At 33.8% G+C, this 72,089-nt stretch overlaps 2 protein-coding genes and 2 pseudogenes across 2 annotated transcripts; 1 reads left to right on the forward strand and 3 right to left on the reverse strand.

Moving 5' to 3' along the window:
• Window positions 1-407: 407 nt before the first annotated feature.
• Window positions 408-5,633, reverse strand: LOC100251248 (beta-amyrin synthase 1). The gene is made up of 18 exons (XM_002269292.5): window positions 5,209-5,633; window positions 4,233-4,418; window positions 4,047-4,136; window positions 3,761-3,958; window positions 3,582-3,665; window positions 3,111-3,290; window positions 2,835-3,023; window positions 2,641-2,754; window positions 2,342-2,461; window positions 2,122-2,244; window positions 1,961-2,059; window positions 1,803-1,859; window positions 1,651-1,697; window positions 1,423-1,566; window positions 1,150-1,327; window positions 986-1,066; window positions 794-877; window positions 408-651 (listed from the first exon to the last, which is right to left on the reverse strand). Exons 1-18 carry the CDS (start codon window positions 5,407-5,409, stop codon window positions 505-507), a joined length of 2,322 nt encoding a protein of 773 aa, XP_002269328.2. The 5' UTR covers window positions 5,410-5,633; the 3' UTR covers window positions 408-504.
• Window positions 5,634-17,282: 11,649 nt separating this feature from the next.
• Window positions 17,283-26,390, reverse strand: LOC100246106 (beta-amyrin synthase-like; annotated as a pseudogene).
• Window positions 26,391-35,045: 8,655 nt separating this feature from the next.
• On the forward strand, window positions 35,046-36,084 carry LOC100263267 (uncharacterized; annotated as a pseudogene).
• Window positions 36,085-55,966: 19,882 nt separating this feature from the next.
• LOC100244476 (cycloartenol synthase) lies at window positions 55,967-69,354 on the reverse strand. Its single transcript, XM_059739785.1, has 16 exons — window positions 69,176-69,354; window positions 68,160-68,354; window positions 67,987-68,071; window positions 67,156-67,322; window positions 65,479-65,667; window positions 65,235-65,348; window positions 64,681-64,803; window positions 64,460-64,582; window positions 64,294-64,392; window positions 61,856-61,912; window positions 60,109-60,155; window positions 59,769-59,912; window positions 59,396-59,573; window positions 58,891-58,971; window positions 56,803-56,886; window positions 55,967-56,107 (listed from the first exon to the last, which is right to left on the reverse strand). The coding sequence occupies exons 1-16, from the start codon at window positions 69,194-69,196 to the stop codon at window positions 55,994-55,996; spliced, it is 1,821 nt and encodes a 606-aa protein (XP_059595768.1). The 5' UTR covers window positions 69,197-69,354; the 3' UTR covers window positions 55,967-55,993.
• Window positions 69,355-72,089: the final 2,735 nt, after the last annotated feature.

The following is a 72,089-nucleotide window of genomic DNA, read 5'->3' on the forward strand; positions in this document are numbered from 1 at the left end:
ATAGGAGTGACTTTGTCACATGGCTTCAGATGGAATTACAGCACAGTATTGGAATTAGTATTCAAATGGCTGCCCTATGGAGAGGTTTTTAGGCCTCAATCTTAACAGCATAGGTTGACCACTGGGAAATTGGGACCATAACCTAGCCTAGGCTTGATCCAGGCACTGCTTAGAGACACATTTCACTTAACTCTTTGATCTGTTACTTGTATTTATTGTGACACTTGTTGCTTCTTGTTTATCTGATCCAGGAAGCTTGTTTTAGCAAAGAAGCAAGACCTTTCGATGTTTATGGATGAATTCGTCTTGTCAGCATTGGTTCTTTAATATTCACCAAAAATTGAACAAGCTTGGATTATTTGAATTTAGTAAGGTCCTGCTATTGTTTTATTTTCTTGCAGAAACTATTCTTCAAAATATGTTACCATGACATAGATAAACTTTTCATTTGCTTAACATTGTTCAAAGGGCTTGACATTGCTCAACATTATCTGAGCTTTTCTCCTACAGATGCTTCTTTGGCATGGCAATGCAACCAGACTTAAGGCGATGGCACTGACTTACATACTCTGCAAGAGCCCACAATGGAAAAATATTCCTGTAATCTGCATAGTGTGACATGCAGTTCTTCAGGAAGGCTCCAGTGATTTCCTGCCATAGATAATTGATGATCAAATGGTTAGACTACCACCCAGTATATATAGTCAGCTACAAAAGAACATCATTTTCCATTTCCCAAAACCATGTTAAAATGTTACTCCTTTGGTTTTTTATTCATGTTCAAGTGAGCTACCTGTTGGGGAAAATCACCATCTTCCATTTGGGAATTAATCAACAGCTTTGCAGCCCTGTGAAGAGGTGTTGGGTCTCTCTCCGCCTGTTAGAAAGGAAAGGTTAGACTCAGATGTTTGGGGAGAAGCCATGTTGTGAAAATAATGTAGAAGACCAAGTTAAGCTTATTGATGGTGGCACTGTATAAACTGACCTGCCCAGAAGAAAGCAGCCCCATCAGAGCCCACCCGGTTTGTACCAGATTTGACTTGTTTCCTTTAAGAGGTGTATGTTTCTGTATCACCAAGCACAAGGATTACTTGTTTATGTGCATGTTTCTACCAGAAAAAAGAGCAGTGGGTGGCATGTAACAATTACCTTCTCCTGGCAAGAAATATAGCTCTCTCCCCAACCACCATCATCTCTTTGTGATTTGAGTAGAAACTCAACAGCACTACCAATAGCAAGACAGTTGTGGTAAGTCCTGCCAGCAGCTGCTAGGCCCCCAAGTGCAAACCATGAGCCATAGGTGAAACATACTCCCCAATTGCCATACCTGGTGAAATGCTTCCTTGTTTAAATGGATCTGCACTGCATATATAAAAAAAGATTTCCCCAGTGAAATAGTAATAGTGGAGTTGTGAAATATACCATGAGCCATCAGGCATTTGTTGGTCTTCAATGTACTTGGTAGCATTTGTGATGAAATTGTCTATCTCCTCCGTCCTGTGTCGGGGGTATAACTTCTTAAACAAAACTAGAGCCTGAATGGCTGATGCAGTGCACTCAACATACCTGGATCATCGTTTTGTTAGTCTCCATGGAAGTTAAATCTAGTAGAGTTAGAAAAGAAAGTTGGTCTATGATCAAGAATCTTACTCATGCTCTATGACAAGGTCTTCAAACATTTCAGTGGGGTTGAGCAGCTGAAAAGAGAAGGGATTGGCTTTGATTTAGATTCAAAGAATACAGAGAGAGAGAGAGAGAAAATGGAAACATTGAAGTTACTTAAACATGTTGAAGTAATTTACCTCCAACCATTCTGAAGCTCCTGCAGGCTCCCAGCCTACTATACCACCATTTTTACTCTACAGTGGTTTCGAAAATAGGGGTTATTGCTACTAAGAAGTTATGATTTGTTTTGTGATGGGGGAAACCATGGAAATGGCCCAAGGAAGATGGTTCTCACCTGTAGGGAAAGCAGGATGTTGACAGAATCAAATAGCCGTTCAGGTTCCATCTTCGTACCAACAATTTCTGGTGCCATCATTGAAAAGAGGAGACAACACTGTAATAGAGAGGGGACTTTAGTAAGAAACCAAGAGACTTTAGTTAATCTGCAACAGTTACCTTCAAACCTTCTGCAGTGCAATCAGAAACTTGCCAACCATGATCCTGATCTGAGAATGTCCATGATCCTTTGGAAATGTGGCGGTACATGCTTTTAAAGTCACCAGAAGGATTGTCCTTAACCTTCATATTTCAAGTAATATGAAGTAATTAAACCAAGAGAAACACGAGTAGATTCTTGTTAAAGCAAAGAAATAAACAATAGAATTCAAGATCAAACCTGAGATTCCTTTACGAATTCATGGCCTTTCTTGAGTGTAGGTCCAATTTCATCAGTCATATTACAAGCTAGTAATGCTTGAAGGGCAAAACCAGTGTCCCACTCTTGACTACCAAAGCTCTACATTTCAATCAGCAATTTCAAAACCAATTAGGCAGGAAAGGGCTAAATGCATTACTTTAAACCAGTTGCTTAACAGAAAATCTTCAATCAAACTTAATGTTAAAATAAATAAATAAATAGATACTAATTTTTTCTACAACTGTTGGGGAGATTAGTGATTGAACTTGCTTTCTGACCTGCATCTTTATTCCATCTTCTCCAACCCATATATAATCTGGAATCCTAGCAAGGTGCTTCTTGAAATAATCCCCGTCTGGATCTTCAACCCAACATGAAAGCATACACAATACCTGTTCAATTTAAGCCATATTAGCACCCCAAAGAAGTGATATACTGTCTGAACAGACATTATCCATTGCAGAAAAAATACCTTCTCCACACATCCAATGGTAATGTATCGACTGTTTTCATCTTCATAATGGATGTGTTTCATTGTTACTTCAAGAGCCTTCTGTCTCAACTTGTTAAAGGGCCAACGAGTAAGAAGAGGCTCAGTACATATGTACAAACTATCCCACATCAGATCTTGTATTAGGGGATGGGGGTAGTAGAGATCCTCCTGCAATAACAATTCTGAATGTGTTTCATGCATGTGAAGCATATTCATAGGAAAAAGAAAAGTTTTCCATACAAAATCAAAACTCACCTTCGCACAAAGATGTCGTACTTTCTTCCAATTGATTTCATTATATGGTTGAAGAAAGAGCTCTTTTCTCAGTTCTAGAACAAGAGGTGTGATTGGGCCAACAAATCGTTTACCATATAAGTATGACATGGGCATGTAAACCAACCGACAGTAGCACCACATTTTTGCTGCATTTATGGACTCAAATTACAAGAAGCTCGACCAACGATGGGAAAATGAAAGCTAGACGAAAGTAGACATGGGAATGTCATTTCTTAAGACTAATAAACCATCCCCAGGTTGAATTTTTAAGTATTCATGCGTGACCTTATAATTGTATAAGGCTGAAGTTACACAGCTTTTGGCTTAAACATTTCGAGTCCGTGTGACCAATTCCAAGTTTTATGTAAGAAGACCCTAGGATGTAAAATGCATCAAGTGCAGAACTAGATGTGAAATTCAAGCACTTGAGTAGATGACTACACCACAAACCTGGATGATAGGAAGACGAGAAGGGAAGAGCCAAAACTCTGGGGGCATTGGGTTGCTTCCTGACCAGTCAAACAAGCCAAAAATCTACACGGAAGAAGCAATATCATATAAGATTTAGTCCATCACACAAGAATGCATTGTATAGGATGAATGTGAACTTGTGTTTCAAGTGGCCATACTGAAAGCCAAGTCTTTCCCCAAGAGGGAATGGATGTCACTCCACCACGATCGAGGATCCATTTACGCCCTCTTGCACAAGCATTGTCTCTACCACCATCGCGCCCTTCTCCAAGGATACGCATACAAATGTAGCTAAGTGTTGTACAAAACATTGTGCTGTGTCCCTCAATATGCAATCCCCACCCACCATCTTCATTCTGCAATGTACATAAGCCATTTTCATACTTCAAAGCTCCAAGCCCATTTATGAGTTTAGGATGATGACTAGGTTCAAAATATATATACCTGATGACAGTATAGGTAGCGAAGAATTTCTTTACGATATTCTCTAGGGAATACAGTCTCAAGATGCCCTGTAATGTATAGACACATGACCTGCATTTTCCATGAAATTATTCCATTGAGAATGGCTGTTAAAATGGTCCATACACATGATTTTAAGGAGTGTGAGAGGGTGTTGAGTAGACTCACCAGGGGAGGAAGGAAATACAATGCGCCAGCATTTTCAGCAGGCCAATGGCCATCACTAGCCTGCAAAGCTGAAAAGAAATGTGCACCCCTTCTCACTGCTGCTGTGGCTGTCTCATATGTAATTTCTTCACCATCCCCAACCTTAACTTGTGGTATTGTTTGTTTGAAATTTTTCTCTCTCAAAAACTGCAGTTTTTTTTGGCCAAATGAAATGGGAGTTAGTGAAGAGAGAGTTTAAAAGAAAAGGTAAATTAACCTCAATAGTAAGCATCTATTTATACAATTGTTCCAAGCTAAGAGAATTATTACAATTTTTAAAGCGCATAATATATATTTTGGGTTCAAATCCTACAAACTTAATCTTTTAGGAAATTAATTGTTTAACATGGTATCAAAGCTCGGCTTTGGAATTGGTCTTACCTGTCATTATCCGACAATTTGCTTGATGGTGTCTCAACCAATTTAAAAGAAAAGAAAAGAAAAGGTAAATTAACCTCAATTGTAAGCATCTATTTATACAATTGTTCCAAGCTAAGAGAATCAAGATAGAGTTAGCAATTGTTAAACTGCATAATATATATTTTGGGTTCAAATCCTACAAACTTAACTTTTTAAGAAATTAGTTGTTCAATATAGTATCCCCAATATATTTTTTCTTTTTTACTTTATGATATCATAACCTCATTTGGTGGGAGGTGAACGTCATATGGTGGCCTACTATGGTCACTTTGTTTGAAGTCAAGTGGTTTCAATACATGTTTCTTTTCCCAATTTATCAAGTTCGCATGCAAGCCTGAAAATAGAAGCTGCGCATGTAAGAGGGAGAGAGAGAGAGATTATGGTTGTTTGGTGGTGAAAACATGATTTGTCTTCATGGAAGACACGTATAGTCAGTGAAAAACTGCAATCTAGGACGCAGATGACAGATCAATATCTGTTGTGATATCAAGACTTGAGATAGATGGGATCAAATCACCTGCATCCGCCAAAGGAGGTCGCTGCTGGGCTTAACCTGAAACCGGTTTTTCCAGAAATTTTCACGAGCTGCTTCGACCTCAGCTCGCTCTTCTGGGGTTCCATAATCAGGATCAAACTCCCATATCTGTCTTCCCACGAAGTTGTTGGTGCTGTAGATGTAGGGATCATTGCCTCCATCTGCAACCTTGAGCCTCCACATTTTCTAACTCACCAAACAGACGAGATATATTTCTATATGTATCTAAGTTTACAGATATGTGTGTCTCCCTTCCGAAAACACCTGCTGATCATGAAATCACCAGGAAGGTAAGACAAGCTTTTCTTTGCAGTAAAATTAAGTTAAAATGATACAGACCAAGGACAGAGAGATAGGTGCTGGGTGGGCAGAGAGGAGAGAAACTTCAGAAACTTGGAATGGCGAGTTCCAGGAGGGAATCGCTCATTAATATAGAAGCACAACACCAAGTCAATCACCAACCCCATGACTGATATCTGTCAGGGACATTCCCTGACAGATATCAGTCATTCAATCATAAAATTAATATGGTTTAAGACATACAGTCCCTGGTACATCAATTAGTTATGTTTAAGTGACGTTTCACCAATTTTTCCCCAACACGTCCAATTAAAGTCGCAATCAAAGCAAAAAAAATTAATTTAGATGGTGGACATGTGAAAAATTCCAGTTTTGCAAAGAAAAAAACAAAAAAAAAAAAGAAAGAAAAGGAAATAATTGACCTTCTGTGTTGTTGCCACCACTTGTTCATATAGTTGATAGATATCAGTCTCTGATAGATATCAGTCTAGTCGATCATAAAATTAATATTTTTTAAGACATACATAAAGAAATGATACATCAATTAGTTATATAGCATTTAAATTGTATTAACTAGCACATGGTGAGCATTTATGTTTAAGTGACTTTTCACCAATTTGTTCATAATGAGTCAAACATCCTTTCAAATCATATAATTGATAGGAAGGATATAAACTTTAGAGAGATCAATGTACCTTTCAAAGTTGTTATGTCCCTTAACACCAATATTTTCACCAATCATTCAATTAGAAAAATTATCAATTCATGGTTTATTCATCAGACTGACAGTCAAACTATAGTCGAATTGATGATGTCATAATTATATAACTAATATATTATTAAAATTAAAAATAGTTACAAAAATTAAAATAATAATTTATATATTATTTTAAAATCATAAATTATTTAAAAAACAGAAAATTAGTTTCAAATCATAAATTTTAATTAAAATCATAATCTTAATTTAAAATTAGAAATTTTAAATTTTATTTTTAAATCATAAACTTATTTTAAAATAAGAAATTCATTTAAAATCTAAGGGACACAGTTTTTAGATATTTATTTAAAATCATAATGTTTTCATTAATTTATATTAAAATCACAAATTTTAAAATATGAAAATAGGGAGAAGAGCTGCTAAAGAAAAGGGGAAGAGGGGGCGGCAGCAGGAGCTGGGAAGAGCAGTGGTGGTCAGATCGGCTAGTCCGATTGGGTTTTTAAAACAAAACTTAACACATAAAATGGAGAATGGTTCTAAGGAGAATTTTGTGGTCCAGTGTACCAAAGTTAGATTTTTGACTCTTGGATTTATATATTTAATTGTGACATTTGATTTGCAGTGTACAAACGAAGAAGAAAAAAACTTGTTGTCAATTTCTTGTTGGAGGCTTTTTTTTTTCCATCAATAACTAAGTAAAATTGTATTTGTATTGAATTTTGGAGGTTAATAATTTTGTAATAGAAGTTAAGTAATAATATTTTATATTATTTAAATATATAGTTTATAATAAAAAAATAATGTATTATTTAATATCATCTTCATTTTTATTTTATATCAATATAATTTAAAAATACAAAATCTGCCTTTGCAACACGCCACTATGAATGGATACAAACACTATAAATGGCAACTTAAAGGCCTCTGAGTTTGGATCTTCAATCCAGCAGCAAAGCATATTTAACACCTGTACAAATCAGATAACAGGAAATCAAGAGCTTCATGGAACAGAAAAGAACAGACAATTAGATCAAGAGCACCTGAGTAGAGTGGTCAGTCACTAACCCCAGTCGCTTCAGTTTGTGGAAGTTAGTGTAGAGTGAACATTTTTGGACTTTCAAGTATTTTTAAAAACGGTTAGACCATTAAAAACGGTCACTTTCGAGTTTCGATCAGTGAGTAGACCAAACACATTAAATTCTTTTTTTTCCAAAATTCATGGATGATATTAAATTGGTTTCTAATATATTCCGCAGTCCATGATACATCAATTAGGTATATAGCATTTAAATTAGATTGTACTACCACATTACGTGTAGGAATATTAGCATATTAGCATATGTAGTTATGAGTAAGCCACGTTTTACCAATTTTTCCCTTACACATCCAACTAAAGTCTCAATCAAAGCCAAAAGAAAAAACAAAAAGAAATAAATGACCTTTTGTGTTGTTGCCATCAGTTATAATTAGGGTGAACATGGATCTTTTTTTCAAAGTTAGGCTTTTGATCAAATAATTCATTCTAAGAATGTATATGATAATATTTCTATTCAAAGTAGAAGTATTATAAGTAATTTTTTAACTTTTTAAAAGTGTTTTATAAATTTTATTAAACAATTCAAAAATTTGCAGAAACTTAGGTGTATAAATATTGCAAAAACTTCAAATAAGAAAAAAAAAAAAAAAAAACCAAAAACAATTCTCTCTTTTATTCTTCAAATTTGCAAATTCATTATGGCATCTTCAAACAATCTGGTTTTCAAAATAATCTAATGAAATAACTCTTCCTTTGTTCTTCAATAAAACCCTCTGCCTCTAACTTGATCCAAGTCCCTAAATTTTCTTCTTCTTACAATAGTAGCTTGAACACCTCTCCCCATTCCTACATTAAACTAATAAATAATATCTTATTTAAACATACACATAATGTTCAAATAAAAAACATGTTACATTAAGTTTATAGAGTATATCAAGTTCAACAGAAGTGCTTATCATATGAATCTTAGAAATCAAATTGAATCTTAAGGAGCCCACAACTTTATATCAAGCTTGTCATTCAATCTATTTCCTTCAACTAGTTTAATCCCTAGGTTTAAATCATAAACACACTCATTATGCACACGGAATAGTAATTTCGTTATAACAAATGGCTAAAAATTAAATATGCTAGAATGTGATTGTTTAGTTCTTGGGGAAAATTAAAGAAAATCAAGAAGTTTGGCTAATTTATTATTTTCAATTTTAAAATTTGGAATAAATCAAGCAACAACATTTATAAAAAAATCTACAAAATAAAAAATATACAATTTGGCCAACCAACATTGTAATTAAATCCATTTCTTTCCAAATTTTACTCCATTGTTCTAATAATTAAAAATATTATAATAAATTATGATAAATTTTAAATAAAAAAAAAACTAATTTTGTATAATCATTAAAAACCAATTTGATATAATCATTAAATAGTGAATTTGCTCCATGCAACTGACTATAGGAGAAATACAAAGCTAGAAAATTCTCTCATCTCCAATGACTATCTCTTGAAAAGAAAATTGAAGAATTCAAAATATTAAAAAATAAATGCAAAAGAATGAAGAGAGTGAGACAAGAGATAATCAATAACCTTCACTTGGTGTCGAATCCCCATTTGCCTTAGGCTTTGGTCTTCATAGTATAGTGTTTGATTGGTTTGTTAAGTTGTTCACTTTATTTGCTTCTCAACCCCTTAGCATCGAAACCGAACCTTCTAAGACTTAATTCCCTCAATTTCCAACATTTTCTCAACAACCAAATAGAAAATCAGTCCAAATCCCTAACAAAACCCAAACCCAACCCAAACATATAAAAAAAAACTAGAATTATGGAAACTATCAAGAAAATGAAGGAGATTTTCTATTGAGAGAAAATGAAATTAAACAAAAAGGAAAAACCTGATTTTAGAGATGGAGAATGTGTGAGATAGAAACGTACTAAAATACTTTATTTCGCGAGAGGTTAGGGTTTGTTGAAATTGCAATAAGCAAAGAAGTAGACACTAGTTAGAACGGGATGTCAACCAAAGTAAAGCTCTGACATAGCGAGCAAATGCCTTTGGAGCTTCAAAGTGGAGAAAACTTTGTGTGATCTACGATTAGGATAAGGCATAAAGCCTATATTTGCATATAGACCCTCCATTTTGTCTTGTTGGCATATGTTATCTAGTGTTTGTCTTCCTTCACCTTTCAATCCCTCATTGTACACTTAAGATCCATTTCTAAGCTTTTATTATGTCTTCATTGGTGGTCCACTGTGTGATGTTTATATCTTATAGAGATTATATGGATCCTTAGTGTGATGTTTTTTTAGTGGTTCTAGTTTTAGATTAGGAGTCTATTTTCTAGTGAGTCATTTTATTTAGTTTTTGTTTTTAGTGCATTACGTTTGATTTTCTGTTTTTATTGTATGTTCTTAGGTTATATGAACTTTGATTTATTATTTTTTATTTTCGGTGTATAATTTAATTTATTTTATTTTTTACTTTGCTGCATATGATTGGTTTTGATTTTATTGCCTGTGATTGATTGTGATTTTATTGCATGATTGATTTTGATTTTTGAGTACATATTTGATTCTTGATATTTTAGATGCATTTTTAGGTTCAATTTACTTAGACTTAGTTACAATTTAGTATTAGCTCACTTAGTCACATTTTAGCTCAAATTAAACTCACTTAGTCACACTCTAGCTCAGTTTCAGCTCACTTAGTTACACTTCAGCTCACCTAGTCACACTTTAGCTCACCTAGTCACACTTTAGCTCAAGTAGTCACACCTTAGCTTAGTTTTAGTTCACTTAGTGGCCCTTAGCTCATTTCAACTCACTAAGTTATACTCTAGCTTAGTTCACATAATTTAATTCTCTTAGTTGCATTTTAGGATTTTTCTAATTCATTTTAGTTTAAATGCCCTTTAAGATAGTTAATTTAAATGTATATTTAGTTCACTTTTGTTTAGGTGCACTTTAGGATAGTTCATTTAGATGCATACTTAGTCCACTTTGGCTTAGGTGCACTTTAGGGTAGTTCATCTTAGTTGCACTTTAGTTCATTCCATTTAGGTGCACTTTGAGATAATACTCCTAGATTGCATACTTAGTTTACTACATTTAAGTACACTTTAATTTAGTTCATCTAGGTGCATTTTAGGATAGTTTATCTAGATGCATTTTAGGATAACATTTCACATCATCTTACATGGCTTATGCTTAGAGATTGAGTTTGGATTTTTTTTAGATTGAGTAGGGGTCTTAAGAGACTCATCAAATTTTTGGAGAGATGGAGAGGGACATATAGGGCTGCATATCAGATTGAGACTTTCTTTGGAGAGGTTGAGAGAGAGTAGGAGAGCTTTCCCATCACATAATGAAGAGGTTTTGGTAGTTTGGGAATAACTTTCACTATAGCTACTGGAATGAGGTGATTCTTGAAGCAGTGGAAAGCAAAGGGATACAATTGATATATTGAAAACTTTTCCTTTATCAATCTTTATCAAGGAGTAAATTTCATGACAAACTTCGGCTAAGCTTTCCCATCACATGCTAAATAGGTTTTGGTATTTTGGGCATAACTTTGGCTACATCTATCAAAATGAGGTGATTCTTGAAGATATGAAAATATAAGAGAAAAGGCTACAATTAGTATGTTCACCACTTTTCCTAAATCAATATCTTTATCAAGGAGAAAATTGGGTGACAAAGTTTAGGTATAGGATTAGCCTTTGAGAGTCCATATTATAAGGGATTCTTTTGAATCGGGAGATGCAATGGAGAGATATTTTTTGGGATGTCCACATAGGAAATTAGTTGTTCAACATGGTATCAAAACTCAGTTTTGGAATTGGTATCACCTCTCATATTCGACAATCTAGTTTATGGTCTCTCAACCTAGGACCTAGTGTATGAGGGGAATATTGTTGGGTTTTCCCATATCTCTTGTAGAAGGAATTAGGTGACTCCTTATCAGTGTGAGGGAAAATCTCATCCTTTAAGCTAATTTTTAGGGTGAGAATGCCTAAAATCACCCAATAGTAGTATCTCCAATATATCTCTTTTTTTCATTTTTTTTTTCTTTATGATATCATAACCTCATTTAGTGGGAGGTGAGCTTCATATGGTGGCCTACTATGGTCACGTTGTTTGATGAAGTCAAATGTTACCAATTTGTTCCTTTTCCTAAATAATTGATTTCAAAAACTTGCAAAATTCCTTCCTCTCAATTAAAGTGAGTGAGTAGCATGTTGCAGGAAAAATAAATTTGTTCCCACTTTCTATTAGGTGAAGCTCATTTCTAATACCTAGAGCTTGTAAATCAAGACAACTATTTAGGTTGTCCTTGTTTTTTCCTTCAATACTCAATAATGTCCCAATTATACTATCACACACATTTTTCTCAATATGCATTACATCTAAATTATGACGTAAAATAAGTGTTTTCTAATATACCAACTAGAAGAAAATACTCTTTTTCTAACAATTATGATGATGTGTAGCATTTTCCCTTATCCTTTTAGTTGCCATGTTAGTCTTTTGTGACTTCCCCAACATCATTGGTTCAAATTGTTCTAATTATTGCAACACATCAATGTCTAATAATTGTGTAGGTGCAAGTCCTAATTCCTCCTTGCCATTAAAATACCTCTTATCACATCTAAATCTATGATTAATTGGAAAAAATCGACAGTGGCCCATGTTGCAAAATTTTCTCTCATGTTACAATCGATAAAAGCAAGTTTCTTTATTACAACAAGGACAAGCATATTGCCCTTTAGTTTTCCACCCTAAAATGTTTGCATATGCATGTATCATCCATAATATAGTTGCACACATGCAAAAATTTTGTTTAGTTGCAACATCATATGTATCAACCCCATGCTCCCATAGTTCTTGTAACTCATTTATTAAGGGTTGTAAGTATATATCAATGTCATTTCCCTAAGCTGTTAATCCAAGAATAAGCAACAATGACATGAAAAATGATTGCTTCATGCACATCCATAGTGGTAAGTCATATAGGATGAGTACAATTGGCCATGTGCTATAGGCAATAGACATGTTGCTAAATGAATTGAAACCATTAATAGACAACCCAAGCCTAACATTGCGAGACTCTAATGCAAATGCAGGTTACAACATATCAAACTTTTTCTAAGAAAAAAGTCTATGGGATCTCTCATTAGCCCATTTGTACCATGACCTTGTAGATGTCATTTTATGTGGGAAGTTGTTTTTTAATACATAAACAATCTCTAAAGCCTTGGTATTAGAGGAAAGTGTCACAAACCTTAGTGGGAATTTTCTTGTCCTTTGAATTTTTTACTGAACCATCATCAGAATTACTCCCAAAATTCTTCCATCTAGAGATGCCACATCTTATATAATTATTTGCATATTCCTTTGTATGCAATATGCAATAGAGTGGACATGCATCTATTTTTATTTTTTTTTTGTAATCAAGCCCAAGATCATAAAGTATTGTTTCATAGTAATTAGCGAGTACATTCTCACTTTCAAGAACTGTCTCCTGCAATAGTTCTAATAACATTGTTAATGACTTGTTGCTCCATCGATTAAGACATTTCATGTGAATCAACCTTATAGCAAATGATGGATTAGTGAGTTTGGTACAACCACGATACAATTCCTATTTTGCATTCCCTAACAACTTATAAAAAAATTTTGCTTCCTCATTTGGTTGTTTAGGGCTAGGATCAATATGTGAAGTGTCCTTTTGTTCCAATATATCACTTTGGAACCCCAAGTTCATCATGTAATGATACATGCATATCATCTTATTGATTCTCAAAGTCATTTATAGTATCGATTGAGTCACTAAACTCGTACTCACCATGCATTACCCAAAGAAACCCAAAGTGTTGCAAATGATTGTACATAACTTATCTATCTTGCATTAGAGAATTGTTGCAATGAACATAAGGACAAGGTAACCTATCACTTTCAGGTGCATTGTTGAAGGTAAATTCCAAAAACTTAATTACATACTCTAGGCTCATTCTTGACTTTTACATCCAACTTTTGTCTATTGGGATTTCCTACAACTACATGAAAATTAATTTGAGCATGTTAACATATCGCCAACTTCTTAATTTAGGTGATAATTCCTATCCCATATAGGAATACATAATCTCTATGAGTTAACTACTTATATGCTTTGTTTCATTTTAGAAAATTTTTAGCATCATTTCCTCATAGTTCTCCAAGTACACAAAATAAGTAAGGTATATTATTTAACCTTGTCCAAATATGCACCCAAAGAACAAAAGGAACAACTTTTAAAATTTCTAAACAATAAATCAAGTATAAAAGAGCAACTTCATAGATATTATGTTTTCCAATACTGTTCAATCAGACAATTCAAGTATCATTTGTAGACAAAAAAACCTTAACCACATGCTAGACAAATCGAGAAGTTGTCAACTTGAAATTGGTTCATTAATAAAACTATTTCCACACTTTGACAACTTAAATGTCTTTGACATATAAGAAAATATATTTTTGTCACACAATGATACTTGAACGGAAAGTCTATGGTTTCATGCATGCATATAGGAGCACAATTTGTAAACAAATTGTGTTCACCCTAATTTGTAAATTGTAAGTCTATAATGATGTAGATCTCTGTCAAATTGAATACATAAACCGAAGACATTTTCTACATATGAAACTCTAAACATTTGAGTTATGCATTTTGGTTCAAGGCAAAGAAAAATATATATAGATCAAATTCACCAATCAAATTAAACATGAAAGATAACACTTATCAAATGATCTTTTGTTTGATTTAAGTCAATTTCATACCATTTTATTTATTAAATACCTTAAGCTCAAATTCAGAAGTTTGCATCTTTGATTTCCCTTTTCTATAGAAATTTGGGCCATAATTTACTAAAAAAATTTCTGTAATAGAATAGTACCTGACAGGAAGGAAGGAAGATCACTTCAAATTTTACAGTGGAGGGATAGTATCTAGTGGACTTTTCATTTTTATTACCTGATGGAAACTAGGCCTTATGGAAACTTTTTGTTTCTATATAAGTCATAGAAATAGGGAAACCAAAAAGGTCCTCTGCAAATTTTGCTCTTGGAATGATAAGATTCCATTGTCTATGAATAAGACTTTTTAGCAGATTTTACACTCTTTTAATGGTGGCACAACATTAATTTATCTTCTAAATAAATCTTCTAGAGTGTCTTATTATGCTCTAAGGTACTTCAAGTTTTTCCCTTAAATTCCAATCCACAAGCCTCCTAAAACCATAGCCTATCTGAACCTTATTAAATCAATAAAACCTAATTCCACCTTTCCCTTCTTAAACCCTAATCTCTGAAGACCTAGCCATCATTAACTGTCTATAAGCAAAAACCTTATCCAATGCTTTATGGCCATTTCTTTCATACAAAAATGCTAGAAATTGTATTTAAGTAACAGAAATGTTTACAGGAAAGACAAAAGGTCCTCCAGAAAAAAAAAATTATATATATAAAAAAAAAAAAACCATTAGAAAGTTAGAAAGAAAACAAAATTTTCAAAAAAATAAAAACCATTGAAGGACATAAAACACCAATAGAATCAAACAGAGAGATGACTTCTTTGTGAACGTATAGGCTTTGTAATTTTTCGATCTAAACTTACAAGAGAATGAAAAACCCACAACTGTAACAAGACTCAAAATCCTCCACTCCCAATGTTTGTACATCCATGACCCTCTTTGCCCATTCACCACTCAAGAGAGAACTGCCACTAAATTTCTCTCCACCATAAGGTTGGAGGTGCCAAATGAATAGAGAGAGTGAAAGACACAATTTTTGTAATAAACAATAAAAGATTATAAAAAAAACACTAATTAGTGTTCCAAGTTTATATTCTCATGTGCAACATTTATGAAATATTTGCTCCAAAAACAAAGCAAATATTTAATATTTCTATATAATTAATATATCTAAGACAAAAATACTCTTCAAATATATAGTATAAAAATCCTATGATCTGCAAGTTATATATATATATATATATATATATAACAGTTTGAGACTTGGTATTTTAACCATGTAATGTTTTTTTTATGAAAACACCTCATAAATGTGAACAATTAAATACAAATTAAAACATTCTTGGATGCAGAGGGGTTCCTTGGAATTTGTGATGTAAATAATATTAGCATAGCCTAAATAACCCTAACTAATTTAGAGTGATAGTTGGGTGAAGATGAACAGAAAGGAAAAAATGAAATTCAAATAAGTTATGAAAAAAAAAATTATGAAATTCAAATAAATAGGCACTAACAGGGCTTAAACCAGTAAGTTATGAAATTCAAATCTAAAAAAAAAATTAATTTACATCACCAATATGGTCCCTCAACCAAGCAAGAAAAAAATGAGAAAAAAAAAATTTTGAACATAAAATATCATCATCCATTAGGCAATTTGAAAAAGAAAAAATCCCAATCAAGGTGAAATATGAAAAAAAAAAAAACAAACAAACCCTCTAAAATTACAATGAATTATAGAATGATTTAAAATAAAATAAAAATAATAATAAAATGTATAGATTAATACCTAGGATTTCAAAAATTCAGATCATATAGAGAGAAGATGAGAGTACTTGGGATGAGAAGCAAAGAGGACTAAGGGGAGAGAGGTGTTGCATCTCAACTAGAAACCCTAAGCCTCTAGTATTGGGTGATGGAATTGAAAAGACAACAACTAAAACCCTAGGCCTTGAAGGTGTCATTTGTGTGAAAATGCACTACGAGGTGGCAATGGTAAGAGATGGCTTGACATTAGGAATTGGCACGTTTTTTTTCTAAATTTATATATGGGCCTTTTAGGAGCGGGCTTGGTAGAGTTTATATCCATAGGCAAGGAAACACATACGCCTAAAACACATCTTAGCCTCTTTAGATATGGTCTAGTGCTAGCCATGTCCAATAAATCTCTTTAATGACAGATTTTTACTCCTGCTAAAAGCTTGTCACAAGTAGTGTTGGGAGCAGTCAATAGCACTTCAAATCATAAGAAATGGTGAATCAAACAATGTTTATAACCTCTACAAAAGCTTAGATACTTTGAAATTATGTACTTGCAACTCACACTAAACTTAGAATGGAATACCACACTTTGTTAGAATTGAATACCACACTTGGAAATGACTTGGAAATGAATGAGAGGCGGATGATTGTTGGAATGATAAAATATGATAGAGGGGGTCCTTTTTTGTAGATGTGCCCCCCCAAAAAGAGATGTTTCCACGGGAAGGGTTGCACTTGTTTAGAAGAGACATGTCTGATGTGTTTTTCAAATAAGGTTTGTCTTAAATGGAAAAGTTGTTTGGAAAAGACATCACTTTATGCTAGTGGGCTTTTTTATTAAGTCTACTAGCATGTGGGCCTAGGTCAAGCCCAAGTCCATGCCTAGCTAGTTGACCCCACATATATGAGCCTATGTCCAAGCCCGTATTTCTTTTAAGCTTGCAAAATGCTTATAAAATCTTGTTCCAACTAGTAATCTTCAAATGTGGGACTACTTTCTTCCACCAAATTTTCCATAACTGTATATGTGACTTTGAGTTCAATTTATCATTCACCCATAAATGGTTTTTAGCATGTAAACATATTACGTGTAATAAATGAGTAATCAATGATTGGGCCAACAAAAATTCAAGCATAACAATTTGTTGATTGTGTAAGAGTGTCACTTTTTCCTTTCCCTCTAGAATGGTTGCTTCATAGAAAATCACATATTGTGATATGTGATTTTTGTAAATTTGTTCTTGTGTTTTATGCTGCAAATTTATTGGACATAGAAATAAGAAGTTGATTTTTCAAGTTATTTTAGATCTTAACTGTAGACTTCTAAATTTTCTTTTCCTTACGAAAAAATGATGTCTATAACAATATAAAAATGCAATAATTAACAGATTAATGTGTCCAAATGAAATAATGAAACACCTACTGGGGAAAATCTCCATCTTCCATTTGAGAATTGATCAAGAGCTTTGCTGCTCGGTGAAGAGGTGTTGGGTCTCTTTCCGCCCATTGAAAAGAGAACTTCGATATGTTGAGGTAATTACCTCCAACCATTTGGAAGCTCCTGCAGACTCCCTGGCTGATAAACCACCATTTTTACTCTACAAAGGTTTATAGAAAATGGGGTTTATTGATACCGGAGAAATAATTATGAGAAAGGTAAATCCAAAGGAGGAAATATAAAAAAGTTTCCTACAATTCTAAAATCACCAAAGCCATGATTTTTTTTTGTTGGAGAAATTACAGGTATGAAGCTACAAGTATAATGAAGAAAAAGCTACAGATATGATAGAGAGAAGCTGATGAAATTTATTCCATTTGAGATGAGATATTTGTACAAGAAAAATAACAAATTCTTCTTATCTTTCCTGCATATTTATTTAGGCTGTTACACCTATTTTTGAAATTTAAAACAAACAAAGTCATACCAAACTTGAGCTAATCTTCAGCAAAGACTAAGTCTTCAAGGCTTGGAATCTGGAATGCTAACAACTGAACACTCCTCCTTGGCATCTGGATGACAAACACCTATCTTCTGCTTAAGAGCTTCAAACCTTTCCATTGGTAAAGGCTTTGTGAATATATCTGTGAGTTGATTTTCAGAGGAACAATGAACAAGTAACACTTCATTGGATTGTTGAACCTCTCTAATAAAATGATACTTGATCTTAATATGCTTTGTTCGACCATGAAACACAGGATTTTTCAAAATTGATACTGCAGAAATGTTGTCACACATAATGTTGGTTGCTTCAACTTGCTCTTGCCCGAAGTCTTTCAGTATTTTTCTTAACCATAAAGCTTGATTTATAGCAGATGCAACAACAATGTATTTTGATTTTGCTGTGGATTGAGCTGTGGTTTCATGTTTCTTTGAGCTCCAAGTGAAAAAACATGAGCCTAGGGAGAATAAGTACCCTAAAGTAATTCTTGAATCATCAACACAACCTCTCCAATCGCTGTTGGAGTAGCCTAGCAGCTTCAAATCATCTTCTGCAAATTTTGAAAATTGAACTCCAAGAGCAATAGTTCCCTTGATGTACCTTAATACTCTTTTAGCTACCGAAAAATGTTTCTCACTTGGTGAGTGCATGAACCTGGAAAGCACACTAACATCAAACAGTATGTCAGGTCTGCTAGCTATTAGGTATAAAAGGCTACCAATTAAGCTTCTATATAAGCCTTCACCTATTTTCTCGGAGCCGTCATCCTTGCTTAACTTCTCGTTGGTTGTCATAGGAGTAGACACGGGCTTGCAATCTTCCATTTTAATTTTTTTTAGCATATCCATAGCATACTTTTGTTGGCATATGAAAATTCTTGAACATGACTGCATCACTTCCTTTCCCAAAAAGTATGTCATGACTCCAAGATCGGTCATTTCAAAGACTTTGTTCATCTCATTTGAATTAACCCGGGCTGATTTCCTGTTACAAGCATGTCATCTACATAAAGAGAGACTATTAAAAGCTAGACATCATCAGTTTTTACATATAAGGTTGCTTCACTCTGACTTCTAACAAAACCAAGTTTAGTTAGATGCTTGTCCATGGTTTCATACCAAGCCCTAAGGGCTTGTTTCAAGCCATACAATGCCTTCCTTAGAAGGTACACATAGTCCTCTTTGCCTAGATCCACAACCCCATTCGATTGCTCTACGTATATCTCTTCATCAACAAATCCATTTAAGAAGGCAGATTTAACATCTAACTAATGAATATGCCAATGATTTTGAGCAGCAAGTACAAAAAGTAGCTTGATAGTGTCATACCTTGCCACAGGAGCAAAAGTCTCCTAATAATCAACACCATACTGTTGAGCATATCCCCTCACCACTAGCCTAGCTTTGTACTTGCATATCGAACCATCAAGATTGAGTTTTGTTTTGAAAACCCATTTCACTCTGATCATCTTGTGATTTTTGGGTCTCTCTACAAGCTGCCAGGTTTCATTGTTGTTAATCATCTTCATTTCTTCTTGCATTGCTCTCCTCCATGCTTCAAAATCTTTGACTTCTACATAACTTGTTTGTTCATTTATTGCTAAACTGCACCTTTGATAGATGTCCTCCAAGCTTCTTGTGCCCCTCACTAGAAAATCATCTACGGATTTTGAAGTTTGAAAATCTTCATGATTATTGAAGCCGACATCAGATTGTGCATCTTTTTTATTTTTCCAATCCCAAGTTGTCATTTCATCAACTTTTACATTCTTGCTCAAGACAACTTTGTTAGTTTGCAAACAAAATATTCTATAGCCCTTAGTTGATGTCCCATAGCCAATGAGAATACACTTCTGAGCTCTGCTGTCTAGCGTGCTTCTTTTAGGTTCTGGTACATGATAATAGCATATGCTTCCAAATGTTTTAAGATGATTAACACAGGGCTTGACACCATACCATGCTTCATATGGTGTTTTGTTCTTCAAGGATTTTGTAGGCAATCTGTTCAGCAAATATACAGAGGTGTTAACTGCCTCTACCCAAAAATTACTTGGCATTTTTTTCTCAAATAGAAGACACTTGGCCATCTTCGAGACACCATTTTGTTGTGGAGTGTATGGAGTTGTTAGCTGACATTCGATGCATGTAGTGCTACAAAACTCAACAAATTGACTGGAGGTATATTCCGTACCATTGTTGGACCTTAAGATTTTAATGCTCAAGTTGCTTTGATTTTCTACAAGGGCTTTGAATTGTTTGAAAATAGAGAAAACTTCATTCTTTAGTTTGATAAAATATACCCAACACATTCTAGTATAGTCATCTATAAAGAGAATGAAGTATTTGTTACCACTCAAAGAAGTTGTTTTCATGGGACCACAAACATCGGTGTGTATGAGTTGAAGCTTTTCGATGGCTCTCCATGCTAGATTATTTTTGAATGGCAACCTTGATTGTGTTGCCTTGTTGACAAATCTCACATATTTGAGCTTCATCAGATACGTTTGGCATGTCTTCCACCAGCTCAAGTTTTTTTAGCTCTACTAAGCTCCTTTGGTTATAGTGTCCAAACCGTTTATGCCATAGGTCTGAAACACTTTGAGTAACTCCAGCATATGCATATTCAGTAGCATTCTCCCAATTGATGGCAAAGCTCTTACTTTTCATCTTCATACAAAGCAATTTCTCTCCATAGGGATAAAAAATGATGTATTGGTTGTCTTTGAATTGTAGGGAATATTGCTTTTCAAGCATTTGACCTACAGTTAATAGATTTTGACTAATATCAGGTACAAATAACACAACAGAGATGAGCTTGATACCTTAATTTGTTTGGACAGTAACCGTGCCCATTCCCTTGACATCCACGTATCCACCATTGCCAACTTTCACCGTAGAGTTGTAGGTTTTGTCAAGGTCCTTGAATATTGTAGCATTGTGACACATGTGGTGTGTGCATCCACTATCAATGAGCCAAGCATTATAAGAGTCTTGACTTGAGAAACATGATGCTACAAAGAGTTTCTCCTCCTGCAAATCTGCATCAACAACTTGTGCTTGCTAAGATTAAGGACCTTTATTTTTATATTTGCAGACTTTGGTAACATGCCCAAGCTATTTGCAGTTGTCGTACATTGCATCTGGCCTCCACCAACAGTATTTCTCTAGATGCGTAGTCTTCTTGCAATGTGAGCAGGTTGGATATTTCTTCTGTTGGGGCCCTTTTTTTCTACTCTTCTCTCTGCTTTTACTTTTCTTCTTGCTAAACTAGTTTTTATCTTTATTAGATTGTCGGGTCTACATTTGAAAAGCACCTTCTGTGACGTTCTCTTGCCTCAAAGCTCTTCTTTGATCTTGTGCTTGGAGTTCGTTCATTAGTTCAGCAAGTGAAATTTGTGAAAGGTCCCTAGATTCCTCAAGAGATGAAATCTTGGACCCAAACCTCTCAAAAAGTGTCACAAGAACCTTCTCCACTATCCTTGCATTAGGAAATTCTTCACCAAGTGACCTGATTTTGTTAACAATCAAAGCAATTCTGTCATAATACTTGGTGATAGTTTCATTTTCTTGCATGGTTAGAGACTCAAAGTCCCTTTTCAAATTCAGCACTTGCATTTTTTTTGGTTCTATCATTTCCTTGATACTCCAATTTAAGCTTGTCCTAGGCTTCTTTGGCTCTCTTGTAATTCATAATTCTATGACACACTGAGTCAGCAACTAAATTTTGGATTAAAGTCTTAGCTTTAAACTTTTTGGTCTTTTTGTCAATATGAGCTCTGATTTGTGTTAAGGTAGGATTCGCCAAAAATGGAGCTATTGGTTCGTCTTCAGCTACAACTTCCCAAAGATCAAATGGTTCCAGGTACGTTTGCATCTTAATAGAACAAATTTGACAGTTTTCTCCCGCAAAGATTTGAGAAGCTAACAAAGAGATGCTGCTAGTTGCCATTTTCTAGTGTGGTTTCAAATGGGTTATGAAGTGAACTTTCTTGGTTTTCTCTCAAAATACAGGTCCTGTAAGACCAACTGTGGCTCTGATACCACTTGTTGGAGAAATTACAAGTATGAAGCTGCAAGTATAATGAAGAAAAAACTACAGATATGATAGAGAGAAGCTGATGAAATTTATTCATTTGAGATGAGATATTTATACAAGAAAAACAACAAATTCTTCTTATCTTTCCTGCATATTTATTTAGGTTGTTACACCTGTTTTTGAAATTTAAAACAAACTTGAGCTAATCTTCAGCAAAGACTAAGTCTTCAAGGCTTGGAATCTGGAATGCTAACAATTGAACAGTTTTGTAATTAATACAACCGTGGATATAATATAAGAAAGATTATCTTCACCTGTAGGGAAAGTAGGAGTTTGACAGAATCATATAGCCGTTCGGGTTCAATTTTTTCCCCAACAATTTCTGGCGGCATTACTGAGAGCAGACAACACTGTAACAGAGATGAGAGTTAAATGGAAAACCATGCCACAAGTATATGAAGTGTTTGAATAGAATTTATTTACCTTCAAACTTTTTGTTGTGCAATTAGAAACTTGCCAACCATGATCCCGATCTAAGAATGTCCAAGATCCCTTAAAAATGTATCTATACATGCTTCTAAAATCACCAGAAGGATTGTCCCTAACCTGCAAGCTTAATTAGCTTTCAACTGGCATCAAGAAATAATGATGGGTGATAAGAAGAGATGATCTGAGAAATTCAAGACAACACCTGAGATTTCTTTATGAAGTCATGTCCTTTCATGAGCGTGGCTCCAATTTCATCTGTGAGGTTACAAGCTGTCAGTGCTTGAATGGCAAGACTGGTGTCCCACTGCTGACTACCAGCGGTCTGCATATCTCAATGAAAATTATCAAAGTTAGGACTTTGAATGAAGTTCAATCTCAAATACGAACCAAACTCTAAAAAAAATTATTGGATCTAACCTACATCTTAATTCCATCTTCTGTAATCCATATATAATCTGGGGGCCTAGCAAGGTGAATCTTGAAAGAATCCCCATATGGATCTTCTACCCAACAAGCAAGCATACACAATACCTGCCCAATTTAAAAGACATTCTTCCATTAGAGTTTCTTTTTCCTTTTAAACATTTCATAATACGGGCAATCATGTTACCTTCTCCACACATGCCATGGTAATATACAGACTGTTTTTATCTTCATAATGGATGTGTTTCATTGTTGTTTCAAGAACCTTTTCCCTCAACTTGTTGAAGGGCTAGCAAGTTAGAAAAGGCTCGATAAATATCTATATACCATCCCACATCAAATCCTGTATTAACAAATGGGGATAGTAGAGATCCTCCTGCAATATAAAATTTTCCAGAATGTTTCATGTAAGCATGAAATATTTGGACAAACGGTTTCAGTATAACTAAAACCTACCTTCGCACAATGATGTTGTACTTTCTTCCAATTGATTTCATTATAAGGTTGAAAGAAGAGCTATTCTCTTAGTTCTAGAACAAGAGGGGCGATTGGGCCAATGAATTATTTACCATATAAAAATGACATGGGCATGTTAACCATCTGAGAATAGCACCACATTTTTGCTGCATTTATGAAGCAATTTTTTTTAAGAACCTCTATGCAAGAGAAAAGAGAAATCAATTTAGCATAAGATGGTTAAAGTAGACATGGAAGTGGCATTCTTAATATCAACCAAACAGCATGCCACAGCTTAGGTTTCTAACTCAGTATGTGTGACCCTCTAACAGAATAAGGCTGAAGGTGGCATGGCTCGACTTGCATCTTGTCTATTTTTTAGGCATTATTAGTAATTTTGTAATGACCTATTCACAACCATATAAAAATTTTCTGTTCTAAGCCTAATGGACTCTCACAGTTTTAAAATATGTCTATATGATTAAAAGGAATTCATACATATATAGTGTGAAAATTTTGTCTTCTATTAAATGTGGTTTATCACAAACACTCTATCATGTCTAATAGGATCAAGGGTTAATCAAATAGATATTCCTTTTAGGACTAAATAAACTACTACACTGGGATCGAGGATTAACTATGATACCATTTGTGATGGCTTGTTCCCTCTCATGTGGATATTGTCTACCCTACACCCAAGGGATCCTCGCATTTTAAAACTCGTCTACAAAATTAACAAGGAATTCATACATACACAACGCCATGAACTTTTTTCCTGTCCAATGTGAGATATCAAAAATTTCATCATCCTCCTCCCTTACTTTTTATGCTAGATAATAGCTTAGCATGTAAAATACACTAAATGCAAATTCAAGAATTTGAATTAAAATTAGTGTGTAATTAAACCTGGATGTATAGGAAGAAAAGGATCCAAAACTCCGAGGGTATCGAATTGCATCCTGCCCACTCAAATAAGCTAAGTACCTACACCAGAGAAATGATATTATGTGAGACTTAATAATTAAGCCAACATTCATTACAAGAAAATACATATGAAACCAAAAGAATGTGTCAACATGAATAGTTTTTTGAAAATACATCTGTATAGGATTATATATCTATAATGTCAATTTATATTTTCAACTATCGTACCGAAAGCCACGTCTTCCCCCAAGAGGGTATGGAGGTTGCACCACCATGGTTAAGGACCATTTTCGCCCTCTTGGGCAGGCATTGCCTTGGCCACCATCTGGCCCTTTTCCTATAATACGCATACAAATATAGTTGAATACTGTACAATACATGGTGTTGTGTCCCATCCACTATCTTCATTCTGCAACATACAGGAACCGCTTTGATAGTTAAAAATTGAAAAATTTTGTATTGTTCATAAGCAAAAAACTCCCATGCGATTTATCATCAGGTTGGAACAATAGGGTTCCAAAGGTGTGTACCTGATGACAGTATATGAAGTGAAGGATTTCTTTACGATATTCTCCAGGGAATACATTATCAAGATGCCCGTAATATATAGACATATTACCTACATTTTTTTGGGAAAAAAATTGAAGTCAAGAGATGGGATTTGTCCATCTTCACTGTTATGGCTGTTAAAATGTTATTCCAATTAAAATTTCCATAATTAGTAGACTCACCAAGGGATGAAGTAAAAACAATGGCCCAGCATTTTCAGTAGGCCAGTGGCCATCATTTGCTTGCAAGGCTGAAAAGGAATGTGCAGCCCTTCTCACTGTTGTTGTGGTTGTCCCATATGTAATTTCTTCACCATCCCCAACCTTCACTTGTGGTATTGTTTGTTTGAAATTCTTCTCTCTTAAAAATTGCAGTTTTTTTTTTTTTTTTTGGCCAAATGAAGAGGGAGTTAGTGAAGAACAAGTTCAAAAGAAAAGAAAAGGTAAATTAACCTCAATAGTAAACATCTACCTTATAAAATTGTTCCAAAGTAGGAGGGGCTCATAGAATCAAGATAGGTGTAACAATTATTAGAGTGAATGGTATATATTATGGATTTGAATCCTACAAGTTTAATCTTTTAGGAAAATTGGTTGTTCAAACAATATGTCTCACCTTTCATTATTGGACTATCAGGTTGATGGTCTCCCAACCAAGGGGCCAATGTGTGAGGGGAAGCATATTGGGTTTTCCTACATCTCTTATAGAAGGAATTGGGTGACTCATTATAAGTGCAAGGGAAAGTTTCACCCTTTAAGCTAGCTTTTGAGAAGAGCATGCCCAAAATCACCCTTCAGTGTTATCCCCAATATTTCCTTTTTTTTCTCCACGGTATCATAGCCTCATTTGGTGGGAGGTGAGTCTTGTTTGATGGTAGATCAAGTGTTCATCAATACATATTTATTTCCCCAAATTCAAAAATAAAGAAGTTTATGTCTTTATCTTTGCACATTAAAATCTTATCTGATATTTGACTCAAGTGTTTTAACAGTGACCTTATATCTTATCTACTAATGATCAGTCATGATAAGAGACTAGTAAACCTTCCATATTCCATTACTATACCAAGCTAAGAGAATGTCCTACTGTCCTAACAATCTCTTTTAATGATAACGAAAGTAAAAGAGTCATTCAGATGATTTATGTTTTTATCCATGAACCAAAGGGAAGTTGTAGCCACGGGACTCGTACTTAATTTGGGTGGGTTTTCACTTAACTCTGTCAGCCAAGAACAAGTTCAACACCCACTGGGCCTTAGATCTATTCAATTTAGTTGGTTGTCTGGATTTGGGCTCGTCCAGGTTAACCCTAATATTAACTACAAAATTGCTACTTCATTTGACATGTTATGTATATACATATATATATAGAAAAAGATACTGTAGACCAGACCATTTACACCTTCTTGTAAAATCTCACTCGGAAAAGGAGATAATCTTTGAAGCTAAACCATTTATTTGGTTCAGTCACATAAGCATGCATACCCTACATATACTATATATTCATGTTCCTATGTGTTCTTGCAGATTTTAACACAGATGGGATCACCTGCATTCGCTAGAGAAGATCACTGCTGGGCTTAACCCGAAACCGATTTTTCCAGAAATTTGCACGAGCTGCTTCGACCTCAGCTGGCTCTTCTGGGGTTCCATAATCAGGATCAAACTCCCATACCTGTCTTCCCACAAAGTTGTTGGTGCTGAAGATGTGGGGATCATTGCCTCCATCTGCAATCTTAAGCCTCCACATTTTCTAACTCTCAAAACTGTCATTTCTCTGAAAATCATACCTACATACTACCCTTCATTTCTCATTTGTATATAGCTTCGCAATATAATTAAATAAAGGAGATACGCAGCACAGGAGTACCTCACGGCACACTAACCAAGAATGGAACAGGCATTATTTTGGTTGTTTTTTTTTTCCAAGTTACGTGATGGTATCCATCAAACTTTAAATTTGGATTGGATTATTGAATGTATATGATGAGATATAAACCGTCAAATGAAAGTACAAACAAATGGAATCACAATATGAGAATACAAAGAAATGAGATCGGGTACAAACAATTATACTTGGTAAGGTAGGTGAACCCTTTTTCTAATTCATTTCTAAGAAGATAGGATACTACCAAAATCAAAGCACAGAAATCTTGGAATCTGTCTAGGAGATCTCATTGACATCGTGCTTACGTGATTAATATCTTATAATTTACTTGCTGAATTCTCCTTTTCTTCTAAATATAAAATAATAATAATTTTTAATATACCACTAAAATTTGGACTTATTCCTAGAAGAAAATTTGGACTTATTCGAAAAATCAACGACCCACTAAAATTCAGCATTGAGTAGTCTTTATTTAAAGGTGTATGGCATACCAGTGTCACATGTACAATTGACGTCTTGGCCTTTCTTCCAACAAGTTAAATTATCCTCCTCAGCATTAGCCCTTATGGTCTTGGTCTGGTTTGTTTCTTCCAATGCTGGTTGTATCACAGTGCGCAGTGCTGCAATATATGTGTAAAGAAAAGATAACTATTTTGTCTCTTGTGGTGTTAATCTCCAAGCATATATATATATATATATATATATATATATATATATGTGTGTGTGAAACAAAACAAATGATGGATATATTGTTGGAATTTAAGGGTATGGAAACAAAAGACTAGCCCAAAAAACACAAGCAAAGAACATAATAAATAAGAAGAAAAACTTATCGGCTGAGGCATGACAAGCACTGTCCTTGAAAGAGATCCACCCTCCTAGAAGATGAACTCGGTGCACTAGGGTACCAGTGGTCTGCCTCTAGGATTCAACATATATTGTAGAGTTTTTTTGGTTTGGAGTTTTCAATTTTAGTAAGGGAGATTGGTCTGCTTAAAATCTCTGGGAAACACTATGAAAAAGAAAGACTTCGTATAATTCTAGTTCAATAATGGAAGAAATAATCTGGGCCTGCTCGTGAATGTTGGATATCATCCAAACCACGTAAATTATTTGTCTAATGTGTACTTGTCTGTGTTGTTTTTAATTAATTCTCAATCTTTCTCAACATACTTGTTATTTTCTGAGTTATTATTACTTTGTTCATAACAATTTGGTATGAAAGGAAGGTTGAAAGGGCAACTACAAAATTTAACATCTTGAAGTTCACTGAAGACGATGACCTCAATTTTGTGGCGAATTAAGATGAGGGCATTGCTGGTCCATCGAAGGTTGGAAGATGCTCTTAGATGGTTTGACAAATTGCCTAGCAAGTAGTTTGTTAGAAAATGAGATGAAAGATTTGATGGGTAGAGTACACACTACAATCATCTTGTCATACAGGAGATGAAATTCTTAGGAAAGTTTTAGATGAAACTACTATTTTGGGAATTTGGTTGAAACTAGAAAGTCTGTACAAGATGTTATTTTCTGAGTTATTATTACTTTGTTCATAACAATTTGGTATGAAAGGAAGGTTGAAAGGGCAACTACAAAATTTAACATCTTGAAGTTCACTGAAGACGATGACTTCAATTTTGTGGCGAATTAAGATGAGGGCATTGCTGGTCCATCGAAGGTTGGAAGATGCTCTTAGATGGTTTGACAAATTGCCTAGCAAGTAGTTTGTTAGAAAATGAGATGAAAGATTTGATGGGTAGAGTACACACTACAATCATCTTGTCATACAGGAGATGAAATTCTTAGGAAAGTTTCAGATGAAACTACTATTTTGGGAATTTGGTTGAAACTATAAAGTCTGTACATGACAAAGTCTTTCACTAACAAGTTGTATCAACTTTAGATGGATGAAGGCAAGACAATTAAGGATCATCTTAATCTATCTAACAAGATTATTCTTGAATTGAAGAGTGCCAATGTAAAGATTGAAGACGAGGACTAGGTTGTCCTGCTACTTTGCTCATTTCGCAGTTCCTATGAGAATCTTGTTGACACAATGATGTCTTGAACAGAGGCATTAATATTTGAAGAGGTGAAAGCTTCTCTTAATTTAAAAGAAATAAAGAAAAAGATCACAAGTTCTAAAGAAGGAAATGGTGGAGAGGGTCCTGTGGTTGGTGGAAGACCTGGAAAAAAAAAATCGAAGTGCAAGAACAAGTCATGTTCCAAATCAAAATTCAAGAAGAAATGTTATGTTTGTCAAAAGGAAGGCCATTTTAGAAAAAAAAAATTGTGGAGAAAGGAAGAAAAAACTTAAAGATAAGGAAAATGATTTTAGTGATGCAATAATAGCTTCTGATGGATATGAAAGTCTAGATGTTTTATCTATTTCTATAGAAAACAATGCTAAGGATTGGATTCTAGATTCAGAGTGTTCTTTGCATATGAACCTTGATCAAGTTTGGTTTGATGCTTACAAAGAAATTGATGGAGAAAAAGTGCTCATGGGAAACAATGTGGCCTACAAAATCTTAAGACTTGTACTACTAAAATCAAAATGACATATGGTCCTATTAAAATCTTGAAAGACGTGAGGCGTGTATTCGAGCTAAAAAAAATGTATAATTAGGTTTTCAATTTCCTTTTGCACACATTTTTTATGCAACTAGAAAACAAAAAATAGCTAAAGAAGTATCATGCTATGATCTTGATTCTCTTCCAAGAATTTATTTGAGTAGCTTATGAAACATTTTACCTCCACCTATTAAGGAAAAGAAACAAAATATTGTAGCTTTCATTCTTTTTGCTTCTAGTAAGGAATGATAAACATAAATTTTAAATTAGAATTGGATACAATATCGGTAAAATTGAAGCAAAGATAATTCTTGAAGAGATCATAAAAGAAAAGAGTTATAACCTTCCAAATCAACTAGAAGATAAAATTTATTTCCCTCTCTTAAAATAATTTTATAATTTAATATTTATAAGATTGAAATATTAAATATTTATCAATATAGAAGTCAATTATGTTATATTTTCCTACTTAGAAGAATAGTAGCTTTAGATTTCTAGAAATTATTCTAAGATAGCATTATGGGTTTAAAACACATAAATCAAATGACAAACCAAGGCTATAGTAAATCAAATAAATAGATATAAAAACAGTTGGTCAATTTTGGTGTGATACGTAAGTACATGTTGAAGTACTATAGTTGTTACACCTCCTTATGTGGGTATATATGGTCGATACCCACTCTAAGATATAATCCTAATCAACTTTGGTTAAAAATTTCTGGGAAAACTTTGGTTGAAGATGTCTTAAAGAGCCTTAGAAGAGTAAAGAAGAACAAAGCACAAAAAATGATTGCAAAAAAAAAATTTGGTTAAGGTGGAGTCAATTATTCTCTCATTAAAACATGAAATAAGAAATAAGAAGATTGTGGTGTGCCACAAGAACGTGGTGCACAAAGGGAATAGTGGCACACTAGAGAGTGACACGCACAAGGAAACCATAAATCATGGAGAGATTAACGATTGACTTAATGGAATTTGATTAAGGGTGGAGCTTGTGGAGAAGGTGTTTCAAATTCTTATATAGAATATACTTCTTTTTGTAAAATGAATATTATATAGAATATTTTCTAACTTTATATGTAATTGTAATTAAATTCCTTATAGAATAAGGAAAGGGGATTAGAATATCTTTCAAAATATTTTAGGTTATGAGAGAAAGAAGTTATGAAAGAGAGGAAATAGAGATGTGAGGAAGAGCAAGAGGCATCCGATGGAGTAAGAATGCTCAGTAGAGCATAAATGTGAGGAAGAGAGAGAAATATCTAGTGGAGCAAAAGGGCTCATGGTATAGGGTGAAGATACAAAGAAATCTAGTAGTTGTATCTATTTTTTATCCTTATTAATATTTCATATCATATAATGAATTGTTCTCTCTCATCCATAAAGGTAGGCATGATTTGTCAAATCACATTAAAACCTTATATACATTTTATGTTATTTATTTTATTTTTTGTGTTTTTCCTTTAATATATTTATATTGATGCTTCCATTGGCACAAATGATATAGGAGCTTTTGCATACTCAATAAAATGTTAAATCGCTCGTTTATATAAATGCAAAACATCAGTCCCCACTCATCACATTTTTTATATCTTTTGACTGAAAATTTTTAGTCTAACCCCGTAGACTTCCTTTTTTTTTTTTTTTTTGGATAGAGTATTTTATTGCTAAATTCAGTTTGTAGGATCCATTTGGACCAAGAAAATCAGTGGCATAAGGGGGGAAATTAGGAAAGGAACCAAAAATAGGAAGAAAGATAGAAACAAGAAGTTCTCATATTCTTCTTTCTAGAGACCATGAAAGAAAAGAAATGATCTTATAAAGAATATAAGATAAATTTATTGAATTTAAACTTAATGCGTATTTTTCTTACCTATCTTATAAAGAAATGATCTCATATTCCTCCTTTTTTTATATCCTATCTATTTTTTCTTTCAAACTTTCTCAAACCCTCCAAAATTGAGACATATCTATTGGAAATATTTTGGCCAACAAACATGCATATCTATCTGTGTATATACCCCACACATATTTATAGAATTTAAACTTAAATGTGTACTTTCTTTCTCTTTTGCTTTCCCTTCTTTTTTTTTTTCTTTTTTTCTCAAATTCACCAAATATTCGAACATATCCTTAAGAAATTTGTAAAGACAATTAATTAGAAATGATCCCACAATTCTACACCAATTTCTGGAAACTCAAATCTCAAGTATATTTATGAAAAACAAAGCATTAAGCCTTATTTGGGAAGTGTTTTTATAAACAGATCTAAAAAACAAGTATTGAGAATATTTTTAAAAAATTGTTTTATAATGTTTCTCTTTGGGAATTTAAAATATTTTTAATATGTTTTCTATGTTTTAAAAATAATTTTTATATTTAATGTTTTATTTTTAATTATTATCCATATTTGTATAATTTTTTTTTAAAAATAATCCTTATAATATTATCTGAAAATATAGCTTCTATTTTTAATAACAAAAAATTGTTTCTAGTTTTTTTGGTTAATAAAAGTTATTTTTGTATTTTTTTTTTTAAAAGTATAAAATTGTTTTCAAAAACAATTATCAAATAAGACTTTAATATCTATAATTTATTTCTTATAATATTATTCAACAGGACCCTATTGGTATGTACTACAAAATCTCATATATTGAAATCGAATGATCAAAATGTTAAGGTGAATTCACAATATTCCAACAAACACCGGAATTTTTTTACCATCTCTTTGTGCAAAACTAAATAGGAAATTTCAACTAGCAATAATAAATAAATAAACTCATGCCACATAAAAATAAATTAGACACTAGAATTTTTACGTGGAAAAACCCCCAATGCGAAGGGAAAAGCCATGAGACCTAGTCCGATTCAAACTTCCACTATCAACAATAATGGGTTACACCTGTCTTTTCTAGAATAATCTTTAGAGGCTGCCAAATACATCAAAAGAACATATAGCCTTGGATTATACAATATCTCTTGGCAAAAACAAAGAAAATTAGAGAAAGTATACCAAAAATGTCATTACTGTTCACGGGCAATAACATTAGTTCCCGAGCTCAAAATCTAATGTTCAAATTGTAGATACTTGACTTTCAAACCTCTCCTCCAAATTTCAACTCGATCGAACCACAGATGAAGCGGGATCGGCTTATTGATGAAATCTGGGCATATGAGTTTTTCCTCTCTCTATTCTCTTCTCTTTGTTTTTTTTCTTCTTTTTTTTTAATGTAATTGACTTGGTCCCTAAGCATATGGGGCCCCACTCCCTCACATACGAGGGAGCCCAACAAATCTCCCCTTCCCAACTATGTGAGGGGCTCTATAAAGCTCGCTTGCTTTCTACAGAATTGTAGCTTCTCTATAGGTATTGGTTTTGTCATCATATCTAATCCATTCTCATCAATATGAATTTTCTCAAGGCAAAACAATTTCATCTCTAGTGCATCACGAATCCAATGATATCTCACATCAATATGCTTGGATCTAGAGTGAAAAGTTGAATTCTTAGTAAGATGAATAGCACTCTGACTATCACAGTAGAGTAGATACCTTTCTTGTTGTAGACCTAATTCTTGTAGGAACTTCTTCATCCACAGTAACTCCTTGCTAGCTTCAGTGATAGCAATATACTCAACTTCTTTGGTCAACAAAGCAACACATTTTTGCAACCTTGATTGCCATGACACCGTTCCCCTTAAAAACGTGATCAAATAACCAGAAGTAAACTTTCTGAAATCAACATCCCCAACCATATATGCATTTGTGCATCCTACAAGCACAGGTTTGTTAGTCCCAAAACATAAACATGTCTTAGAAGTACCCCTCAGATACCTAAGAATCGATTTCATTGTAGCCTAGTGTTTTTTGCCAGGATTAGAAAGGAATATGCTGACAACTCCAACAACATGAGCAATATCAGGCCTTGTGCACACCATGGCATACATCAAGCTACCCACGGCTGATGCATAGGGCACGTTTCACATTTCTTCTTTTTATTTCTCACTTGAAGGACTTTGTTTGGAACTTAGCTTTAGATGACTTCCAAGTGGAGAACTCACTGGTTTTGCCTTGCCCATATTGAACTTGTCTAAAACCTTCTCAATATAGCTTTCTTGAGATAGCCACAATTTTCCATTCGTCTTATCTCGAGAAATCTTTATACCAAGAATCTGATTTGTAGAACCCAAATCCTTCATTTCAAAGGACTTGCTCAACTCCTTTTTCAGTTTATCAATTTTACCAGTATCACGACCAACAATCAGCATGTCATCCACATATAGCAAGAGAATAATAAATTCTCCATCAGAGAATTTCTTCACAAACACACAATGGTCAAAAGCAGTTCTATCATACCCATGCTCAACCATGAAGGAATCAAACTTCTTGTACCACTGTCTCAGTGCCTGGTTGAGACCATACAAGCTCTTCTTCAGTTGACACACTAAGTATTCCTTGCCTTTGATTGTAAACCCTTCTGGTTGCTCCATATATATTTCCTCCTCTAAGTCACCATGGAGGAAAGCAGTCTTCACATCAAGTTGTTCAATCTCTAGATTCATACTAGCAACCAAGCCTAACACAACTTAGATCGAAGACATCTTAACCACAGGCAAGAAAATCTCCTCAAAGTCAATGTCTTTCTTCTAACTAAAACCCTTCACAACCAATCTTGCCAGTACCTTGGTTGTGATCTGTTTGGTTCAGGCTTCCTTTTTAGTACCTATTTATTCTTCAATGCTCTCTTACCCTAAGGCAACTCCATCAATTCATAAGTGTTGTTCTCATGCAAGGATTTCATCTCTTCATACATAGCTCTCAAACACTCTTTTTCCTCATCATGCAGCAGAACCTCTTGATAATTTTCTGGCTTTCTCCCATCAGAAAGCAACAAATACTCATCACTAGTATACCTTCTAGAAGGTTGACGCTGTAGACCCCCCATTTTGTCATCCTCGCACATGTCCTATTACGTGTCCGTTTGGTACTTTACAACAATTCCTTGGTGGCCCATTACTACTCATGTAGCTTATCTTTTCTAAGCCACCTCGGAGACTTTGGTTGAAGGACTCATCTGACCCCATTGTTATTCCTGACAGCCTTAATTTAAACTTAGGTTTTTTCCTTCCTTTTTAGGATAACTTTTAGGTGCACTTTAGGTTAGACTCATCTAGGTTCACCCAAGCCTACTTAGGTTCACCTTGCCCAACTTAGATTCACCTAGACACCTTCTAGCTTGCACACATTCACCCTAGGTCACTTAGACACTTTTTCAGAATAAGTCACTTGGACACTTCTTTTGGCATAGTTCACTTAGGCATGTTCTTGATTTTGGTTACTTATTTTTTCGAGATAAGACAAGTATTGGCTTGACTATATATTGCATGAAATGAATTTTTTTATTTTTGAGGGTTTGAGTTTGACATTTAAATTATTATAATCTGTTGCATTAATTTAATTTCTTGATTTTTTTTCTAATTGCATACGTCAAATATTTATTTTTGTACCCTTATCAATTTATTTGTTTATTTATTCACTTATTTATTTATTCTTTAATTCCATGAATTGACATCTTGGATTTTTGTGGCTATGTGATTTGATTTTCTATTTTATTTTATTATATTTCCAATTACATGATTTCTTATTTCAATTTTATTTTTAATTTTGCATGAGACTTGGAGCCATCAAAGAGAGGAGATCACAGCGAGATAAAGGAACTTGGAAGGAATCTTGGGAAAGAGGAAGAGATTATCATGCAATAATGGTAAGTGGCCAGATGTATGGAAGGATTTTGAATTCGGCAAGAAAGGGATTCAAGGGGGAGACTTCGTTTCCAAAAAGAAAAATAGGCAACCAGGCACGATTGGAGAGGGGATCCTTTCTGAGATCTCCACCATGGCTGCAAAAGGAGAGATAACGACATCCATTGGGACCCGGGGATAGATGACGGCTGAAGGGGGGCAGCTTGCAAGGGGGCAGCTTGCAATGTGGGGGGACCTATATACAACACAAATGGAGATGAAGGATGAAAGAGGAGGAAGATCAGAAGTTTCTCTCACGAGTTTCTCTCTCTATATTCTCCAACTCTTCTGGGCTCTCTTTCTCAGTCATTTGTATTTGCCCGCCATCCCTCTCTCTCTCTCTCTGTTTATAGACTCGCTCTCCCTCTCTCTCTCTCTGTGGGCTTTTTTGGAGAACTACACTTATACCTCTTATGCGGACTCCGGCGAGTCTTCGCCCAGATCCAGAGAGCTGGAGTTTGAAAACAGTGGCACCGCTTCATGGGAGGACCAGCCTCTCCACCAATCTTCCAAGGTCAAGTTCATGTGCAGCTATGGCGGAAAGATCCAACCTTGTCCCCACGATAACTAGCTCTCCTACACCAATAGCGAGACCAAGATTCTCTCTGTTGATCCTCCATCAAGTTATCCTCCCTAATCAACAAGCTCTGTGCCCTCTGCGAGGCTGAAGTCTGCTTCAAGTACCAGCTTCCCAGAGAGGATCTCGACGCTTTGATCTCTGTCACCAACGACGACGATCTCAAGCGAATGATGCACGAGTACGACTGCTTGTGTAGGTCGTCAGCCAAACCCTCCAGGCTGAGGTTGTTCCTTTTTCCCGCCACTCCGCCCAATGTTGGCTCCTGTGACATGAAAACCGAGGGTGAGCGGTTCTTTGAGGCTCTAAATTCGGGTCTGATTCAGTCCGTTGACGCAACATCGCCTCCGGCAACCGCACTGCTGAGCAATGTGGATTTTTTGTTTGGACTGGACAAAGGAGTCTCGCCGCCTGCTCCGGCGCCGAAGTTGCCGGTTCCGGTGCCGGAGACTCCTGTTTCGACATAGATTCCGTCCTTGGTTAATCCCGGCGATGACAGTTAGGTTTTCGCAGCCGATTTGGAGTGAACCAGGTAGAGATCCAGAGGCAAATCCAGGATCTGCAGAGAATGCAAATTTCGGCTCAAGAGCAAGGCGCGTATTAGAGGAAAAGCGACGATAACATGTACAGAGGTTATGCCGGAGATTACTACTCATGCAGTGAGTTACTTGGATTATCTGAGTCTCTTCCGGTTTTTCAAATCCTCATTTCTTCACATACCCAGAAGGAGAAGGAGAATGATCATCCTTAGCAACAACTATAACAAAGCTAAGCACACGCAGATGGAGATGGGGTCCATTGAGGAGAAGATAGACCTTGAATCAAATGAGGAGATCCTTTTTAGCACATCACAAGACACAACATGATGTATTCTTGAAGGTAAGTTTTTTTAAAAAATTTTATTTTAGTTTAATTTTAATTTATTTAGTTAGTTTAGATGTTTTTTTAATTAGTTTAATTAATTCTACGTGATAAATTTCTTAATCTTATTTATTTATTTATTTTTTCATTCCAATTTAGTTTAGTGTTGCTTTTTCTTTTAATTTAGATGTGTTTGTGAGTTTCTAATTTTTTTGGTTTAATCAATTTCATGTGAAAAAAAAAAATCATGTTTTTAGTCTACTTTGATTAAGTTTAATTCATCTATTTAGTTCAAATATTTTTGTAGTTTTAGATCATTGATAAAATTTATTCTACATTTGAAAGTTCATGCTTTTAGTTTGCTTTAATTTAATTTGGTTCATTTTAATTATTTTAGGTACTTTTATAATTTTAGTTCATTAATAAAATCAATCCCATGTTTGAAAGCTCACATTCTATATTTGAAAGTTCATGCTTTTAGTTTACTTTGATTTAGTTTCACTCATCTATTCAGTTTAGGTATTTTTATAATATTAGTTCATTAATAAAATTGATTCTATGTCTGAAAATTCATGTTTTTAGTTTGCCTTGATTTAATTTGGTCCAATTTCAATTCGCGTGTTTTCCCGAGTTTTAGGTGATTAGTTTAATTGATCCTATAAGATAAAGTTCATGTTTTTTTAATTCTGAATTAGTTTATTTTTAATCTATCTGTTAGTTTAAACATATTTGTGATCTTAATTCAATAGTTTAATTAATCCTATTAGATAAAGTTTATATTTTTTTTAATCCCAAATTTGTTTAGTTTTAATCTATCTTTTAGTTTAAGTGTGTCAATGATTTTAATTCATTAGTTTAAATAATCATGTTAGATAAAGTTCATGTTTTTAATTCCAGTTAGTTTAGTCTTAAGTTATTCTTTAGTTTAGATTTGTTGTTGATTTTAATTTATTAGTTTAATTAATCTTATTAGATAAAGTTGATGTTTTTAATTTCAATTTAGTTTAGTTTTAATTTATTTTTTAGTTTAAATGTGTATGTGTGTTTAATTGATCTTATGTTAGTTCTTGATTATTATTCTCAATTGATGTGTTCCTTGAATCTTAGTCATTAATTCTTGATGGATATCTCGTTAGTTTGTTTGATCTAAGTTTTAATAGTTTATTGCTTTGGTATTCTCTTGTCAAATTTACTTTTCAAAGGCCATCGGAAAATAGTGAAGATTGACCTTCATTCTCACCACTTTAGATTGCTTGGTCGTAAAAAAATTTCACTTTGTGATTATGTTTTCTTTTGTTTTGCTTGGTATTTTGTTTCTTATGTTCTATTGTTTTCAAATTAATTTCTTTTATTTTAAGATAAAATACTTTTCTCAAAAGATCCCTTTGAAAATCCATTTTAAAAAAATTCATTTAGAGTCCTTAGAATCAAAATCTCATTTTTCTTAAATAATATGCAACCATGTCTTGATCGGTTCGCATCTTTCTCAATTTTCAATGAAGATTTTAGTTTTGAGTAAGACATGAATCCAAGTTTGTGGTCCCAAATAAATGGGATAATTCTAGGCTAGATTTGTGTATATCAATTGGGGAATTGGTGAAACCCCTACATAAAATCATTTTTTCAAAACTAATCTTTGTTACCCCTTTTGCTACTTGTTGTAATCATATTTATCTATCTTTTCAGGAATTATATATAAGATGTATGTGATAATTTATGATTTTGTATAATTTGATCATTTTTGTTATGCTAATTAGATAACAAGCATGCTAGGATTTCTTTATTTTATCATTTATTATCTAACCCCTCATGTCTTATGGAAGCACGTTACAAGTTACTTATACTATTCAAGTACACTTCTTACCTTTGTATCTTAATTCCATAAATTATGTATTGCTTTATACATGATCGTTATGTATTGTTTCGTATTCGATTGTCAACTTGTTCAGCATATCTTTTTGATTAATTGTTTAGCTTGCCATGTTTGATTAAGAGACTAGGGTAAAATACATATTGTGTGTTTTGTTTTCCAAACTAACCATTGATGTCTTGTGAAAGCGCTTAAGAAGCAGTCCAAGTACACACCCTAAATCCTTTTTATGATTGTGATTGGTTTTCTTATTTGGCATGCTATTTTTTTTTAAAAAAATCACCTAGCCTACCTAGGTATCTATAATCAACCAAATTAATTTCCATATTTCTCTCAACTTAGTTAGTACAGACCTTTGTAGGGCTTAGAGGGGTGCTACCTTTTAGAGGTACCTTCCCAATAGGTAACCTGATCCCCAAACCTAGACTCGGATTTTTCAAAGACACGCTTTTCCAAAAACTATGGAGTCACTTTTTAGGGTTTTCCTTCTTGTTTTATTTTCCATTTTAAAATAAAATAAAATAAGTGGTGACTCCGAATTTTCCAAAATTAATTTTTTACCAATAAAAACGAGTCTTGTCAATTGAGTGGGGACACACGTGAAAAATGCAGGTCCACAGACGCTCTCTAGTAGATCTTCTTAACTGTGATTCAATAGGCAACTCTGAAGTAGCTTGTTCTTGCTGCTATTCTAGGCCATCATTCTCAACTGTAGGATTTTCTTCTACATCATCAACTGCAAACTCATCATTTATGTCAACTGTATCAACCTGTTCTTCTTGCACAACTTCCCTGTGTTCATTATGTCCCATAGAGTTAGGAGAGACTGAACCCAAATCAACCTATTCTTCACTGAAAGGCTTTAGCTTCTTAACCCGATCCAAGTCTTCAATGGTTTAATCTTCAAATAAGACAACATCTCTACTTCTTATAATCTTTTTGGTAGATGGATCCCATAACCTGTACCCAAACTCTTCATTTGAATAACTCAGGAAGATACACTATTTAGTCTTGCTATCAAGCTTGGACTGCTTGTCTCTAGGAACATGAACAAATGCCCTGTAGCCAAACACTCTCAAGTGCTCAAAGGAAATGAATTTTCCTGTCCAAACCCTCTCTGGAATGTCACCCTCTAAAGGATATGATGGAGACAGATTAATCAAATCAACGGTTGTCCTCATGACCTCACCCCAAAAAGACTTAGCCAATTTTACATGAGAGAGCATACACCTGATTCTATCACAAATGGTTCTATTCATTTTCTCACCTACACCTTTTTGCTGTGAAGTCTTAGGAACCGTCTTCTCAAGCCTGATGCCAAGACTTCTGAGGTATTGCTCAAATGGCCCCCTATTCTCACCACCATTGTATGCTCTAACAAATTTTAACTACTTGCCAGTTTGCATCTCAACCTTCACATGAAAATCTTTGAATACATCAAGTACCTAGTCTTTGGATTTCAAAGCATATGCCCACACCTTTCTTGAATGATAAAGTGCACCACTAAGAGTATTACTTTGCATAGTTCAAACATCAATGTGAACTAAATCAAGAATATCTGGTTTTCTACGTGAAGGAAATCCATGAAATGCAACTCTACTTTGCTTTCCAGATAGACAATGTGTACAAGGTAATAACGACGTACCTTTAACTGGTAGAAGCTTCTTTCTAGTAAGAACTTGAAGTCCCTTTTCACTTATGTGACCAAGCCGCTTATGCCATAGCTTAGTAAAGGCTTCATTCTCAACAATGTTCACCTCTCCCTTGACCAGTCTCGCTTCTGTCTTGTAGAGAGTATTGTTTTTCTTCCTCCTAGCTAAAACAAGAGAACCCTTAGTAAGCTTCCACTTACCCTCTCCAAGGTGACTATGGTAGCCCTCATCATCAAACTTCCCAATAGAGATCAAACTAAAGCGCATTTTAGGAACATGTCTAACATCTTTTAGAACCAATTTGCACCCAATGCTAGTTTCTAGCTCTACATCTCCCATGTCAATAATTTTACATTTTGCTTCATTTCCCATCCTAACACAGCCAAAACTGCCACTGGTGTTGGAAGAGAAGAAATCGCTACATGTAGTGATATGAAATGACGTTGTTGTATCAACTACCTAAGTGGAATCCTGGCATGCAAGGCTTACACACGCATCATCACAAACAATGATCATATCACCATCAGATGCAACTGCTGCAATGTCTTTGTTTTATTTCTATTCTTCACCTTTTCCTTTAAAATGTTCTCTTCTGAATTTCCTGCACTCTCTATTAATGTGCCCTGGCTTGCCACAATAAAAACACTTTATCTCTTTTCGGGACTTTGACTTTTCTCTTGACTTGTCACGATTATAATCACTGGAAGGTTTTCTGCTTTTACTTCTCTCCTACCTCTCTGTAACAAGTGCTTCTGTATTAGAGGAAATACCTAACTCTTTTCTTTTTGTCTCTTCATTAAACATGTTGTCTTTTACCATGTTGACAGTTATCACACCATTTAGGGCTAAATTACTCAAGGATACCACCAAAGTTTCCCAACTATCTGGTAATGAACTCAACAAAAGTAAAGTTTGTACCTCATCATCTAGCTCAAGCTTCATAGTAGACAACTCATTCAATAGTCCCTGAAAATTTCTGAGATGCTCTGTAACACTATTACCTTCCTTGTACTTTAAATTCACAAGCCTTCTTATCATAAAGGCTTTTTTTTTTTGTGTAGTCTTTCTCTCATAAAGACTCTAATTTCTGCCAAAGGCAATATGCATCAACTTCCTTGGCTACATAATGGAAGACACTCTGATCAACCCACTGCTTAATTTGTCCAATGGTTTTCCTATTTAATTTCTTCCACTCATCCTCAGTTGTAGTAACTGGCTTATAACCCTTACATTCAATGGGCTCAAACAACTCTTTGCAATATAGAATATCCTCCATTCTAGTCTTCCAAATTGAATAATTGGAAGTTGTGAGTTTAATCATTCCACTGACAGCCTCCTCCATTTAATTCACACAAGAGATCCCACTGATAATCAATTTGGCTCTAATAGCACTTGTTAAGGTGAATTCACAATATTCCAACAAACACCAGAATTTTTCCACCCTTTCTTTGTGCAAAACTAAATAGGCAATATCAACTAGCAGCAATAAATAAATAAACTCATACAATAGAAAAATAAATCAGACATTATAATTTTTACGTGGAAAACCCCCCAATGCGAAGGGAAAAACCACGGGACCTAGTCCAATTCAAACTTCCACTATCAACAATAATGGGTTACACCTATCTTTTCTAGAATAATCTTTAGAGGTTCCCAAATACATCAAGAGCACATATAACCTTGGATTATACAATCTCTCTTGGCAAAAACAAAGAAAATTGGAGAAAGTATACCAAAAATGTCGTTATTGTTCACTGGCAGTAAGATTAGTTCTCAAGTTCAAAATATGATCACCACCGTTCAGATTGTAGATACTTGAGTTTCAAACCTCTCCTCCAAATTTCAACTCAATTAGACCACAAATGAAGCGGGATCAGTTTGTTGATGAAATCTAGGTAGATGCGTTTTTCCTCTCTCTTCTCTTCTCTTTGTTTTTTTTTTCTTTTTTTTTTTAACGTAACTAACTTGGTCCCCAAGCAAATGGGGCCCACTCCCTCACATACGAGGGAGCCCAACACAAAGGGATATGAAATATTTTCTTTTTCAAGTGAAATCCCATGTAAAAGAATAAGAAAGTTAAAAGATATAATTGGAATCCATTTTAACTTTGAAATAAATAATAAACAAAAAGGTATAAGTAGTATACATTAAAAAAATGATATTAGGTATGAGGATTGTTGAAACCTAGGAATGGATGACTGATAGAAAATTTCAAAGTCAATTTAAATCCATCATCATTTTTTTGCCTCAAAAAATTTAAACCCAGTTGGTCTAATATTCAACAGAATAACATTATCTTGTATATGACTAAAAATTATTAAAATAAAGGGTGAAAAAGAATGAAATATATATATTTTTGTGAAAACGATGGATATCCATGATATCAACAGATGTACAACTTGCTTGCTTCAATGACTAAGGTTGGCTTTTTTTCTTTTTTCTTTTTTGTGGAAAACGATTGATACCCATGATATCATTAGATGTACAACTTGCTTGCTTCAATGACTAGGGTTGGCTTTTTTTTTTTTTTTGGTGAAAAATAATGCCCATGATATCAATAGATGTACAACTTGCTTGCTTCAATGATTAGGGTCGACTCTCTCTCTCTCTCTCTCTCTCTTGTGAAAAATGATGGATACCCATGATATCAATAGATGTACAACTTGCTTGCTTCAATGACTAAGGCCAGCTCTCTCTATCTCTCTCTCCCTCACTCCCTCGCTCCCTCGCTCCCTCCCTTTTTTTCATTGATGGTTATTTTATCCATGCATGACCTAACTACCTCATCCATGCATGACAACTTCTTATGGTACTTTTTACAAATCATATCCATTTTTTCATTCTTCATGATCCATCATTCACCCTTAATGATATTAACTACATAATTTGAACTACTTGATCCCCTTTAAATTGTCAATATTTAAATGATAGCTTCATTAAGTTGACACACAGTTGCATTACGTGGCCTAGTGTCATTTCCATGCTATTTTAATTGTTAATTCTCTATTGATCAAAGCATAATAAGTGAGAGAAAGAGAGACTATTTACAAGTGGAAAATAGAGAGGAGAGAGGACATGTACTAAGAAGTGGAAATCATCGTGAAAATGACTAAAATGGAAAAGGGAAAAAAAATCAAAGAGAGAGAACCCACATTGTAAGTGATTCTCAATTGATGATTCAAGATCAAGGCTGCCACCCTCATTGTTTAGGGTCTAGAAATATCAATGAGTCCTTTTATCTAGTAATCTAAACTAATAATTTGTCGTTACTTTATATATATATAAATGTGGTAGCAAAAACGTTAATACAAACATATTAAAAAATGATATAACAAATAAAGTCAATCATACAAAAGGTATACGAGATTTTAACGTGATTCAATTAATCATGTCTATCTTTACAAATGAAAGAGGACATTTCATTATATAATAGAGAATATTATATAGGGAAAAAATAGATATAATTACTAGATCCTTTTATATCTCCACCTTGGACCATGAATCTTTTTGCTCTATTGGGTGTTTTTCACTCTTCCTCACATTTATGCCCTAATGAGCCCTCTTACTCCATCAAGTATCTTTCGTTCTTTCTCATATCTCTATCTTATATTTCTCTCATAACTTTTTCCCCTCATGACTTAAAATATTTATAGAAATATTCCTCTAGTTTTCCTTATTCTATAAGGAATCTAATTACAATTAGATATAAAAAAAAGTAATAAAATAATAAAATAAATAAAAAAGTTAGGATATATTATGTTTTAGTACTATGTTAATCTATCCATAACTATATTTAATTCAAGTTAACCCAAAAGTCATATCATCTTATTGAACAACATTAACCAACTTGGTTTAAATTTATCAAGTAAATTAAAAATGGATTTGACTTTGACCTTGATCAACATTTCTCTTTATTTATCTATTATCTAGTTTGTTGAATTCTCAAAGCTCATATCTGTAAAATGTTTTAGTAAGATATCCCAATATTCCAAGTTGCATCATTAAATAATTTATTGTTGTTAGCTAGCTAGGGTTTAGGCATGTTTCAAAAGTCGCCATTTTCTACTATTCTCATTTGTGATTAAGAGAGGAACCATGCTCGGTATTTGAAGGACTAAGTGGATGCAATTGCAATTTCATACCATCCCAACTTCCCTTCAAAACAAATCATTCCTTGGAGTGAAAAGAGGGAGATTTAGAAATTGACTTGATACAAAAATTGCTAGCTATATTCATTTAGTTTAGTGTCATGTCCACATTGGAAATTTAGGCTTTGTATGTAACCCAAAATTTGAACCCCAAGATCTATAGGAGAAAAGCATTGATTGTGTTGCACCCTTAAATAAGACAAGTAGATGAGATGTTTTTTGTTGCCACTTTACTATGTTTTGGTTTCAAATAAATTGGTTAATATGGGTGAATGCCCTTAATTTTGTTCTTAGTACAAATCAAATAGGATGATCAATCCATTAATTTTGAATAAGCCTTTATGCATGAACAGTACCCTATAAGATGCAATAGTTCTAAAAATATTTCACATTGAGTCATTTTCCTTCATAGCGAAGCTTTTAATATGATATAAGGCCATGAGAGTATCTAAATACAAAAGTGAAGCTTCATATATACATGTACTCATAAGCTCTCATATGACTTAAAAATTAAAATTGCAGGTAATGAGTCAACTATGTATATCATACTAAATTATACTTGGGTTAAAGCTCTAACACCTGCTTCAGAAGCTTCCTTTTGGACTTGTACCTACCCTTAATGATTAACTAATATCATATAATGTATGGAAATAAGGGCAAGTATCACATCTTAAGCTTAATTTTAGAATTGAAAGGGTTTTCCAACTAGTCAATTGTATGCTACCTTGTGTATGCTTGGTTTTCTCACTTTTTCTTTTAGTTTTTTATGTTTACAATTACTTTTATGAATAATGATAGTCTTGATATCCTCTTAAGACACCCCGAACGCAAGAACGGAGCAAGAGTTCAGCCAAAAGATCAAAGTTGCATGGAAATCATAGTTGTCCCATTTTAACCAATAAAGAGTTTTAACTTGGTTGAAAAGGTTAGTGATGTCCAAATGAGTTCAAATAAATTTTGTTAAACTATAGGCTCCTTGAGATTTAATTTCACCAATTTTCAAAAGATTTGAATCATTACATTATTAGATTTGAGTCTTGGATTTCAATATTCGTTTTCTTATGCTTTGTTTTCATTCCTAAGATTAGTTTTGTTGTTATGTCTTTCGAGTAGTCGAATAGGCTAAAGAAAGGGGGAGCCCAAGGCACTCTCTTTCATCCTTGAAATGATCCTCTAACTTTGGTTATTTATTAATTTAATCAGCTTGCAATTTTAATTTCTTCAATTTTATTTTTTTTACATTGTCATATCTTGATGTTTGGAAATTGAAGTTTAAGAGCCCCTTTTAGGTATTTCAAGTGCTTAACTGGTCGAAAGAATCATTTTGACTTGAAATGATCATTATTAAGCCCTTAATACTATAATTTAGCAAGAAAAGGGTAATGGGAACTTTAAGTATTTTATAAGAAAATCTAATTTACAAGTTTGAGACATTAGGTTTAATTCAACTGTGTTTTTATTAAAAATATTCCAATTAAGAGAACCCATATGTATTATTGGTTTAAGTACTTTATTTGAGGATCATTTGATGATAGGAAAGGAACCCAAAGGATTGATCCTCCTTCCTCATGCATTTTGTTAAATGTGGTTAAGTTTAAAATCAAATTCAATTGATTTTTCCCTTGCTTCTCACAAAAATTCAAATGCCTCTTTTCTCAATCAATTGAAAGAAAGAATTTTCCTTAAAATTTAGCTTTCATTCTCCAAACCTTTTCATCTACCTTGCATTTCACAATCACCTCCTTGAGGTTCAACGCTCAATTGTGTGTGTCAAAAGGCATTTCCCCAAGTTTAGGTAGATGGTTGTAACTTTAAATAAGATAAATTGAGGGGAGCACGCAATGTCATCTCCCACTCCCTTGCTCTCCTTACTTGTCCTAAGAAACTCTCATACCCTCCACAATGCCTCAACAACTGCACAAAATGCTAAACTCCAAGCACAAAGGTAAATAACCAAGCTTAATTTGCTTAGGTTAATTAGTTTAAAAATGGCTAATTAGGAGGAACATGTATGCATGTTTGTCATATATCATGCACCTAAGATTCAAGTTTAGCCTCATTGGATGCTCAATTCATGGCTTCAATCAAGATAGTGAGGTTTTTATTAGAATTGTAAATTTTATATTCACATGGTGAGCCTCATCAGTCTAGTCTAATTTTTAGGTGATAATCCACAACCTTTCAATTTCTAACAAAGATACTAGAGCTTAGTAGGTAAACTTAAAGAGGCATATCTATAAGAATGCCCCATAACTTAATTTCCATACCAAGAAGATTCATTCTTTGTGTCATTAAAAGCTTATAAGAATAATCATGCATGATTAATATATAAAATCATTGTCTTCTATATATTGAAACCCAATCGTCAATAAATATAAAGCCTTCCAAAAGATTGGTGTCATTTATATATACATTGAAGTGAAATTGTCAAAAGATGTGAAGCATTCCATACCTAGATCTACATCAAATAAAATGACAATTGTGAGTGTTGTATCTAGGTTGGTAATTCCGAACAAAATACCTAAGTGTCTCCTAGCTATGGTTCTCCAAATCCGTTGTCGGACTACTTGTTTAATGAATATCAAGACATTGAATTTGCTAAGAGACCAAGCTAAATAGTTGTGTTTATGTTGAATGAATTTGAATCAACTCTATTTTCAAAATGTTGGTTGTCTTGAATCACTTTAAAAGAGTTAGGGAAACATGGGAAAATTATTTGTTGCTAAAAGTTTGATTTTACCCTGTTTCTGGATCGATCCAAGTGTAGGGGCAGATCAATCCAAGTTACCTTTTCTTTGATCGTTTTCCAGCCATTAGATTAAGGGTTTCATCTCCCTTTAAAATGAAAATTTCCTCTTTCTGTGATGCAGAGAGCAACGATTGTGCCTTGAGCTCTTTGTTCCATTTCCTTTTGAGGTTGTTTGCTTTCCAAGAAAAATTCATTTTTCATACAAGTCTTCAAGCTAATCTTTTAATGAATTTTCTAAAAGGAAAAATGGGTTGAGTTCATTAAACATTCATCTCTCAATCATTTGGGTTATTTGGATGAAAACCTATTTTCTTCTTGATGGAGCTTTAAGGAGAAAGCCGAGATCAAGCTTAGAAAGAACTCCTAGCATGTTCCTAAAGATGAAGGTGTGGTGGTAAGGTAAGAAGGTGCTTGTCAAGTAGTCCATGAGGGATTGAATATCTTGAGATAGGTAAATCCTTGTACACCTTGATTGCTTTTCATATATAGTAGAATTTTTTATCAATTGTAGGCCCATGGTTTTTTTACCTCCTCGAAGGTTTTCAACATAAATTTTGGTGTTGTCTCACTATCTCTCATTCTCCTCTTCATTTCGTTTTCAAATTCTAGCTCTCTTTGATTATTTGGGCATCTAATACTTGGTTAAATGTTGAAGTGAAATAGATATGATTTGTCTTTGGATAATTTGAATGTTGTTTCTAATTATTATTCATAGGTATATTTGAGATATTATACTCTTACTTTTAATCAAAAATTGATTTAAGGAATTGTATTGGGGAGTGTTGGAACATGTGCATATGACTTACATTTTAATCTTGTTGGGGAGTGTTGTTGCCTTCATGGTTATATGTGATCATTAGTTTGTTTTAGGACTCAATTGATGAGTAAAGATTTCGGTGAATTAGGCCTAGGTTTGATAAGTTAGGCAGTTGGTTTTTATAAATTTGGACAAAAAACCTATTCACCACCCTCCCTTCCCCCTCCCTTTAGGTGTGTTCTATCTTTGAGATTCACCTTCAATAAAAAATCAAATAAAATGTTAACAAAAGAAGTAGTTTGACTCCTACTAAACTCATACCCTCTCTAATCCTACAATCTTTTTCTTTTATGATGTCACCTTTTGAAATACAACTGTTTTTTTTTTTTTTTTCTCTTTTCAAATATTACAAGTTTGGCAATTTAGGGGATAGCATGAGGAAAATCCCATTGTAGATGAAACAAAACCAATGATTTTATGAGGGATGTTAGGAGACTTATGATCAAGTGCATGATAGAAATATTTAGTGGGAAAAGTGTGTTTCCAATTAAGTGCCTTTCTAGGCATTTTTCTTTTTCAAAATAAAAGTAAGTGAATATAGAAACAAAGAGGGGGCAACCCATATACAATCCATCGCATATAATGCACTTAAGAAGAAGAAAAAGATTGTACAAACCCAATTTCTACCTATCTCAACCCAACTTTCACATTATCTGCCAAGTCAAAAAATCACGTTACCAAGGTTTTTAAAAGCAAACTTTTCACAACCAAATTAAACGGCTCTATTGCTTCAAATTTAATTAAGACTACACTTCAATCTCAGAAAAGTTTGAAAGAAAATGAGAGAGAGAGAGAGAGAGAAAGAGAGAATAATAGGGAAAACTAGAGGAAAAACAAGTAAAATAAAATTTTAAAAAATAGGTTAAACCTCCATTTGAACCTTGAAAGTTTTAAGGGAAAGTTGGAGGAAAAAAACTAAAACAAAACATGGAGGAAAAGAAAAGGTGACTCGAAAAGTTTGAGGGAAAGACCATAATCCTATTTTTCGAAAGCGATGATAAATCAACGCGAAAAAGTAAAATACACGAGATTTATAGAATACGTTATGTCCACTTATAGTCATTGCAGATTTCTACTATGATGAAAAGAGAGTACAAGAGAATCCTAAAACATTTCACCCTCTAGGTTTTTCTATTTCTCTCATTACCCCAAAATAAAATAAAATTCTCTCAAATTTGGCTAGCCTTAACATAATATAAATAGGATAATCAAATCACATGTATAAAATCCTCAAAATACCACAACTTAAAATATCATTACTATTAGGATAATAATTAAGCTCCAAACATCTATTTATCTATCTATCTATCTATATATATATATATATATATATATATAAACTTTAAAATAAGTTCTATATTTTATTTCTTTTCATACTTTCCATTAAGTTATAAGGAATGTGGGCTCTTTCCTATATCTTTTTCCTTTCCTCATTACTTTTTATCATCCAAAGAGAACCTTAATAAATTTTTTTTAACATATTTCTCCAATCGTTTCTCATCTTTTCTCGTCTAGGTAACCATAAAATATAAAAGAGGTTTTTTATTTCTTTCTACACTTTTTCCCTTTAATAGTACTTTCTCTAATCTAAACAAAGCTTAGAGACACAAATGGTTGGATTAAATTCCTTACCTATGATCAAGTTTTGCATAGTGAAATGTGTTTCTAATTAGAAGGAATTCTACAATATGGCATTCTAGCTTGCCAATCTCTCGAGATGGGTATACTAGCCTGCTTGCCAATTCTAAAGGATGGGCATGCTAGTTTCCTAGAGTTATAAATTATGCATGTGTTGACACTTTTTCTCTCCAGCCACTTTCTTGAGCTTACTGTTAGGAGTGGACTCTTAAGACCTATTCCATTTTTATTTGTAAGCTGGCAAAATGGATGATTTAGGTCACTGCAGTACTCCTACTAGAAATGGATAAAACTTTCCAATTACATAAACAAAATCATATGATATGTAACACATTATTTATGTAGTAGAACCTTACAATCAAGCTTTGTTACCCAAAGATGATCCCAATATTTTGCAATATTTTGCAGTGTGGTGATGAAAAAAAATGAGATTTAATGAGAACGGAATATATAAAATAGAAGTCACTGACCCTACTTTCATATATATCAAAATTAATATAATTCAAATTTAACCTTGTCGGTTCATTACCTAATATTTTAAGTTTTTTAGGTTAATCAATGACTCAACATTCTACTAGAGAAGTTCTACTTTTTATTGATCTAAATTTGAATATTTATTTTTGAATATTTATTTTTCAATTATTTATGTTTTGTGTAATCTTTACCAAGTAGTTATATTAGAAAAATTATAATATATAACAATATAATTATTATTAATATTAATTTGATATATATTTTCTGTTTATTACCTGATATCTTAAGTTTCTAGGTTAATCACTAGCTTAGAATAAGGCAGTGTTTGTTTTGTGGCTAAATAGAAAAGGTCAAAATATTTGGATTTTTTCATTCAACTAAAAGTAACTCTATTGACATCAACCAATATGATTAAAGTGAACTTGTTATCAATAGTTTTAATGTAGTTATGTTGGTTAATATTAACAGGTTACCTTTAGCTAAATAAATGTTGGAAAATTGGTGAATGAAAAGAACATGTCTAATGAAGGAGACACAACCTTTGGAGGAGACACAACACTTGGTTTAAAATGATATAAATAGGAGGTTGCCCTCTTTATTTCAGTTTAAGAGTTGTATCCTGAAAAACAGACACCATTTACTATTGTAATCAAGAATAGGGTGCCAAAATTCTGTCTTTAGGACATTGCAATTTGCAAGCCTCTAAACAAACGAATCTCTTTTTACTTCCATTTGAATTTTTCTTATTTCTTCTTTTGAATTATTGTAGGTTTGTTCCATCATTACCCCAACAATCTAAAGACAAAATTTTATTTAGTGATCATGGAATAAACATTCAAGTCAAACTCTACATTACCAAATATGAAACCATTGATGTCTTTAAGACATACATGAATGAGGTTGAAAATCAAAAGAATAAGACTTTGAAAATGCTAAGGTCTGATAAAGGAGGAGAGTACAATTCTACAGCTCTCTCTGAATTTTGTGCATTACATGGTATAGTGCATCAAACTATAGTACCATATACACCACAACAAAACGGTATTGCTGAAAGAAAAAACCGAACACTTAAGGACATGGTTAATTCTATGTTAAATAGTTCGGGGTTATCGCACTACATATGGAGGGAAGCATTACTTACAGCTAATACCATTTTAAATAGAATACCTCATAAGAAAACATTAGAGTCTCCTTATGAGTTGTGGAAAGGAAAACTACCTTCCTATAAAAAGCTAAAAGTGTGGGAGTGTCTTGCAAAGGGGCAAGTTCCGTTACCTAATAAACAGACAAAACTCGGACCAAAGACAATTGATTGTGACTTCATTGGATATGCTTCAAATAGTTCAGCATATCGATTCCTAGTGATCAAATCTAAAGTTCCTGATATTAATAATAATATCATTATGGAATCCATAGATGTTGAATTCTTTGAAGAGATATTTCCTTTCAAAGAAAGACACAATGAAATCATCAAAATAAAAATTGATGATAGCTTGCCTAGAACTCAACATGAACAAAGGGATGATGTTGAACCTAGGATAAGCAAAAGAGCTAGAACTAGCACGTCTTTAGGACCTGATTTTATCACCTTCTTGATAAAAGTGGAACCTCAAACATATAAAGAAGTTATGTCAACATCAGAAGCTCCTTATTGGAAAGAAGCAGTAAATGATGAAATAAATTCCATTATGCAAAATCATACTTAGGAATTGGCTAATCTTCCTCCGAGAAATAAACCAATTGGTTGCAAATGGATATTTAAAAGAAAACTACAAACTAATGGTACTATTGACAAGTACAAAGCACGTTTAGTAGCTAAAGGATATTCACAAAAGGAGGATTTAGATTTCTTTGACACTTACTCTCATGTAACAAGAATTACATCCATTAGGATGTTAATTGCTTTAGCTGCCATCCATAATTTTGAAATTCATCAAATGGATGTCAAGACAACCTTTCTAAATGGAGATTTAGATGAAGAAATTTATATGGAACAACCTAAAGGGTTTGTGGTAAAGGGACAAAAAAAGAAATTTTGTAGACTTATCAAGTCCCTTTATGGGTTAAAGCAAGCACCCAAACAATGGCATGAAAAATTTGATCACACCATGTTATCTAATGGTTTCAAGATAAATGAGTGTGACAAATGTGTGTATGTCAAGAGCACTAATGACTCACATGTCATAGTATGTCTATATGTAGATGACATGCTCATAATGGGAACAAATAAGAACATTATAAATTCTACCAAGAAAATGTTAAGATCAAAATTTGACATGAAAGACTTAGGTCTTGCTGATGTGATTCTTGGTATTAGAGTTAAGAAAAATCATGAAGGATATGTTCTTACCCAATCCCATTATGTAGAAAGTGTGCTCAAAAGGTTTGGTCATTATGATAGCAAACCATGTGCTACACTTTTTTATTCAAACTGTAAATTGAAAAAGAATATGGGTGATAGTGTCTCACAACTAGAGTATTCTAGGGTGATTGGAAGTCTGATGTACATTACAAATTGTACTAGACCTGATATTGCCTATTCTATAAATAGACTGAGAAGAGACACTAATATCCCAGCCAAAGAGCATTGGTTTGCTCTTGTTAGGGTACTAAGATATCTTAAGCATACTATTGAGTATGGATTGTATTACACAAGATATCCATCTGTTATTAAAGGATTTAGTGATGCCAATTGGATTTCTGACAGTTTGGAATCTAAATCAACAAGTGGATATATTTTCACTATAGGTGGAGCAGCAATATCATGGAAATCTTCCAAATAAACGTGTATAGCACGATCAACCATGGAATCAGAGTTCATAGCCTTAGATAAGGCGGGAAAAGAAGCTGAATGGCTTCGAAATTTTATGGAAGACATTCCAATGTGGCCAAAGCCTGTAATGGCCATATGTATTCATTGTGATAGCCAAACAACATTAGCAAGGGCTAAAAATTCCGTTTATAATGGTAAATCAAGGCATATAAGATGCAGACATAAATAGTTTCTCTTGAATGGAGTGATCACTACCGACTTTGTGAAGTCAAAAGACAATATAGCAGATCCACTTACAAAGGGGTTGTCTAGAGAGAAAGTTGTAGTTACTACAAGAGGAATGAGTTTAAAGCCTATAAAATGATCGACTCGGGCAGAAACCTAACCTAGTTGACTGGAGATCCCAAGATCTAGGTTCAATAGGCGAATTAGCAAGAGTTGATCATGCTAGAAAAACACATTATTCTCATTTCTATTAATGTAAATAAGTGTGTTGTCTGAGGAAGGTTAGGGTATGTTATACATTTAATGACATCGGTATCTTATACTAAGAGAAGTATAGCAGAATACTTTTAACTGATGTCACCTATATGAGGGTAGAAGTGGGGTCGCTTCTATGAGAATGTGAAGGCTTCATTCTCTAAAGCTCTCATGAAGTCAAGATCTGTTCAGGACCAAAATGAACACAATCATATAAACCAAAATGTGTTTAGATGAGTTATGTGTGATATCCATTGTCTTGACTGCTACTAAGGTGGACAAGTTCAAGACTTAAGTTCACTTTGTCGTCGAGCAAATCCGATGGATATTCACTAAGGTAGGTTCAAGTCCAAAAGACACCTTACCTGATGCATTCTCATCTGTCTCTCCAATAATGTTCTAAGTCCTTTCATTCATGTAGGGGATTGTTGGAAAATTGGTGAATGAAAAGAACATGTCTAATGAAGGAGACACAACCTTTGGAGGGGACACAACACTTGGTTTGCAAGGATATAAATAAGAGATTGCCCTCTTTATATCAATTGAAGAGTTGTATCCTGAAAGACAGACACAATTTACTATTGCAATCAAGAACAAGGTGCCAAAATTCTATCTTTAGGACATTGCAATTTGCAAGCCTCTAAACAAACGAATCTCTTTTTACTTCCATTCAAATTTTTCTTATTTCTTCTTTTGAATTATTGCAGGTTTGTTCCATCATCACCCCAACATAAAAAGGTTAAATATTTTAGTTTTTTCGATTTAGCCAAAAAACAAACATCACCTAAGTTTTTTAGGTTATGCAGCAACTCAACATTTTATAGAGGTGTTCTAGTTTTTACTGATCTAGGTTTGAATATTTTTGCCTATTTATTTCTCGATTATTTATATTTTGTGTAACCTTTACGACTTAGTTATATTACATCAAGTAAAATAAAACTATGTGATCATTATTAATATTAGTTTGATATATATTTTTTATTCATTACCTAATATCTTAAGTTTCTAAATGAATTGCTAGCTTAAAATATATAGTATTAAGATCTGATTTCTATAAGTCCTAAGTTTAAGTCTCCTTGTTTATTTATTTCTTCATTTATTTATCTATTGTTGGTGATCTATATAACCATACCATGTCGTTACGATGAAATACTAATATGATTGTGTAATAATTTAACTTAATATATATCATTACCTTATGTCATTAGTTCTTCGATTAATTAGCAACTTAGTATAGTACCACAAGAGGTGGCTAATTTCCATGGGCTTCGACTTTGAATCTATTTATTTGCTTATTCCCTCATTTAGTTCTTTATCACTTGTGATTTATATAACTATTACCATGCATTTATATTGCAGTATAAATTCAACACACCGAAAAACCCTAAGTGTATGCTTGGTTCCTAGAAAATTTAAGACAAAAATATGAGGGAAAGAAAATGAATTGGAAAATAGGAGAAAAGATAAATAAAAAATAAATTTAAAGTAAATAAATTATTTTTATATGTTATTTTAAATTCATTTTTCTCTTCTTTTTTTCTTTTATGCAAAAAAATCAAAATAATTGAAAATTACATAAATTTCTAATTGATTTTAATCATATTTGTTTTTATCCATATCTTCGTAGTGAACCCAAACATGAGAAAATCATTTTTCATAACAATTTTTTTCCTCGATACTTTTCAGGAACTAAACATAACCTAAATGCTAATCAACAACTTAATATAGTATCAAACGAGTTGTGTTTGAGCCTTGCTATTTGTTTATTCCCATGTTTACTTCTTTATCATGTTTGGTTCTTGAGTGAGGGAAAATGTAAGAGAAAGAAAATAGAAATAAAAAGTGTAATGAAAAAAAAAAGTGAATGAAAATAAACAATAGATCTAAAGTCAATAAATTATTTTTATATATAAATTTTTAACTAATTTTAGATATATTTTATTTTCTTTTGTATTTTTCATAAGGAAACCAAACATGAAAAAATCAATTTTCTTATTATATTTTTTCTTTCTTTCCTTAGTACTTCTTGGGAACCAAACATAATCTAAATACTTCCCAAACCCCAAAAAGTTCGACCCATCAAGGTTTGTAAGGGGGAGGCACCATACACATTTGTACCATTTGGAAGAGGACCACAGATGTGCCTTGGAAAAGAGTACGGTCGTTTGGAGATTACTTGTGTTCATGCATCATTTGGTGAAGAGGTTCAAGTGGGAGAAGCTCCCTCCAAATGAGAAGATTGTAGTGAATCCAATGCCTATGCCTACACAAAACCTCCCAATTCGCCTTCTTCCTCACAAACCCTAATTTTCCTATATGCCCAAAAGTATTATGCCTTTTTTTTTTTTTCTTTTTTTGTAACTTAAAAAAAAAAAAAAACTTTTATCACATGAATGTTTTGCGTTACTTGAGAACATGACAAATGTTACATTAGTATTCTGTACTTAAGCATCAACTCGAGATATTTTATTTCTATCTCTTCTTAACCTTGAAGCGCAAGCCTAACTTTTATTTTTAAAATAATAACCATCTTTCGATTAATCTAACCTCCTAACCTTCTTCATCCCTCAAGAAGGACAAGGGATAATATGAAAGTATTCATTTGTTACCCATCAATTATGCCTTATGGCCTAATGTTAAGCCTTGGTGCACTATCCCTATGCAAAACTTGCATACACACCCATTTTTTAAGCATTGAATTATCATCAATGTTAACATTACTCAGCAATACCCTCAATTCTGCTTAATATGAAATCCCACATTGACTAGAAATTAAGAGAAATTTTTTATACTATATATATGGAATTTCCATTTACTATACAAACACATTTTTAAATCCAAAATCAAGATAAGCTTAGGTTTCTTACAGATTATCTTAGACCCTATAGTCACATATTATCTTAAACCCAATAATGTTTCTTTTCCCAGGAAATTCAAGCAACACAAAGCAGAAAAGTCCCAGCCAGGGCCCTTATTCGCTAGAAACATGACAAGGGCTACACTCAGTAGACAAGCATGAATCTCATTCTTTGGAACATTATAATTACATTTTCAGGAAGAATGAAGTACCCGAGACCGGTGTTCTCCAAGAGCCCATATAGGGAAAATGTTCCGATATGCAGAATAGTTGATCATACAGTTCTTGTTGAAGACTCCCATGATTTCCTGTATGAAGAAATGTTGAAGCTATTAAACCTATTCAGGCATGGGAGCCAGCAAAGTTGTTGCAATGGGAATGAGCATGCATGCTCATTTTCTAACCAGACATGTAATCTATATAATTGAAACAAATTACTAAAATATTTATGGGGTTGCAGATCAACTTTCTCATCCAAATTCCAAGCATTTGTTTTCGAGCTTCCTGGGGTTTTCCTGATGATTCTCATAATAAGTCTTTCACATTTGAGAAGAAATGTCAAAAAGAAAACTTTAAGGTATTCGTTTTCAAGAGCTACAAAGGATCAATTAAATGCTCATAAGCCTGATACTGTTACAATGTCTTTCAAGTATTACCCTCATCGTCAAATTATTCCATTAACTTTTACCAAGCAACTTTAACAGAATGACAAAGGCCTGTTTGGATGCAGTTTTTAGAACCTTGTTTCCTGTTCATGAAAAAGAAAAAAGAATGCCAGAGAAAAGGCATTTGGTGTGCACAGATAAATTACAGAAAATAAAGGGAAAAAATTTTGAAAATCAGGGAAGAAGCATGGAGCATGAATAACTAAAGATAAGCCCTTAACTTCCTATTCTTAATAATTTCAATTTCTTACAGGGGGAACCAGCCATTAGGTGACCACCTAATTGTAGTTATAAGAGTTAAAAAATTACAAGAAAAAAATGGAAGTTATAAGAGTTACCTCCTGAGGAAAATCTCCATTCTTCATTTGGGAATTTATTAATATCCTTGCAGCACGGTGTAGTGGGTTTGGATCTCTCCCAGCCTTTCAAAAGGAAAAGAACAACAAAAAATAAAAAGTAATGCAAAGAATTGTCTAAAGTTAAAAACAACTGAGTAAGAATTCACAAAAGCCCTGAATCCATATCCAGTCATGAAAAAGCAGAATTGACATATAAAACGGTAATTGAAGTTTCTCCTACACCTATCTCAAGATCCAGAGCAATAAAATTAGAGAGAGAGAGAGAGAGAGCACTAAGGCTGAAACATATCTCTCCCTGAAACAAAGGAGATGCCTTTGGAATATGGTAATTTCCCATGCTTGCATATCTCCTAAAGGTACCTTCTGATAGGGAACTCATTTTTCAGTCAGTTGCCTCATAAACAAAATGATTTTCATCAATTTATGGGAACTTTCGCAATATCTCATGTTTCACTAGAATTATTGAAGAAGATTTATGGTGTAAATCTGGAAGAACATACAATTGCTTGAAGAAGATTACAATCTAGAGTGACAAAAAATAAAAACTAAGGAGATAAGGCCATAAGGGAGAAAAGAATGTCTAATGAAAGAATAACTGCTACTTTCTTTTTGGTGCAACTATTTCTTCACAACAAATGCATGCATCTATGGGTGAAAATCATGACAAAATCTGTATCACTGAACAAAAAGAATAGCATCCAAATGCCTGCCTTAGTGCACAAAACACCAAACCCAGAAGCCAACTTTAAATATAAATATTCCAAACACAACTTTAAGGTGATGACTCACTAAGCGAAATGCAAGTATGCATAAATCCAATAATGTGTTTAGTATGTATTGGAGGTAATTAACATTCAGCATCAACCGTTAGCCTCAACCCTGGCTATACCCCAGGCCCTCAACCTTACAGCCCACTATTTCTATAAACGGGTCAAACAAGGGCTCACCCAGCAGTTCAGTTCTATAATTTTGTGGGATTAGGAGGTCTCTAGGACTTATTCAACTAGGATTTGTCACGTTAATGGTCTATAAATAGGCTTGTAAGCCCCTTTCTTAGGGCAGTCAATGTAACAAAAATTTCAGCAACTTGTAGACCTTAAAAATTTTGTAATGTAATCTTAACCCTAGATCTGCTGCCCAAGGACCCTAGGAGCAATTCCTGGAACCTTACAACTAGTGTGATGCTAGTAGCGTTCCTTCGTTTTTTCTCTTCTTTTCCATTTTTCCTTCTCACTTCTTCATATTTCTTGAGTATTGGTTTTTCAATTACAGCCCCTTTTTAGACCTTCACTGCTGGTAATCTCAGCCATCAATGGATAAGCTCCATGTTACAAACCACATAGCTAGGTCTCAGAAAGAAACAAACACCACTTTTCCAGAAACTTCCTCCTAGAGATAATCCTCTATTGGAAGCACGCAACAAACACCACATAGCCAGATCTCTTAGAGGAAGGAATCTTCTTTGTCAGGTAACAAAGCCTACCCAGAACAATGAGTCATGTTACTTGTGATGTGGGCAGTACAATAGAAGCACAATTACATGATATGAGAGAACAAACTTTGATGAGATTCTGTTTTTGCCTACCTAGAAATTAATTCTCTGCAATTTTCCAAGATGTTGCTTCCATTCATTATTTTCATAAGAACTATGGTTCCCTCACTGATAAGCATTTTTAAGTACTTGGTTACCAAAAAAAGGACAATCCTTTTCAATAGGACTTTTCAAAAATGACACCATGGTGACCTGAGCAACCTTAGGGAAGGTATCGGATCTTGCAGGGAGGTATCCCTAAAGCATAGCCCAATAGCTAAATCAAATAATTTAAATATTTTGGGCCCTCTCCCTCTGAAATTAGCATAATACCCCAGACTTCTAACTAAAACCCCAACTTATTAGAAAGTCCTACCAAATAATTGATTCTTTTCTTTTCACCAACAAAGAACAAGCATACCAGATATGGAGAAACAGAGCAAAATGGTATAGGAAGATTCCATTAACTACACATTAAAAAAACCTTGAGGACACTAAATTAGCATCAAAATAGCACCACTAGTCTCCAAATTTACCTGTCCAGCTTCAATGAGAGCCAACATAGCCCAAGCAGTATTGACAATATGTGGCTTATCTCCAGGGAGATTTGTATACACCTGTTTAAAGAGGTGTTAGAATAATCAACCATACAAGGCAGAAAATATGAATTATTATCAATAGCATCTAAGATAGATGACGAACAGAGATAATAAAATGAATGTGAATTGGATTAGGCTATTCCTAAAATTGGTTAGAATGCAGCCAAACACATCTTAATGAACCTACTGTACTTGTGTCAAGTTACATGATAAATCAAGGTTATTAGTGTTATTCAATGCAAGTAAGGTCTATGGGGAAAAACTCTCCTTAAGTCCAAAGAAAAGGTGCTCTATCAGTGCTCGGCAATAAATTCTATGATGATAGCAATCTTCATAAAAGCTCAACTGTGCAGATTTATAAGGAGCATTTATTAAGAACAAACATCATGAGGCATATAGAACAATAAAGGAAAAAAATTCCACATAGAACGGAAATCGAAACCTTGTTCTGGCATGACAGATAACTCTCCCCCCAACCACCTGAAGCAAGCTCCTTGGACAACAGATAATCACAAGCCTTACGAATGCAGGGGCAATTACTGTATGTGTTTCCAGCAGCTATCAATCCAGTTATTCCAAACCACCCACCATAAGTGAAACAGACTCCCCAACATCCATACCTGTCAAAAATACTCAAAATCAATTGCGCACACATAATGACTGCACTGTAACCCCTACAAATATTAGGTACTGCTTACATTAAGCTGAGAGATTGATATAACAAAGTAGCGAGAGCATGCAGCTATAGCAAAAGGACAATTTCAAGGGCTTGAACAGAGATGCAAAAATAATTAATTAAATAAATTAAAACAAACCAAGAGCCATCAGGAGCCTGTATCTCTTCAATGAACTTGGCTGCCTTAGAAATACAATTTTCTATTTCATGCCTCCTATGCTCAGGATATAATTTCTTGAACGATGTCAATGCTTGAATTGCAGCTGAGGTACATTCCACATATCTGCAGTGCCACCCAGGTAACAGCATATAAGATTTTCTCCATCAAATCAAACTACAAGACAACCCACAACACCCCCCACCCCTTCCCTCAACAACCCACCTCTTTTTTTTTTCTTTTGTTCTTTTTTTCCAGATAGGTGAAAACAAACTAGAATTATACATAAACATTAGAAACTGAAGAGTGCTTAAAATCTTACGGATAATCAATGACAATGTCACCAAAAGTTTCAGCAGGATTGATTAACTGAAAGATAGAATAAAAAGAGCAAATAGTTCGAATTTATTCCCAACACAATTAAAATAAACTGCAATTTATGATGTGGAGGGCCTTGATAGCACCACAAATTTATCTAATCAAGAAAATATAAGATCATGTGTTGATGGAAATAACGAGAATAATGGTGTTGTATGCCCACATGAGGTTTAGCTCTTCAGTTTCAGCATAACAAATATTCAGAACATTGTAAATGTGCAAACATCCAAAGAAATTAAGAAACAGAAAAGTTGAAAACTGTAGTTTTCACATGCACTTTCAATTTTCTAAAATGTTTAGTTCTATCACAAGCCTGGACAAGATCATTGCCCAATTAGTTCCTTTGGATTTCCGTCTCTGCAATGCCATCCTGGGTTCTATCTCACTTTATTTTTAGTTCCTTTGGACTCCCGTCATTGGGACGTCATCCAAGGTTCTATCTCAATCTTTAGTTCCTTTGGATTCCCATCTTTTGCGATGTCATCCTAGGTTCTACCTCACTTTATCTTTAGTTCCTTTAGACTCCCGTCATTGCAATGCCCCCTAGGAGTGCCAGATGGTACTTAGCTCCCAAGTTTCTAATTAACATAAACCTGCAGTTCAAATATAATCTTTATCCATTCTCCTTCAATATTGGAAAGAAGACATTCTATTATTAAAATGAAGCTTATGACATATAGAATCTATCCAAGGCCTCGTTGGGATAGTTTTTTGCTTTGCCTTTAGCAAGATGGTGAACCCGTGTTTCTAAAATGGCAATCTTGGAATCATGAAAGTTTCATTAAAAATAAAATAGCGTACAATATAAGCTTAAAAGAAAGGCTTTATAAGAAGTGACATTGCCATTGCTTTCTGTTAAGCTCCTAAAGTTAGAATCAGCTTTATTAAAATCATCCAAACACATATAAGCTCTTTTCTGGACTTAAAGAAGAACTTTTGACTCACAAAAAACCAATCCAAAAAGGACCTAAGTGACTTAAGCAAGTCTATCCAAATTATAGCAGATTCCGGAGTATGACATACCACTTAATGGTTCCAATCCCACACATATCATCAAGTAGCAATGGAGCTACTGTATGCAATATGACCTTCCTCAATCAATAAGAAAATCAAGGTGTTGTTTCAAGTGCAACTTTGCCTTGAAGAAAAGAAGAAAGAAAGAAAAAAGAGGGAAAGAAAAAAAAAATCCTATTCCATCTATCTTTGGATTTCAATAACAAGCCCATCTCACCTTCCTTTCAATTATAAAACTAGATGAATGTGGAGCAGGCTTCTCCATGAGAACTAAGATCACAATAGTTTACATAATGTTATTCCCTAGTTATGGTATATGGAACTTTCTTTATCTTTAAGGTCCACATAGTTTGTGAAATTTTTTCTACCCTGGTTCAATAATCATCAGTAAGATGGAAAAGCACAAGGATTCATTGCTAAAAGGAAGAATGATTGAGAATGAGCAAAAAACAGAATTTATAGAACACTGAATTTATTACCAGAAATCACAAAAAGAGAACCAGAAATCTAGCATACTCAGTGAAACTTTTCACATGGATGCTTTTAATGTGGACATTCATTTTGGAACCCAATTTCCTACTTATTGGGAGGGAATGTGTCATGGACTGTATATGCCACATTCATGGGGCAACTTCAGGTGAAAATAATAAAATGGCATCAGTATTTATCAAAGTTACCTCCACCCATCGGTAAGATCTTGTCAATTCGTATGTTGCAAAACCACCATCTGCATTCTGTTGAGATGCCAAGGAAAAATCTATAAAATCAGTACAACACTCGCCTGAAGTCAGACAGCAGGGAATCTTAAATATTGATAATCAGAAAAGATGGGAGAACAGGCTGAACAAGGAATTATAACTGGTTCCCAAAGCACACACTTGTAAAAATCTTCGACACAAAACTTGAGTTGAGAATGCCATTCTAGGTATGCTTGCAAGATTCAAAAACAAGTTTCAGCCAACTAGCATAAATTTGCAGTATACAAGTATTATAAAATCTGATATAAAGTTAAATACTTTTTGGAATAATTTTGTGGCCTAGACCTTTTAAGGCAATAATAAATTTTTTAAAACTGCACAGAGAAGAACAGGTAAAAATAATACCTTCTGTGGTTTGGGATAGATTGGATGATCCACTCTTCAATAACACCGATGTTGTTAAGTTGGAATGGACTCTATGTCAGAAAGGGATGTAAGAGAGCGGGTTGAATGCCCTTTTGTGTTTTTTTTTTTTTTTTTTTGGACAATTTGGCAGGAGAGAAATTGGAAGGTATTTGAAATATGCAGTTTTTCAGAATGTGTAAGGCTTTGTATAGAAGGGGCATCTATGCCTATGAAGGATTTTATAGATTGACGGAATGTTCAGTGCCTTCTTTTCTGAACTTTTGCTTGGTGTGCCCTTTGCATTCTCCCTATATACTCTGGTATACCCTTATTATGGCTCTTTTGTAGCTTTTTTTTATATCTATCTTCTATATATATATTGACCATGTGCTTACCCAAAAAAAATAAAAAATAAAAAAGAAAGAAACACTTTTTGTGGGGACTGATTATCCTCTCTCTTCAACTTCATTTCTGTTGGCAAATAAAAGAAAGCTAGGTATGAGATTCTGAATTCATTATGTTTAAAATCTAGCTGTTGGAGTGCATGATATACAATGTGAGCCTAAATCCTACAAACTTAAGCTTTTAGAAAAATTGATTGTCCAACATGGTATCAGAGCCTTGTTTGATAGAAGGTCACGTATTCGAACCTAACCACATGTCTATTTCCCCACTTTATAATTAAGCTTAAAGGAGGTTTTTGTAGTTTGTTTATCTATGGACCTGTATGGGCATGTGTGTGCCTTTGTCTCTCAAGGTGTAGGTATGGAGCCGCATGTGAAGAAGGATGTTGAAGAGCATAATATACATCATAGGCCGAAATCTTATAAGCTTAACCTTTTAGAATAGGTTGTCTAACACTAGTCCACTAGGAAGCAAAAACTTTTCTTAAAGATCAATACCATTACTATTATAACCACTTTTTGTTTACAAACAAACACGTATATATGGGGTGAAGTTTAAAGAATTTCAAAGCTAAAAGCACAAGCCAGATCCATAATCAACCATGAGTTTTATTAGATTATCATTCAATGGCATCAATGATTTCTAGAGAGATGGAATAGGAGAAAATCAATGATTTCTCAGTATATTATGAACTTTGTGCATCAGCAATTAAGTCTATCAGTTTATAAACTTTGTAACTAGTAAAGACTATAAGTTTATAAACTTTGTGCATCAGCAATTAAGTCTTCTACATGAACTATGTATGAATGTGTAACTATTTAAAATATTCAAATGAACAAGAAAGTTTATAAAGTTTTTCTCCATAATTAAAGGATGCAATTCAATCAATGGAATGTTGTTTACTCCGAACTATGCATATGAAGCTATTTGTCTACTGTCGTCAATAGTTACACATTTACAGGCCCTAGGCAATAATAATAGAACAGTTCTAACACCCAAGTTCCAAACATCCTTACAAGAATCACATAGATGTTGGCCCTTTCCATGTCTAGATTAGATATGACTGACAATTCTAGTTCCAAAATGAAACCAACGGTTAATAGTAGTTGTTACATAACCAAAAAGAAAAAGGAAAAAACCTACAAGATGGAACAATCCCTCTACACCATAGCTAAGTGAATGACTTACCAGAGCAAAGAAAAAAGCAGCACATTTAACACCAGATTACCTAGGGTTGGTGCACCCTAGCAATTGTTATTATGAAAATAGTGATCCTGGGCATTGAAAAATTCTCCCTAAAGGAACAGTAAGACTTCACTGCATGTAACTCGGATATGATGAGTAAGGTGTACAAAAGGTATTGGAAACAAATGCCAACAAACTTCTGATTTTTATATATGATGAGTATTAGAATGAACAATTGCACTGTAAAAGAAACTGAAATCAATAATATATTATACACAATACAATCATATCCTCTTTCCAAGGGCTTTGCTAACACCAATAACAACTTAAAAATGTATGGAAGAATCATGCTTCAGGAACCACTCAATAGGTGTAAAGACAGTTCTAACACCCATACCTATACCCACTCAATATGTCCATACCTGTAATGAAAGGATAACATTTACAGCATCAGACAAATGCTTCATATCTAACGGTTCCCCAACTGTTTCCACTGGAAGTTTAGATAATAATAGAACAGCCTGCACAAGAGAAATAAACAATAAAAATGTCCGTATAACAAGTATTTTGGGTTAATTCAGTTGTTACCTTCAATCCTTCTGCTGTACAATCAGAGATCGGCCATCCCTGATCAGCAGTTGAGAATGGCCAAGCACCTTTGGAAATGTGACGATACCAAAATTTCAGATCTCCAGGACAATCTTCTAAGACCTTGAAAACAAAGTAGGAATAGTTAGGTAAAATCATTATGGACAACTGCTAATATACGTAGGTGATTTATGAGATCAAACTTCAATAGCAACATGAACCTGAGAATTTTTTATGAATTCGTGTGCTTTCCTTAAAGTCAGACCATACTCTTCACCTAGGTTTGTTGAAATAATTGCTTGAACAGCAAAAGAAGTATCCCATAATTGACTTCCACTATAACCCTGCAGTAAACTTATTATGTATAACAGATAGATAATAAAATTCAATAATTTCCAAGGAATAAAATACAAAATCTGCCTTTACAACACGCCACTAGCTACATCCACCAGAGAAAGTAATATCACAATTCTCCATAACATATAAAATGGAAATGGCACCCTGAGATAAATTAGAAAGAGAATACTACTTATGGTTGATTGTTTTTGTAGTATTTTATTTCTATTAAGTATTAAAAAGTAAAGAAAAACATATATGTTATTTTTTCTATTTAGAAAAAACTATATATTTTGGTTTTTTCTGTTTAGTAAAAAGTTTATAATAAGTTATGAAAAAATATAAAAACAAACAACCTAAATTCTAAAAATAAATTATTTTCAGCAAAAAGCCAAAAAAAAAAAAAAAAAAAAAACACCACCTAATACTATTTATGGACCTGCATTTTCATGCCGTCTTCAGCAATCCACAAATAATCAAAAATTCTTGGAATATGCAACTTAAAGGCCTCTGAGTTTGGATCTTCAATCCAGCAGCAAAGCATATTTAACACCTGTACAAATCAGATAATAGGAAATCAAGACCTTCATGGAACAGAAAAGAACAGACAATTAGATCAGGAGCACCAGAGTAATCAGTACATTTATTGCAGTTCAAAGGACCTTTCTATACTTCACATGTACCTTGTTCACAGGCCCTAGGCATATATACCGTGTATTCTCATCTTCATAGTGTACATGCTGCATTACAGTGCATAAAGCCTTCTCCCTTAAGTTGTTTCCGGGCCAATGCCCCAGAATAGGCTCAAGCACCTTGTGAAGAGATGCCCATAGAATATCCTGAACCAGTGGATGCGGATAGTATAGATCTTCCTGGCAATAATTGTAAAGACAAATATCAAAATCAACTGGGAGCCTAAAGCATAAGAAAGATGCAATTGATCCTCTTCATAAATTTCCTTCTTAAATGCTTATTAAAATGATGTCATCATCATGAAACTGCAAATCAAATCAAATGAACTCCAAGGAAAAAAATGATGCAAAATCCTCTAGAAAGACTTCTTATTGCATAAGACTTCTTTCAAATAACATTTTTTATACTTCTTTCATGGGCACCACTCCATGCTTAAACACAGAATAATTGTTATACAGTACTTGCATTGAATTACTTGCCCTTGACGTCACTTGTATATTGATTTATACATAAAGCATTTACTTTATGAATCCATCTAAATCTTATCAAGATTGTCTTCAACCTTTTGTTTTTGTTTGGTTGTAAGTTCTCAGCAACACAACATCTTCCATTTTATGACAACCCAATCACCAAAAACCACAAAAGGATTAGAAGCTAACCTATTTTAATAGGCACGGTGATCTGAGAAACTTTATTAAGATGGCTTTCTCATCCATTACTACAAAAATTCCCTCCATTGAAGACAACTACAAAAATTCCTAGTATGTCTCATCATGCCAAACACATTTCAAATGGGCCATACACGTGTTAATCAAAGCCACCATAAAGAATAATTTTTTTTGCAAAAGGGAGACTTGATCAAGGAACCTTAGAAGCTTCAGTCTAAAAATATTCTCTATTGGAGTAAAAAATAAATTAATTAATTAATTATTATTTTTTTTTAAAAAAGGTTGAATATAGTGAACTTCACATGGAATTAAAATAGACAATTACAAAAAAAAAACAAAAACAAAAAAGAAGTCCACAATTTGATCAAGATGTCAACATGACAAAACAACTCTTGCTTATATCTGTGTTATTTTCAGGAAGAAGCATATATGGCACCACCACTACCCTTTCATCCTTAGTAAAGGGAGAGTTACGCATGGGGTATGGGCTAAAAGCAATCCACCAAAGCACAATTGGAGCACTTTGGTGTTGCATTTTTGTACTTTTAGCAATCAAGTTTCAGTTAGACAATACAACACAGGCCTACAATAGAACCACTACTTTTGTAACTATCATACTTGCTTACAGCACAAAATAAAAATTTCAAGGTCAGAAAAACATCTACTGGCTTTCTCACCTAGATCCAATCAATGTATCTCCTTGGAATCAGAGAGGTGAGATCAAGACATGGGGAAAATTACTTCACAATGAAGATACTCCTTGATCTTCTTACGGATACAAATATGCTTCATAATGGAGAGAAACTTATAGACATCCCAGTGATGGTTAACATAAAATCTATCAGCAACTAATAAGATGAACTTTCAGGGGACAAACTTGTAGATCATCCATATGCTAGGATACTGGTCAGAAGCACAGTACAAGAGCTAAAATAGCATCATAAGGGGATGGTAAAAGTTAAAAGCATGAGGTCGGAAGGAGAAAATATGCTAACCAACCTTGGCACATTGATTGCGGGCTTGATTCCAATCTACTTCATGATAAGGGACTATGTACAACTCCTTTCTCAAAGAAATAATTGTGGATGTGATTGGACCAACAAACTTCTTCCCATATAAATATGACATGGGCAAATACACCATTCGGCAATGACACCACATCCGTCCTATAGATAAAAATTTGAAAGTTTACCACTAACAAATAAAATCTTGCTTACAACGAGATAAAATCAACCTGAAAAGCCACCTAATTTTTCAGTAACTTGTTTATCAAGGAGAATAACATTAAAGTCTTTAATAAAGTGAAAACAGAACCCAGATCTGTTAACAAGGAGAAAAAACCTGAAGCAAAGTAAACAATCAGATAAAGATTTGATGGTAATGAATTAAGGAATAAAGAGGACACTTTAGGGGAAAATCCCTAAAAATATAAATAAAATTAGAAAAAGAACCCAAATGCACAAAAAATATTTTTAAAAAATAATTCAAAGTCTAGGATTCTATTTAAAGAAACCTCCTTGCTCCATAGTTTGCTTCTATTCTCTAACATGAAAAATAAAATAAGATACTACAGCTTTCCTCTAACGTAAGATTCTTGTCCTAGTTGTCCAAAAGCAATTTTAATTCTCCAATCCTTCATTATGCACTACAATCATCTCCACTTATATTTTCTAGCCATTTGACTTTCCCCACTAGTTAGGATCTTTGTTATGCATCAAGTTGATATGATTAATAACTTCTTCAGCAGCTAACCACGATCCTTTACACCTCCTTTCAGGAGAGTTATATTCATGTTTATATTTATATTTATATTTACACACACACAGAGACCTGGATGAACTGGAAGAATGTAAGGACAAAGCCACATTTCTGGTGGGAGTGGATTAGTCCCAAACCACTCATATGCTCCAAGTACCTGTGACCATCAGAAGCAGATCAAATATTAACTCATAGTTGCTAAACAATTAATATTTTAGCTCAAGCCAAAAGTTTTGAGTTCATACAGAAAGCCACATTTTCCCCCAAGAAGTTATTGCAGTTGCACCCCCATGGTCCAAGATCCATTTTTGCCCCTTTTCCATTGCTCCTTTTGCACCAAAATCTGCTTCACCAAGCAATCTTAGAGTAACATAGTTTAGCACAGTACCAAACATGGTGCTCGGGCCCTCAATGTGTAGCCCCCAACCTCCATCTTCGTTCTGCAACAAAATGTGTTATACCTTTAATTGCTTTTGTTTCTTCACTAGCAGTGCCAAAGCTAGCCAAGTAAATGGTAAAAGGCTTCGTTTGGTTGAATTTTTTAACTTCCCATCAAAATAGCACTTTACATGAGTATGTAGAAAGAATGATGTTGAGAAAGTACTCGTCAAAAAATGATATCAAAAGAAAATTATGACAACACAATTATTTAAGTTAATATCTCTGTCATCAGATTCTTGAATCCTATAAAATGAAAGAGAAAAATGACAGTTAAACTACACTTCTAAAAAATCTAACATGGTATCAGATCATGGAACCAGCACTCTAATATTATATTAGACTACCGTTTGACCCAAAAGCTAAAGTTCTTGTGCAAGTAGTAGTTTAACAGCAACAAAAGACCATAGTACTTAAGTGCCAAAATATAGGAAAATAATCTTGCCTGATGATTGCAAAGGTATCTGCACATCTCACGTTGTTGCTCTATTGATAAGACAACATGCAGAGCTCCTGTAACATATAAAGTAATGACCTGTTGCAATTTCATCACCCATTTGTCACTTACTTAAAGAGAGAACAATGAGGAAATAAGGATTAGATAAAATGGAAATCGAGACACATGAATAAATTATGTATAGAAAAAAAATTATATTTGGTCTTCTCCATTGGGTTCTGAAAAGACTTGCATAAAGTTCAATAGAGATGAAATGAGATTATCAGATGAAAAAATAAAAAGGGTTCTCACCAGATTCAACCCTGACAAATAGCATTGGTTAATTGACAAATGGAGGAACATGTGCCATTCAAAGTCAGCTCTTACCAATCCAGGTAGTAGAAACATAGGACCCCCACAATCCCCTGGCCAATGACCATCATGTGCCTGAATAGTTGAATAGAAATTTAAGCCCCTTCGTAAGGTAGTCGTTACCACCTCCTCCGTCACTTCTTCCAAATCTTGAACTTTGATTTGTGGCAAGTTTGTGACACATGGGTTCTCCCTTGCAAACTATATTTCAAAAAGATTTAGAAATATAATAACATTAGCATAACTTACTTCTATCTCCAAAAATGGCCCATGTTTTTTACAATACATATATGAATAACAAAATAATATAATTTAAAGTAAAGGATAAGCGTATCAGGAAACTCCTCATGTCTGCACCGTCCAACATGTGTCATCTGAGTGTCCAAATTATTTTCAAAACAAAATATTTAAAAATATTGAAATACATGTACAGTATGTTCAAAGCATGCCCAAGGTCTGTCAGAGAAGTGTCAATATCCAACATGTTTTTGACTTGAACATGGTAACTTCTAAAAGCAACCATACAACTTATTTTTCATTTCTCTTCCTATATTTTCTCACAGTCTCAGCAATGACATGCAGTTTAAAGTTTCCCTGCTTTGAAAAATAAAAGAAGTCTATATCTCTGAAGTTTGTGAGCTATTTTTTACAGAGTATACAATCTAGAATTTCTCGCACAGGAATATTTTGGCATGTCAAGTTAATTTGGAGATCAGCATCATAAATAAACCCGATTTCTAAAACATCTCTCTTTTGGCATCATATATACTCAAAAACCCATTTGAAAGCTTTGCAAAAGACATCTTCATTAATTAGCATCAATGCAAAAGCAGTCCAAACCCCAAAACAAATGAATGTTCTATAAGCAACTAAAAACCTAACATACTGATGACCATGATCATGACATAATAGTAGGTAATAACAATAAAAACAGTATAAAAAAAAAACAACAATAGGTTCGGTTCTTGTTTCTTCCTGAAGTTCTAAGAATCATTGAAGAGAATGCTTCTGGCATAAAATATGAAAAGATTGTAGTCTCTCTACCAATTAAAGACATACACGCACAACAAATATAGGATGGACTAAGATCAAAACAGCTCTAATTCAAGTACTAAATTTTCTATATGTAAGGGTTGTCACAGAAGTCCTCTCTGCCCATGGGCTTTAGATCTGTCCAATTCAGTTGGGTTGGGCTGGATTTGGGTTTAGGGTACAGCATGAAGTTAACCCAAACCCTCTGTACAAAGCATAACTCCAAAATTCATACTTCATTTCACATGTTGTTTATATATATGCACTCATCTAGTACATATAAGAAGTTGAAGACGTAAGCTAGAACAAGACTAATTAATTAATCTAAGCTCAAGGTGTTCACCCTAGCTATGCCCACTTGTCACTTTCCCATTATATTATTCTTCAGTATATTAAATTAACTAATTAAAGTAGAATAAGGAGACAATCTTTGAAGCTAAACCATTTCTTTGGTTCCAGTCACATTAGCATGCAGATTTTGACATAGATGGGATCACCTGCATTCGCCAGAGAAGATCACTGCTGAGCTTAACCTGAAACCGATTTTTCCAGAAATTTTCTCGAGCTGCTTCGACCTCAGCTCGCTCGTCTGGGGTTCCATAGTCAGGATCAAACTCCCATATCTGTCTTCCCACGAAGTTGTTGGTGCTGTCGATGTAGGGATCATTGCCTCCATCTGCAACCTTGAGCCTCCACATTTTCTAACTCACCAAACTGACGAGATATATCTCTATATCCAAGTTTACAAATGTGTGTCTCCCTTCCAAAAACACCTGCTGATCATGCAATCACCATAAAGGTAAGACAAGCTTTTCTTTGCAATAAAATTACGTTAAAATGATACAGACCAAGGACAGAGAGACAGGTGCTGGGTGGGCAGAGAAGGGGGAAACTTCAGAAACTTGGAATGGCGAGTTCCGGGTGGGAATCACTCATTCATATAGAAGCATTAACACCAAGTCAGTCACCAACCCCCATCACTTCTATTAATGAATGAAAATATTTTAATTTATTCTTATCTATATATATTTATGTCGAATATATTAAATTGGTTTCTAATATATTCCGTAGTCCAGTCAGTCCCTGGTCCATGATAATTATTAGTGTACGTAGTTATGATTAAGGCACATTTCACCAATTCTTCCCTGACACATGCAGCCAAAGTCTCACTGAAAGTCAAAAAACCAAAAAGGGAATTAAATGACCTTTTGTGTTCTTGCCATCAGTTAGAATTAGGGTGAACATGGAGCAGATGTGATTGCTTGGATCTTTTTTTCAAAGCTGGGGGACCTCCTTATTCCTACTATAACTAGGCTTTTGATCAAAGAATTCATTTTAAGAATGTATATGATAATACTTCTATTCAAAGTAGAAATATTATAATTAATTTGAACTTTTTAAAAGTATTTTATAAATTTTATCAAACACCCAAATTTTATCATAGAAGTCAAAAATCATATCATTTCTTTCCTTCTTCTCTCTTTCTATCCATTGTAACTTAGGTGTATAAAAATTGCAGAAACTTTGAAAGAAAAAAAAAAAAAAAACCAGAAACAATTCTCTTTTTTATTCTTCAAATTTGCAAATTCATTATGGCATCAAAGTCTTTTCAAAGACCTTGTCAATTAAAGAATTCAAACTCTCCATTCAATCCTTTAATTCATCAATGCTCTAACCCAATTTCCATTCAGTTGTCCATCACAAACTTTCTCCTCTAGAAGACACAAATGAGACATAAGGTAACTAGTAGAACTAAGCTGCTACATATGTATTCTTATTAGTGCAACTATGAAGACCCCCACTAAATGGTTTAATTTAGTTGCATGTGTACAGGATTCTAGTAAAAGGTTTAATTTACTTGCAGTAGTAGAGGACCCCCATTAAAAGATTTAATTTT

The sequence above is a fragment of the Vitis vinifera genome, chromosome 9, assembly GCF_030704535.1.
Source record: "Vitis vinifera cultivar Pinot Noir 40024 chromosome 9, ASM3070453v1".
NCBI classification, from domain to species: domain Eukaryota; kingdom Viridiplantae; phylum Streptophyta; class Magnoliopsida; order Vitales; family Vitaceae; genus Vitis; species Vitis vinifera.

Excerpts from the sequence above, each read along its gene's own strand:
- LOC100251248 (XM_002269292.5), bottom strand. The coding sequence starts at position 5,409 with ATGTGGAGGCTCAAGGTTGCAGATGGAGGCAATGATCCCTACATCTAC. Across the intron at positions 4,137-4,232 it reads TGTATTTCCTTCCTCCCCTG|GTCATGTGTCTATACATTAC; the intron begins GTGAGTCTACTC and ends TGGAAAATGCAG. Across the intron at positions 2,245-2,341 it reads AATTCGTAAAGGAATCTCAG|GTTAAGGACAATCCTTCTGG; the intron begins GTTTGATCTTGA and ends TGAAATATGAAG.
- LOC100244476 (XM_059739785.1), bottom strand. The coding sequence starts at position 69,196 with ATGTTTCTACTACCTGGATTG. Across the intron at positions 67,323-67,986 it reads CATTCTTCCAGTTCATCCAG|GACGGATGTGGTGTCATTGC; the intron begins GTCTCTGTGTGT and ends TTTTATCTATAG. Across the intron at positions 64,393-64,459 it reads GTACAGCAGAAGGATTGAAG|GCTGTTCTATTATTATCTAA; the intron begins GTAACAACTGAA and ends TCTCTTGTGCAG.